The sequence below is a fragment of the Mixophyes fleayi genome, chromosome 8, assembly GCF_038048845.1.
Source record: "Mixophyes fleayi isolate aMixFle1 chromosome 8, aMixFle1.hap1, whole genome shotgun sequence".
Taxonomy (NCBI): Eukaryota; Metazoa; Chordata; class Amphibia; order Anura; family Limnodynastidae; genus Mixophyes; species Mixophyes fleayi.
This window is the reverse complement of record NC_134409.1, coordinates 65,904,592-65,976,680: the sequence shown is the minus strand read 5'-3', so window position 1 is coordinate 65,976,680 and position 72,089 is coordinate 65,904,592.

Below are 72,089 nucleotides of genomic sequence, written 5' to 3'. Positions count from 1 at the left end.
AGTGGGCAGATACGGAATGATTGAGATACTTTTTCTTGATGCTTCTTAAGTGCTCAGCTAAACGTGTTTTTAGCGGACAAGATATTCTCCCTACGTAAAACAATTCGAAGGTACATTTGAAAAGGCAAACCACATTTGTGCTATTACACCTAGTCAATCCTTTGATAGTATAAGTAGAGATGGGCGGGCTTGGTTCCCCGAGATCTGAATCCAACTGAATTTCGCCTATCCGAGTACCGAGCCGAGCAGGCTCGGTACTCTCCCACCCATTCGGAATCGAAATCGAAGCAAAACGTCATCGTGACGTATTCGTATTTCTGAGCTCGGTTCTCGCGAGATTTGAAAAGCATAAATACAAGCCTCCACAGCAATATTCTAATTCTACAGTCTATGCAGGCTGCTTTTTTTCTGTTCAACTACAAGTGGAGGGCGGGGGGGTCATAGACAGCCATCAAACTACCTTGGTTCATTTATTTTTTATATTGTTCAGTCTATGCAGGCTGCTTTTTTTCTATTTTACTACACCAGCTATAACGGCTGAATTTTTTTGTATTTTCTACAAGTGGAGGGGGGCCTAGAGGGGGGGCCTAGAGAGACAGAAACCAAACTGCCTTTGTCCATTTATTTATATATTTAACTATAAGTGTAGGGTGTAATATACACTCAAAGACGATGGCTGCATTGCCAATAGGCTAAGATGGAGAGGAAGACAATCAGGTTTGTGTGCAGAATTAAGGACGGCCTACCAGGGATAAAACTGTTTTCTTCCTAATTTATTAGCTTTAGAAATACCTTACTTATCCAAGAAACAGGTAGAGCACTAAAGTCGGTTATTTTATGCCCAAAAACATTGCTTTTTAATAGGGGTGTGCACACTTTTGGTGTTTTGGGTTTTGGGTTTTGGGTTCTGATTAGCTTGAGGTTTTGGGTTCTGATTGGTTTTGCCAAAACACCCCACTAAAGGTTTTGGTTCTGATTTTGGGTTTTGGGTTCTGATTTTTTTTTTTTAAAAAAGCATAAAAAGTGCTAAAATCCATATTTTTTTTTTTTTCACTCCTACACTATTCTTAACCTCAATAACATTCATTTCCACTAATTTCCAGTCTATTCTGAACACCCCACACCTCACAATATTGTTTTTAGTCCAAAAGGTTGCACCGAGGTAGCTGGATGTCTAAGCTAAGCAACACAAGTGGGCGGCACAAACACGTGGCCCATCTAGGAGTGGCACTGCAGTGGCAGACAGGATGGCAGTTTGCAAGAGTTTGCTAGAGGTGCAAGATGGAATTGTCCTTGGGCCCTCCCACCCACCCTGATGTTGTTGAAATAGGACATTCGCACTTTAACAAACCAATCAGGAACAGTGAACGTAGTTTAATCTCTGGTACTAATATTTCTGGACTGCAGGAACAGTGAACGTAGTTTAATCTCTGGTACTAATATTTCTGGACTGCAGGAACAGTGAACGTAGTTTAATCTCTGGTACTAATATTTCTGGACTGCAGGAACAGTGAACGTAGTTTAATCTCTGGCACTAACATTTCTGGACTGCAGGACTATCTCTGATCGAGATCGTGGAGGAAATTGATGAGGAGGGTGTTGCTGGTGTGGATACAACAGGACCAAGGGATTTAGGTGTCCCTGGACTGCTGACGGTCCTAGCTACAGGTCCTGAACTAAACACTGAATTATGAAGGTTATTCAGGTGACGTATAAGGGAGGATGTCCCTAGGTGGCCAAGATACTTACCCCGGCTTATTTGAGCTTTACATAAGGTACATATGGCCATACATTTGTTGTCCTGATTGGGATAGAAATAACTCGAGACCGAAGAGGTGGATTTTTTGGTCTTCTGCCCAGGCATGACGATAGGCTTTTTCATCCCATGGACAACAACTGTTTTCCCCCCTGGTGCCTCATTTAAGATAACCTCATCAGCATCCTCCTCGTCAAGTTTCTCCTCAGCGCTAGCTACATCAATATCCTCCTCCCGGTGTACAACATTCACACCTTCATTAGCCAAATCTGTAACTGGACTGTGGGTGATCCTTCCAGCATATGCAGAGGGTGTGCTGCAAATGGTGGAAGGAGCCACCTCTTCCCATACAGTGATGGAAAGGTCAGGCTTCGCAACCACCAACACCCTTGGATTCGCCTTGGGGATTTGTGATCCCATCTCTTTAGAAGGCAGAGTTGTTTGCTGTGTTGTTGATGACAGCTTAAGTTTCTTAAATTTTTTAGAGGGGGGGAGGAGGAGGGCTTAGATCCTTGGGTGAAGCTAAATCACTAGTCCTGAACACGGGCCAGGGCCTAAGCCGTTCCCTGCCACTCCGTGTCATAAATGGCATATTGTCAAGTTTACGTTTCTCCTCAGATGATTTTAATTTTCTTTTTTTGCTAGTTTTAGCGAACTGTGGCTTTTTGGATTTTACATGCCCTCTACTAGGAGATTGGGCATCGGCCTTGGCAGACGACGTTGATGGCATTTCATCGTCTATGTCATGACTAGTGACAGCAGCTTCAGCATTATGAGGAAGTGGTTCTTGATCTTTCCCTACTTTATCCTCCAAATTTTGGTACTCCATTATAGTTTAATCTCTGGTACTAATATTTCTGGACCTCAGGAACAGTGAACGTAGGTAAATATTGCAGTACTAATATTTCTGGCCTGCAAGAACAGTGAACGTAGGTAAATATTGCAGTACTAATATTTCTGGATGCAAGAACAGTGAACGTAGGTAAATATTGCAGTACTAATATTTCTGGACTACAAGAACAGTGAACGTAGGTAAATATTGCAGTACTAATATTTCTGGACTGCAAGAACAGTGAACGTATTTTAATTTTGCAGTACTAATATTTCTGGCCTGCAAGAACAGTGAACGTAGGTAAATATTGCAGTACTAATATTTTTGGACTGCAAGAACAGTGAACTTATTTTAATTTTGCAGTACTAATATTTCTGGACTGCAAGAACAGTAAACGTAGGTAAATATTGCAGTACTAATATTTCTGGACTGCAAGAACAGTGAACGTAGGTAAATATTGCAGTACTTATATTTCTGGACTGCAAGAACAGTGAACGTAGGTAAATATTGCAGTACTAATATTTCTGGACTGCAAGAACAGTGAACGTAGGTAAATATTGCAGTAGTAATATTTCTGGCCTGCAAGAACAGTGAATGTAGGTAAATATTGCAGAACTAATATTTCTGGACTGCAAGAACAGTGAACGTATTTTAATTTTGCAGTACTAATATTTCTGGACTGCAAGAACAGTGGATGTAGGTAAATATTGCAGTACTAATATTTCTGGACTGCAAGAATATATTGCACTAGAATTTTTTTTATACTTTTTAAAAAAAAAAATATATTTTTTTTTAATTATTTTTGTATAATTTTTTTTTTATTATTTTTGTATAATTTTTTTGTTATTTTTTATGATTTTTTTAAAAATTTTAAAATAACTATGGACTTAGCAGAACAAAGCACAGGACACAGCACCACTGGACTCAGCAAGACAGAGCACTGGCCAAAGCACCACTGGACTCAGCAGGACAGAGCACAGGACAAAAGCACCACTGGACTGATCAGCAGGACAGAGCACAGGACAAACTAACCACTGGATTAAGCAGGACAGAGTGACAGGACACAGGACACAGGAGCACCACTACAAACTACAACCTCCCTCTTCCCTGATCTGAGCCCGAATGAAGATGGCGGCCGCAAGCGGCGAATTTATGCAATCTGAGTCTCGCGAGATCCGACGCGAGACTTGGACGTCATAGCCTCGGTTTGATTTTTTTGGCCGCCGGATCCGCACTGTTCGGGTGGGCTCGGATTAGCGCAATCCGAGCCCGCTCATCTCTAATTTTTAAACAAAATTGCAAAACAAAACCAAAACCAAAACACACAAGGGCGGTTTGGCAAAACCAAAACCAAACCCAAAACACGACGGTAATCCAGATCCAAAACCAAAACCAAAACACGGGGGTCAGTGAGAATCTCTAAGTATAAGTTTGTTCTTTCACCACATAATCTGTTTACTCTTGTGCTTAGAACGGTGGTTTTACATGCTATACACATCCCACACCTGAAGAATCCTTTCAAAGTGATTCCCCTCTTTTTCTTTTCTTCCAAGGCATTCCTAACTAACTTATTCCTAAGATTAGGTGCTTTCTTATAAATAAAAAGTGGTCTTTCTAGTAGGACGTCGGGTAAAATCGTATCCCTTTTCAAGAGATACCAACGTTTAGTGAAGATTTTTTCAACTTTATTATGTGTAGAGTGATACTCAGTTATAAAAGCATACTCACTTTTGCTATTCTTCTTTAATTCCTTTTTTGAGTCTAACAGAGTTTTTCTATTAATATTAGACAACTTTTTTATTGCTCTATCTATCTTCACTTAAAAATTGATTCCTCATATTCGCCATTTGTTCCTCTAAGACTCCCTCCTTGGTGCAATTTCTCTTTAACTCTTTAATAGATTGGCCAGCTGGAATACTTTCCAGCCATCTTTAGTGATGTTTACTAGATGCCATAATGTAAGAATTTGAATCTGTAAGTTTTCTAAAGGTCTATAGTTTTTTCACTTATGTCAAATAGGGGGTTCGCTGCAGAGGCAGTATGGCTAAGAAGGAAGGGAGGAGGTCCCACTATATGAGAGCCCCCTTGTAAAGTGCTTCCATACCGAGGGTGAAGGTGGTATCTCTGTGTCCAGGCAGTGCAGCTACTCAAGAGGGAAAGTGTCCCAAAGGTGAGCAAGAGAGAGAGTCCTGTGATAAAATGAAAGTGTCATTTGTAAGGGCAAAAGTCAGTGCAACCATTATAGTTATCTGTTGGAAGAGAAAGCATATAATAAAAACTGTTCATTGCTTTTTATGAGACGGTCTTGTGGGTAGAGGGCACCACTCCTTACTGAAACCTGCTTGCACTGGTAATGAGGGAGGATTTAACTGCCTGTAGTTCTGCACAACAAACATGCTTCAGAATACAATGGTGACCATAATAGTCTGCCTCTGAAACGCAGCAGAGGGTTGTCGGTAAACAGCACCACATACAGCTAACAATTGTTGACACTGATATTGAGAATGATTTAGCTGCCTTTAGTCCTGCTATGTACAGCTTCTTGAGAATACGTTGGTGACCATGCCAAGTCTGGGTTTGAAACCCAGTAGTGGACACCAGTAAATCAACACCTGGATGGCACATATTTCAGAGTGCATTCTGCAAATAAATTTTTTTTTTAGTTTAGAGGTTCTATTGCAATTTCATTAAGTGCAACATGCAATCATGCTGTAGATAACTACATGGATTTCTATGATTAATCCATGTAAACGTTATACAGTTTTTATTTCAGAGTTATAGTAAAAGATACCTTACAGCTTACATCCACTTAAATATTTTCTGATAACATTTTGAAAAGTCCTCCTTTTCTGCATCATTAAGCATTCCTTCACTTTCAGAACAACTCAGGTACCGATACAAAAAAATAAGGATTCCCTGATCCCTTTCATAACACAATACAATGTTTCAGCTCAAAAGGTGACTAACAACATAAATATTGGCATGTACTGCGAAAGGACCATTCATTAGCAGAAATACTCCCCACTAAACCTACGGTCATTTTTAGGAAAGCATCCAACTTCAAAACCAAATTGGTCTTGTCGAATCTATATCAGATTGTTCACCTGTAAGTGTCAGATTATCAGTTATGAGCTCATCAGCTGGAGAGAATTAAATACACTGCATGGTTTGAGTGTACAAATAAACTCTGCTTCATTAGTTACAAGTTCCTATCTATATAGCAAAAATCACGTATTGCAGAAAACTACGCCCCAAAAGGTTTTAACCACTCATGTTCCCTTCACACAGATGTTAGTATATTCTCTCATTATCCACACTAGAACTCCCCAGGGGGGTGGGGGGGGGGGGCTGGCTTATCTCCTGTCTGGTATGCCCAAGGTTATAAGCATAGCCTTGCAAATAATGAATTACTCCTACAAAACAGGTGCATCTAATTGTATTTAAGCTATAACAGAACAAAATGACTATAAGGCAACAAGATGGCGTCAGCTTAGCAAAATCACATTTCTCAGTCTCTAGCCATTTACCAAAGACCAGTCCAAAGAAAAACTGTCTCTCTACCAACTCTAAAATTACCACCCACCCTGATGCTGTTGAAATAGGACATGCGCACTTTAACAAACCAATCATTTCAGCGACAGGGCCTATAAAACTGTGGCTGAAATGATTGGTTTGTTTGGACCCCCACAAAACGAGCTGGCAAAGAAAAAAAAGAGGTGCAAGATGGAATTGTCCTTGCGCCCTCCCACCCACCCTTATGTTGTTGAAATAGGACATGCACACTTTAACAAACCAATCATTTCAGCGACAGGGCCTACCAAACAACTGTGGCTGAAATGATTGGTTTGTTTGGGCCCCCAGACAAAACAAGCTATTCATCTCTCCCTGTACAAACTAAACTGGCTCCACTGAGGCAAGATGTCGTCCTCATCCTCATCCTCTGATTCCTCGCCCCCTTCAGTGTGTACTTCCTCATCCTCACACATTACCAATTTGTCCCCGCTGGACTCCACAATCACAGGTCCCTCTGTAGTCTCTAGAGGCCATTGCTGGTCTTGATTGAAGAATTGATAATTCATTTTTATGAACATCATCTTCTCAACATTTTGCGGAAGCAACCTCCTTTGCCGCTCACTGACCAGGTTCCCCGCTGCACTAAAAACTCTTTCGAAGTACACACTGGAGGCGGGACAACTCAGGTAAAATAGAGCCAGTTTGTAGAGGGGCTTCCAAACTGCCTTTTTTTCCTGACAGTAAAAATAAGGACTGTCTGACATATCTACTTGGATGGTGTCAGCAAAGTAATCCTCCACCATTTTTTCAATGGTGAGAGCATCCAATGCAGCGGCAGTAGACATGTCTGCAATGGTTGGCAGGTCCTTCAGTCCGGACCAAATGTTCTCAGCATCCCCGCCAGCGGGTCGTTTATGAAATCTCAGCTGTTTCCTCGCAGCCACAGGTGTGGGAGAAAATGAAGGAGGAGCTGTTGGCATGTCACGGTCCTCTTCAGAGGACAATTTCCTGACCAGCAGGTCTTTGCACCGCTGTAGACTTGTGTCCGCCGGAAACAGAGACACAACATACGCTTTACACCGAGGATCGAGCGCGGTGGCCAGAATGTATTCCTCTGACTTTAAAAGACTGACCACCCTCGGATCCTGGCAAAGCGTACGAAGGGCTTCATCCACAAGAGCTACATGCTTTGTGGAATCGCAATGGTTTACCAGCTCCTCCCTCACTTTCTCCAGCTGCTTCTGCAACATCCTGATCAGGGGAATCACCTGACTCAAGCTGCCAGTGTCGGAACTGACTTCTCGTGTGGCAAGTTCAAACGGCTGGAGAACCTTGCACAACATGGAAATCAGTCTCCACTGCGCTTGACTCAGGCACATCCCCACTCCTTTGCCTATGTCGTAGGTGGCTGTGTAGGCTTGAATGGCCTTTTGCTGCTCCTCCATCCTCTGCAGCATATAGAGGGTGGAGTTCCAGCGCGTCACAACCTCTTGTTTGAGGTGATGGTAGGGCAGGTTCAGGCTTTTCTGATGTTGCTCGAGTCTGCGGTAGGCAGTGGCAGAATTCGGAAAGTGTCCAGCAATTTTGCGGGCCACCGCAAGAATATCCTGCACACCCCTGTCACTCTTCAGGTAATGCTGCACCACCAAATTTATTGTGTGGGCAAAACATGGCACATGCTGGAAATTGCCCATATGTAATGTCCGCACAATGTTACTAGCGTTGTCCAACACCACAAATCCCCAGGAGAGTCTAAGTGGGGTAAGCCACTGCGAGATTGTTTCCCTCAGTTTCTCTAAGAGGTTGTCAGCGTTGTGCCTCTTATTAAAACCGGTGATACACAACGTTGCCTGCCTTGGAACGAGCAGGCGTTTTGGAGATGCTGCTACTGATGCTGCTGCTGCTGTTGCTGCGGAAGGCGATGCATCTACCCAGTGGGCTGTCACAGTCATATAGTCCTTAGCTTGCCCTGAACCACTTGTCCACATGTCAGTGGTTAAATGGACAATGGGTACAACCGCATTTTTCAAAGCACTGAGGACACTTTTTCGTACTTTTCTGTACATCCCGGTTATCGCCTGCCTAGTGAAGTGGAATCTCAATGGGATTTGGTACCGGGGACACAATACCTCCATCAACCGTCTAAATCCCACTCCACTGATGGCGGACACCGGACGCACGTCTAACACCAACATAGCTGTTACGGCCGCAGTTATCCGCTTTGCCATAGGATGACTACTGTCGTACTTCGTGCTCATGGCAAACGACTGTTATACGGTCAACTGTTAAGTGAAAGACGTAGCGGTCTTACGACTTCCCCTCTGGGAAGATGACCGACTACCAGCAGCAACAGCAGCAGCGGCAGTAGTAGGCGTAGCGCTGCAGGATCCTCCGGAAGAATCCCGGATTGAAGAGGACTCAGTCATGCCGGTGACATGACCTGCAGGACTATCTACAATCGAGATCGAGGAGTAAATTGACGAGGAGGGTGTTGCTGGTGTGGATACAACAGGACCAAGTGATTTAGGTGTCCCTGGACTGCTGACGGTCCTAGCCACAGTTCCTGAACTAAACACTGAATTATGAAGGGTATTCAGGTGACGTATAAGGGAGGATGTCCCTAGGTGGCCAAGATCCTTACCCCTGCTTATTTGAGCTTTACATAAGGTACATATGGCCATACATTTGTTGTCCGGATTGGGATAGAAATAATTCCAGACCGAAGAGGTGGATTTCTTGGTCTTCTGGCCAGGCATGACGATGGGCTTTTTCTTCCCATGGACAACAACTGTTTCCCCCTCTGGTGCCTCATTTAAGATAACCACATCAGCATTCTCCTCGTCAAGTTCCTCCTCAGTGCCAGCTACATCAATATCCTCCTCCCGTTGTACAACATTGACACCTTCATTAGCCAAATCTGTAACTGCACTGTGGGTGATCCTTCCAGCATATGCAGAGGGTGTGCTGCAACTGGTGGAAGGAGCCACCTCTTCCCGTACAGTGATGGGAAGGTCAGGCTTCGCAACCACCAACACCCTTGGACTCTCCTTGGGGATTTGTGATGCCATCTTTTTAGAAGGCAGAGTTGTTTGCTGTGTTGTTGACTCTCTTAAATTTTTTAGAGGGGGGGGGGAGGGCTTAGATCCTTGGGTGAAGCTGAACCACTAGTCATGAACACGGATCAGGGCCTAATCCGTTCCTTGCCACTCCGTGTCATAGATGGCATATTGGCAAGTTTAAGTTTCTCCTCAGATGATTTTAATTTTCTTTTTTTGCTAATTTTAGTGAATTTTGGCTTTTTGGATTTTACATGCCCTCTACTAGGAGATTGGGCATCGGCCTTGGCAGACGACGTTGATGGCATTTCATCGTCTATGTCATGACTAGTGGCAGCAGCTTCAGCATTAGGAGGAAGTGGTTCTTGATCTTTCCCTACTTTATCCTCCAAATTTTCGTACTCCATTATATGCAGCACACGTTGTTTTGCAGTATTAATTTTTTTATACTGCAGGAACAGTGAACGTAGTTAAATATTGCAGTACAAATTCCTTTATACTGCAGGAACAGTGAACGTAGTTAAATATTGCAGTACTAATTTTTTTATACTGCAGGAACAGTGAACGTAGTTATATATTGCAGTAGAAATTCCTTTTTACTGCAGGAACAGTGAACATAGTTAGATATTGCAGTAGAAATTCCTTTTTACGGCAGGAACAGTGAACGTAGTTAGATATTGCAGTTGAAATTCCTTTTTACTGCAGGAACAGTGAACGTAGTTAGATATTGCAGTAGAAATTCCTTTTTACTGCAGGAACAGTGAACGTAGTTATATATTGCAGTAGTATTTTTTTTATACTGCAGGAACAGTGAACGTAGTTATATATTGCAGTAGAAATTCCTTTTTACTGCAGGAACAGTGAACGTAGTTAGATATTGCAGTACTAATTTTTTTATACTTTTTTTATAATTTTTTTACAATTTTTTTTTATAATTTGTTTACTGTTCTAAGTATACAGGTCCAATAAGTATTATTTCTTAATTATTGAACAGTTTATATTTGAAGTTATAATAATTCTTATGCTGTTTGTTAGAGATGACAGATAATCAGGTGTAGTTGCTATATATACAACCGTGAATGATCTATTTGTTAAGTGTTTGCACCTTTAGATGCAGAAACAGAGCCCAGCCAATGCAAGACAGAACAGGTTGCCTAGGGCTCAAATGCATTCTTCATGTACAGGAGTGCATAGTGCTCCCTCAGCTTGCCCCCACAGTTTCTACAGATTAAGACCCAGTGGGAGCTCTAAGTCTGAGGTCTGCTACCAGGTTGCCTAGGGCTCCATGCTTCCAAGTTTCAGAGCTGCTATCTGCGTCTGTTATATTGGCTGACAGCAGCTGTTTTCTCCCGTACACTGAACAAAACCCAACCTCCCGCTTCCCTAATCAATGCCCGAGTGACGATGGCGGCGGCAAGCGGGGAATTTAAAGAATCCGAGTATTGCGAGATCCGACGGCGGGATTTGGACTCATATCCTCGTTTTCAGTTTTTCTCAGCGGCGGAAATACCCGAACAGTGCTCAGATCACTCGGATCCGCACTGTTCGGGTGGGCTCGGATTGCGATAATCCTAGCCCGCTCATCTCTAATAATATGTAGGCAGAACATTGAGGAAACTCAGAATACACTTAAATGAACACAGCAGGGGGTAAATGTATCAATGTCCGGATTCTTCAACTCTGGCGAGATCGGCGTCTTCAGCGCTTAAATTTAAAGCGGCGCTGCCTTGTAAAGGGAAACTTTGATTGGACCTAAGACTGACCTCCTTTGCTATAAGATACACTATAGCTAAGGTTTGACCCCATTGATATCCCTGAGGAAGCCCATCTTTGGGAGAAATGCGTTGGTTCCTTGCCTACTCCCACAATGCCACTCCATACATTTTATTCTACCTTTTGACTTTCTCCCGCTGTTCCTGCCGCACATCGGACTCCGGAAGGTGGGGCGCATGCGCGAACACCACTAGGACGTAGAGGACCTGGCACAGGTACCTGTCTGCATCTGTTACATCAAGCTGTTTTCAGAGGATGGAGTAGACATACTCCTTCTCCTCCCTCATTTGGACCCTACGGTTTTCTGCCTGGAACCGGGATTTTCACCAACAGTGAGTGATTTTTTCTCTCTGTCTCCCTTTTCCCTCCCCCCTTTTTTTGTACTTTTGGACTTATGTTTTCTGCGATTTCTGGACATTTGTATTAGACTTTGTACTGGACTCTTTTTTTTGTTTGTTTTTGTTTTGTATTTTTGTATTTTTTCTTGTTTTTTTGTTTCCCTTCTGCTGTTTTACGTGCTCTTCTTTCTGGACATACTATTTACATTTAGCATTAGTTCTTTTCCCTATTGGGACTGTGAACTAGCTTTTTTGACCTTTTTTCTGCTGGTTCCAACTAAAGTTGGATCTCATGTTACATTAATAAATGTTTTTTGCACTGAACCTACTCTCTGTCATTTTTGCGCCAGGTAATTCCAGCCTTTTTGTATACTTCTATTAGGGGCAGGATCCCTCCCCTTATCACTATTACCTAGAGGCTGCATCTAATATATGGGAAGCGCGGTCTGTCCCCTTTCTATTCTATTTCTGCATTGATACATTTACCCCCAGATTGGGCCTAGAAATGCAGTCTGTCGAACCATTTCAGACTACACCATAACAAAGATCTTACAGTCCTCAAGTGCATTGGTATACAAAGAGTTTAAAAGAAACACTGGAGAGGAGGCGACTGTAACAGAACTCTTAATCAGACTGAAGCAAACTGTATTTTCACACTAAAAATACTATCACCTTTTGGACTGAATTTTGATTTTGAGTTTAATTCCTTTCTGTAGGAACTAGAGAATAGATGCTTCTAATATACTCTATAGGCACAATAGTTTTTCCCTCTTCCTCCTGCCGATATTAGAGACCCAAAAGCCCAAATTTATCCTATATATATACACTTATATCCAATTACACCATATAATTTGCAAATATGCAGATGGTGCATTATCCCTCAGAAGTAGGAATAGCCATACTCAGTAAATCGCATGTCAAACCCTACTGCGATCGTTGAATGCCTGGTAGCAACTTGCTACATACAGGGTACATTTTCCCTTTTGTTCAAGAGAATGCACTTACCCTCAACACTTTCCAGAAATATACCCAGTGCCAACAGTACTTGTGACTATATATCAACTAGCAATAAGGATCACATTCACTATTCACAAAGACAGTAAGGATGACATAAACTAAATGTAGGTGTTACTACTCGCTGTCTCGGACACCAAACCATGCAGTGCAATATACGAGCATATTGCCAGTCAAATCTTGTCTATTCCTCATACACACAGCACCCTGCGGATATACATGCTAATTTTATTGATGGAACTACACTGAAAATTAACAAATGAATGACATGTAACCTCATCAACCCAAACGGCTTTATTAATAATGAGGCATAATGAACTGTGAGGATTAGATTTCTTATATGAAAGTACAGAGTTCGCTATACTGATACGGATAGAGACACATCAGAAATATCTTAACCAAAAGGAGGACTGAACCGCATAATTGAATGACATTCTATCGCATTTACATACTGTGGAACACACACAGGCTTTGATTGGACAGCTGTCAAGTATGAACTATCCCACCATCCAAATACAGAGTATTTAACTGCAAACAGGTCAGAGTACTCTCTATCCCCTGAGGAAGTCTTGACCCAAGACGAAACGCATTGGTAAACTACACATCAGTCTTGGAAAGCCATTTATCAGACTGACTGAATCGAATGTACAAGAACAGAGAGAGAGAGCCCTCCCGGTGGTCACACATACGTCTGCAGCCTTAACGATAGGAGACAAACGTTAGGATGCCTTACTTTTAATATCATGTACCTTCACCTTTACAGATGTAAATGTTAATTTGGCATTTCTATTGAGTATTTGTACTAACAATACTTCACTATTGGTTCACTTATCTTTTACCATTGAGATTAATTGCGGCTGTGACCAAGAACTGCAAAGACTGCATCCACCAGCATCAGCTGTGCACCGGAGCTTGGGAGACCACAAGGAGCAACTGCGACGGCACACTCTACTATCACCTGTGCATCTCAATATTATAAGATTAAGGCAAAGCACCGAATGACTGTGACACTAGGGGGCATATTTAATAAAGCACGGTAGTGCTTTTAACGGGTAATTAAGGTCCCACAGTGCCCTCCGCAAATTTATTAAGGGGGCATCGCAGCAGATATCATGGATATCTGCTGCTTTGCACTCCCCTTCGTTTTTGGGAGCAGTCACCATTCAACAGAATGGTGACTGCTCCTGGCTGCAATCTAACAAGTCCCGAAAAAACATTTTTTCCGGGAACTTGTCATGTTAATGTACGCCAGCTGCAGCTGGCGTACATCATCCGAATTGAGGAAATCTAATGCTGTCAGCTCTGCTCCGGAGAGCAGAGCTGTACAGCGCATGTGTGGAGGGATCACATGATCCCTCCCTGTCACTCACAGCTCTCTCTCTGCAACTATCGTTGCAGAGACAGAGAGGGGATCTGTGTGCGCATGTCCAGTTCTTGGAACTGGACATGCGCAATTGAAGAGTAAGGAGAAGACCCGAAGACAGCGCTTCCGAAGAGGCAGGTAAGTATGATTTTTTTTTTCACAGAAACAGCAGATTATCGGGACTGCTGTTTCTGTACTCTGGTTTTGATAAATTTGAGAAATGAATCAATACTTATCCGTCCGATAAGGATTGATAACCATTTCTCTATTTCAACGATAAATGATAAATGTGCCCCTAGGCAACTGAGAGCTGCGATGATGGTACACCGAATTAACACCTGTGCATTTGAATATTGCAAAATGTGAGTATTCACTTGGCATTTTGCATCTATCCATTGCATCCGTAATACTTCACTACCATTGTATCTTTCTGTATTCTCCTTCACCTGCACATTGAGATGAAGCCTCAGATGATTGTGACATTCAACAAGTGGAGGGCTGTATCCATAGGAAACAATGAACATCGTCCCCTCTACACTGATAGCAGAAGAACAAGAAGCAGCTATGTAAGTGCTTCGATTAAACTAGCTGTCTTCGCTGTGAACTACAGATTTACACTATTTGATTTTGGGGCACATTTATCAATCATCTGCAAAAGTGAGAAATAGTTATCAATCCTTTTCGCATGGATAAGGATTGAACTATTTCTCGAATTTATGAACAACAAATCAGAGAAACAGCAGTGCCGAAAAACTGCTGTTTCTGCGATAAAAAAAAATCATGCTAACCCACCTCTTCGAAAGCGCTCTCTCCGGATCTCCTCCTCGTTCTCTTCATCCTTCAATTGTGCATGTGCAATTCGAAGAACTGCATATGTGCACAAAGATCCCTGCTCTATCTCTGCAACTATCGTTGCAGAGAGAGAGCTGAGTGACAGGGAGGGATCATGTGATCCCTCCACTCATGCGCTGTCCAGCTCTGCTCTTCGGAGCAGAGCTGATAGCATTGGATTTTTTCAATTATGATAATGTACGCCAGCTTCAGAACTTGTTAGATTTGGGCTGGGAGCAGTCAGCATACTGTTGAATGGTGACTGCTCCCAAAAATGAAGAGGAGTGCAAAGCAGCAGATATCCACGATATCTGCTGCGATGCACCTTTCATAAATTTGCGGAGGACACCCAGGGTGCTTAATTTGCCGGTAAGAGCACTATCGTGCTTTCTTAAATATGCCCCTATGTTCCTATTTTATGGGACATGTACAACAAGGATAAAACAAGAAACAATCAGAAACTTTTAAACGCACTAGCAAGGACTTTATATGAACTTTAGACACCTCATAGGACTCTTTTTCGAAATCCATCATAGACATTAAAAGAATATTCTTGTTTTTGCCGTGGCACAACCTGGGGAGAGAAAAGAAAAAGAGAAAACAAGAGAGAGAGAGAGAGAGAGAGAGAGGGGGGGGGGAAGGTTGTGGTGGTGTGTTGAGAACACAGTAGAGGTGGTACCACCAATATACTTATGGGGCTTTTAATGTTATAGCTCTTTTGCTGGTGTTTTTTTTATAGCTTTTTGCCCTGTTTATAGCCCTAAATGCAATGTATATTGGGGTGGATTGGTACCAGTATCTGTATGGGGTGTGGCTAGTGTGTCTGTAGGGGTGTTAAAAGCTCTTATTTGGCTAGAGCTATAAATAGAGGCAGTTAATGTAGTGATTGCCTCTAATTGTTAGTTATTATGTGCTGAGGTGTGCTTTTAAAGTGTTGGGAAGGTGTTGTGTGCGAGGTGATTATACGGAGTAATGGAATATGGGTGTCACGGGCACTAGGAGTCTTTACCCAGGGATCACCAGGTGATGGACTTACCAGAGCAATATAGGTGGTAATATGGTACTCTGGTAGCGGGGTGATCACGGAACAGGAGACAGCAGATGGTAGAGAATGCTCGTGGAAAGTCTATGACTAGCAGCACTGGTAATATATAGGTAATAGTACACGAGGAACTGAATGGACAAAGGAAACTTGAGGGTAGTCAGTGGTCTGCGGATAGCAAGTTGTACCACTGGTATAGTGAGGAGGAATGTCCAGAAATAACGAGGAGGTGATGAGAGTCAGCGGTCTGCGTTTAGCAAGTTGTACCGCTGTCTAGGTGAAGGAATGGAATCCAAGTGGAGGTATCCGGAAAGTCAGTGGTCTGCGTTAGCAAGTTGTACCACTGCTATGTGGAAGGATACTGGAAACAGGTGACAAAGGGAACAGGAATCAGTGGTCTGCCTCTAGCAAGTTGTACCACTGAAATATATATGTGAGGAGGAGCACGGGGAGATAAATTTAATGCAGAGTATACACGGGCACACTGAACTTGATCCCACGATGATATGCACAAAGTATTAATAACTGAGCAGCACTGCACAGATATACAAAGTCACAGGAACTATCCAGACTACAAGGTAACACAGTCAAATGATGGCAATAGTCTCAGTGGATAGGTAACTCCAGAGAAGAACAACTCAGTCCAGCAAGGTATGCAATACACGAGCACAGTCAATGATAAGTATGCATACCATGGTTCAGAAGAGCAGGCTGTCAGAAAGGAGTGCAGGGATACCTGAGCGGCAGGAAGCGAAGTCCCAGGGAAATGGAAGCGGAATCCAAGTAGGTGCAGCGCACAGGTAGGTAGACCAGCAACGATGGAAACAATACTCAGGAAGCAGTAGTATATAGGACTGGTCGCCTGGAGATCACTGAAGAGTAGAAATGGAATGGCAGAGAAGACAGCAGCGGAGCGTTAATCCAATGCAGACAGGCGAGTTGACACAGGCAGGAACACTGTAGAAGCACGGAGAGCGGATCAGCTGGCTGCAGACACGAGGAGTACTGGAGGGTAGCGATAAGCAGGACACTGCAGATACACGGAGGTAGCGGATAGGAATCAGCTGGTGCAGTCACGATGAAACACGGGAGAGTTGAAGTGAGCTGGTAACTGTAGTGCACGGAGGCAGCGGATAGGAATCAGCTAGAGCAGTCACGATGAAACACAGGAGAGTTGAAGTGAGCTGATAACTGTAGTGCACGGAGGCAGCGGATAGGAATCAGCTGGAGTAGTCTCGATGAAACACAGGAGAGTTGAAGTGGTCTGGAAACCACAGGAGAGTTGAAGTGGTCTGGAAACCACAGGAGAGTTGAAGTGGTCTGGAAACCACAGGGGAGTTGAAGTGGTCTGGAAACCACAGGAATCAGCTGGGCTGAATACACGAGGAAACACAGGAACACCTTCAGAGGCTCATGGGGAATGAGACTCCAAGATCAGGCCACGAGGTATAGACAACAGGTGCTTTAAATAGGGAGTGTTGCCTGATCAGCCAATTAACTAAAAGGAACAGATACTGAAGGTTTGAAAGGGCTGCACATGCGCAGACCCTCAAGATGGTGGACGGCCACGGTTCCTAAACATACGGGAAGAAGCACTCACAGTCTGGTGAGTGACAATGGGTGTGTAGCGAGAATATGCAAGTATTAAACTTTTTGCTTAGGTAGCTCTTATAAGAGCAGTTAGGTGGTCGTCAGCCGGTCTCTCTGATTCTCCGTTTGGCGCTGCAGTAAGACCTGATTTGTAGCGTGTACCGAACGGTGGCTTGACTGGTGCCGAGCGGGTGCTGTTAGTTCACCTGAGGCGCTTCCGCCAGACTTCCGGTGTTGCTGGAGCGCACTCTGCGTTCCACTGCGGGTTGTGTAGGTTCTGCTTCTTTTGTTTCAGCTTCCGATCCTGGAGAGTTTGCGAGTGATGCTTTCCAGGGGCAGAGGTGAGTGTGCAGAGAGTCTTATGCGGGGTGTAGTTGTGTCCAACGCGTTTCGTCCTTAGACTTCGTCAGGGATGTGTCTGTGCTTCTGTTTTTTTGTGTTTTTATCCTGTTCTGAATTTCACTAGGATCTTCCGGAAGGGGGGGGGGGGGGGGGGGGGAAGGCGGGAGGCGGGATTCGGAGGGGGGGGAGGATTTAGGACTGGCGGAGTCCGGGTTAACATTAATTGTAGGTAGACCTTCGTAAGATCAGCCTCCCTACTCGTCAAAACAAGTTCCTACACAAATTAATAAACAATAAGACAGGATAAATACACATACCTACAATCACTCACAAACTCTCCAGGATCGGAAGCTGAAACAAAAGAAGCAGAACCTACAGAGCTACCTAAGCAAAAAGTTTAATACTTGCATATTCTCACTAAACACCCATATTCCATTACTCCGTATAATCACCTCGCACACAACACCTTCCCAACACTTTAAAAGCACACCTCAGCACATAATAACTAACAATTAGAGGCAATCACTACATTAACTGCCTCTATATATAGCTCTAGCCAAATAAGAGCTTTTAACACCCCTACAGACACACTAGCCACACCCCATACAGATACTGGTACCAATCCACCCCAATATACATTGCATTTAGGGCTATAAACAGCAAAAAGCTGTAAAAAAACACCAGCAAAAGAGCTATAACATTAAAAGCCCCATAAGTATATTGGTGGTACCACCTCTACTGTGTCCTCAACACACCACCCCAACCTCCCCCCCCCCTCTCTCTCTCTTTCTCTTGTTTTCTCTTTTTCTTTTCTCTCCCCAGGTTGCGCCACGGCAAAAACAAGAAGGCAAACAACAAATTCGGAAACCGGAACATCCGAAGAATCCGTAACGGCAGCACCGTTCCCAAAGACACTCCCGTCAAGCGCAGACGCCCAAGGTAAGCTTACCGAAAAGAGACCCTACCACCTGATCCCGAATTAAAAGAATATTGTATGTGTTTTGCAATAAACTCTTTTGACTTTAAACAGAATTACATATATTCTATCCGCAGGTCCTCCATAAATAACCTACACACATCCACTCCTCCCTCTTTCCTTAACCCCTTCCTCATTTGCGCCTCCAGACCCTGCATCCTTTGTTTGATACTAACCTTTGCTATAGAAGGTCACAGACTTCCTTCTTTAGCCCATTAGGGCTGCACTCCTTCAACCTATCCTGGTATCGTATCTAGGTATGGGTAGGATGGCATGTTGGCAATTTTATGTTTTTTCTACAGTAAACTTTCACCTTTATTAGAGAGGTGTTTTTTTCTTTAAAAGGTACAAGCTTTTTATTTACATTTTTGTTTCCCTGAATTAAAACCACTATGCACTTGACCATAGGCTTTAGCACCTGAGTAGAGGGATTAATATAACCCTGACTGAAACTGGAGAGTGACAAGAGCAATGTGACTGAAGACTGGAGAGTGACAAGGACACTGCCACCCCTCCTGTTTCTGTATGAGATATGGCACATTAGAATGTCACTGAAGACTTTTAAGAACGCTGAGAGCCCTACTATTACATCTTCTGTCTCAGCACTAAACACTGCCACTTCTCCTATTTCTGGGTGAGCTATGTCACAATACATTGTGACTGCACATTTTTAACAAGACTGCCAGTCCTATTATTTCTATTTCAGCAATGACAATTAGCAGTGGCGCTCTCCTATTTCTGTGTGAGCTATAGCTCAGTAGAATGTCACTGGAGACTTTGAAGAACACAGCTACCCCTCCTCTTTCTTTTTTAGCTGTGACGTTGCCCAACTGCACTAGAGACTGCCAAGAACCGTACTACCCCTTCTGTGCCTCTCCGTGAAATGGTGCTGGATAGCCGTGGAGGGCGGTGTTTATAGAATCCAAAACTCGAGAGATCCGATGACGTTTTGTCTCGTTTTCAATCCTGAGGTAGCACGAAAGTCTCGAGCAGGCTTGGCTCGGTACTCGGATCTGCTAAGTTCGGGTGGGCTCGGTTCTCGGATAACCAAGCCTGGGCATCTCTAATGTGCACATGGTACACAGCTCATAATAAAGCCCAAATTATTTCATTCTTCAAATTAAGGGTAATGTATTGCCCTTTTGATGGTTTGATTTATGATTTACATACTGCGTGATCTGTGTAATGTACTGATTTGCTTATTGCTCAGCTTTCCATACGTCATTTACCCATACATTTTCCAAAGAGGCCCCAACATTACAGCATCCAGACAACAAACTGGCAGAAGGCTTTGAAAGCTGCAATAAAAGGTAGGAGAGAGCAACATAGTCCACCCACAACCTCTTCCTTTAGCCCTCCTAATTTTGCTTTCTAACCTCTCTTGCTTTCTCTGTTTTCACTTTTTTCTCTCCCTCATCCTCTATCTCTCACCTTCTTCAATGTCCTGTCCATCTACCTGCTGTGTTTCTACCTTCCATCTTATTCACCTCCTTGCTCCGCTTTGCCACCTTCACTCCTCTTTATCTTCTCCAATTTTACCCTTTCTCCCCAGACTTTCAGGACAGTGATAATCAGCTGGAGACACAAAGAGCAGAGATCAACCACTAATCTTCATATAAGTGAAAACTTTATTTTCTTCCAGCCAGTGTTTGTCAGAGACCAAATATTTTTTCCACTTTAACTTGCCCCCATAAATTATTTACACTCCACTTCAGTACTGTAGCATGCTCTTCCTCCAGGCGACATGGCTCTACACTACATCTCTGGGTGTAATTTGGGATGATATTTGTCTTTGCTGAAATCTTTATCTACCTTTCCCAATGTTGCTGAAAAAGTGTTTTGTCTGTATTATTTTATTGTTAAAAATTTCAGTAGCAGTTTCAACAAAAAACATTAAGCCACTTAACAAGTTATTAAGCAAGTGGCTACATGAATTTATGTGGCCTGTATATATATGAAGAAATGCGTTTTATTGTGATTGTAGACTTGCAAATATGAAAGTAGTCATGACAATAAGTGGTGCTGGGGACCTTCAGCATTGCCATTGATCACACAGGAACAGGGGTAGAAGTGCTCTTGTCACTCTCCATTCTCCAGTCACGTTGTCCTTGTCACTCTCCAGTCACATTGTTCTTGTCACTCTCCAGTCTCAGTGCCATTGCTCACACAGAAACAGAAGGGGTAGCAGTGTTCCTGTCAGTCTCCAGTGTCATAGCTCAGTGGCATCAATATGGCAACCAGCATCTAGCACCAGTCATGATGATATTAGTCCTTCTACATCATATACAAAAGCCTAAGCTGAAGGGCATATTGGATTTAAGTCAGGGAAACTGAAATCCATAAAACAATCTTTTACATTGGTAAAGAAAAAAACACCTCTCTAATAAAGGGAAAGTTTACAGTAGAAAAGCATAAAGTTGCCAGCCTGCCATTCTACCAAAAATAAGCATTCTAGCATCAGCTAGCTCCCTTCTTTCAGCTAGAGCACACCACCTGCAATCGACACTGTCATCATCTTCACCCTCATCAGTGTGTACATCATCCTCATGCAACATTAATTCAATGCAGCTGGAATCCACCATTACAGAAGTCTCTGTACTTTAATGTATTTGCCCATAAAGGCATTCCTTGTGGAATTTGTAGTTCATTTTACGGCAGAGCTGTCACGATTTTTGGGCAATTCTTTTACACCAGACCAGAGGTCAAAATGTTGTGCTGACTCATCTGCTTCACCACTGGGTCTCTTGGGAAAGCTACCTGTTTCCCAGCAGCAGTTGCCTGAGAAACTGAAGGATGAGACGTCGTTGTAGTGTCATGTACCACTTGATCTGTCAACATGCTCACCAAGAGCTCATTGCATCTCTTGAGATCTGGGTCAGTTGGAAAGAAAGACAAGACGTAGCTCTTAAACCTAGGCTCAAGCACAGTTGCCAAAATGTAGTGATCCGATTTCAAGTTGTTGACAACTCTTGGATCCTGGCGAAGCAAATAAAGTACTTCATCTACAAGTCTGACATACTTAGCGCAATTTCTTTGTTTAATCTCCTCTGTCTGTTTCTCAAGATGCTTTTCCAAAAGTCTGATCAAGGAAATCACTTGGCTCAGGATAGCAGTGTCTGAACCCACTTCACAGGTGACTGCTTCAAGTGGTTTCAGCACCTTGCACTATATGGACAGTTTTCTCCACTGCACTGGACTAAAGTATATTTTCCCTCAAATTCTATTCTTTTTGCAGCTACTACAATCTCCTACATGCTGTTGCAGAATGCTGAAAATGACCCGAAATATTTCGGGACACAAACTCTCCTGAATGTCACTGTCATTTTTTAAAAAGCTCTGTACCACCATGTAGATTGTGTAAGAAAAACAGGGAATGTGATAGAATTCTCCCCGATGTAATGCTCTAACAATATTGGTGGCGTTATCAAAAATCACATATCCTCAGGAGAGTCCAAGTGGTATAAGCCATGTTGCAATGACATCCTTTAGCTTTCAAACAGGTTGTCAGTGATATGCCTCTTAGTGTAGCCTGTGATACACAAATGGAGGATACCACTTTGGATTTGCAACAGCATGAGGGGGATATTTGTGTAGCTGATGATGGCGCTAATGAGGATATTTATGAGGATGATGTTGTTTGTCCATATTACGGCATTTGAAGCAAGTTCATGGCAAGCTATTGGGAAATTCTGAAACTTATGCTAAAAAAATAACAACAAGCAGTCCAGCATCAGCTAGCTCCCTTCTCTCAGCTAGATCCCAGCACCTGGAATCTACACCCACAACACCTTCATCATCAGTATCCTCAGGCGCGGGCTGGCAAGATGCAGCCCGGGGGGCGCACAGCCGGCCGCGTCACATGACATGTGACGCGCCCGCCTGTGCGCTGAGGCGGGCGCGTCACATGACATTATTACTGCCGGCCGTCATGTGATGCGGCCGCCTGTGTTAATTAGGTTATAGTGCAGCCGGGGGAGGGGGAGCTGGGCGGCCGGCCGGCCCTAACAATGGATAAACTGAGCGGCCCAGGGGACCGATGCCCCCCTGCTCCCTGGGCCAGCCCGCCCCTGAGTATCCTAGTGAGAGTAGTTAGTCCTGCACCCAAGTTTCTAAGTCTAGGTGACACCTCCCCTATCCTGGATTCCTCTAAGGAATTTTTGGCCATTAGGCACGCTGCGGCTGCAGCTTCTGGGGCTGGATCTTCATCCCAGAAGCAGACCAAGAAAAAGACTACTAGTAGTTTACAACAATTGACTGTTAAACAATCCTTTGCCAGAAGTAGCAAGTATGAAAGTTGTCACCCAGTTGCAAAGTAAATCACAGACGCCATGGCGACTGTGCTTGTATTAGACCTGCATCCAATATCCACAATTAATGCAGCTGATTTTAGACAGTTTATTGAGGTCCTGTGTTCTCATTACCATATTCCATCACGACACCATTTTACTAGAAAAGCAAATCCTCACCTCTACCAGAAGGTTCGAAAAAATATAATTATTGGGCTACAAAATGTCATACTACCCACTGTATACTTAACCATAGATATGTGAATAAGCAGAACTGGGCAAACTAAAGATTATGGGCCTCATTAAGGCTCGCATACTGAGCGCATCATGCAGTTATTCTCAACGGCACATAAATCGGCTCTGCATACTCCCGGAGTCAGCAAGGAACAGATCTTAAGATACAAGTGGTGTTGACTATGGGTGCAGGTTCACTCTGCTCTACTAGACCAGACACTGCAGGATGCGTACAATACGCATGTGCTATATGACATCTCAAAAGAACGCACAGAAAAAAAAATATTAATCAATTAATGTTATCTGTCAATAATATAGTTGTGACAGGATGGACCGCCTATGCCACCCTGTTTGTTCTGCTGGGAACCAGCTAGGCTTACTTTGCCACCGTTCCCTTTCGTTATCCCAATTGCGCCCTCCTCCCACAGTAGGAGGGGCTTAAAATGCTGCCACCACTGGACTCCTTACCGGCATCCAGTACTGGGTTTCTTCTGGGTAACTGTCACTGCTAGGGTATCCCCTTGCAGGTGTACCTGGGCTGGTACTCCTGACCTCTTACTATGGATCAGGGTTGCTGTGGATGGATCCCCCCTGGCCTATCACACTGACCAGAGCTGCAGGGTACCAGGCAGAGCGGTGGTACTGGAAAAGCTGGGTCCAAACCTCAGAAACAGCCGGAAAAGGATAAGATTTTGGATCTAGTCTGTAGGTCACAGGATTTTCAGCATGGAAGATATTTTCAAGCAGGTCTTTGAAGCAAGTGATGTTTATTGGTAGTCACATTGATTGGAGGTACCAGTGCTTAGGTCAGATGAAATCAGAAGAACAACTTTTAATACAAAACAGTGCTGTTTTTATCCACATTTGAGCGCAGCCTCCCTGTATAAGTCAGCCCCCTTGAGGTCTGAGTTTTTTTAGAATCAAGATGCAATTTGTTTATTCAACATGGATTTACATGCAATTCAAGCTAACACTATCCTATAACTTGCTGTGATTTCCTGCATCATATGCTGTTTACAATGTTCAGAAAGGTTTGAACACTCTGGACAAAAGGCCACACAGTAACGACCTCCTGCTGGGCCTTTGGCCAGAGCAGGCATTTGACACTTCATCAAAAAACTTAGTTAGCATTTCCTGCTATCAGACTCCCTCCCCACATATGCCTAATTGGAGATTTCCTCTGGCAAACTTACAAACCCAAACCCAAACAATGATAGATACTTTTATACAAAACACATCCCAATGTAACACGATGAGTGCATTTCAAATTATACATTGGTGCCTACACCTCTGATTGAAATACATTTCTACAATAAATTATTTCCACATGATCCAGCCACAAATAGGTTATTTATCAGTGCTCCAGTCACAGTAGTCATTTATGAGTAGAAATGGATATTGTATAAAAAAAAAAAAAATGATATAATTTTTTTTTTTATTGAAAAAAATTAGGGTTAGGTTGTCTTTAATGTCTACTGTTAATAAAATACATTTTTACAGTTGCTCTTGATTACAGACACATGTTATAGCATGTATATGATTCTGACTCTGGACTTAGACTGGCCGCTTAGCTGCTAAGGGATACGCAGAAAAACAAGAAACTTTCACACAAGCAGAGCTTCTTTCCAATGTGGCTGCATTCACTGGAGTTTTGTACGCCCACATTGTGCATCGAGTACGGGCACACGCCCCTACCCAGTCCGTTCACTCCCCAAAATCGTAGACTGTGGTAACTATCATATGCGTTGGCATACGCAGAAGACTTGCTTTCGTTGATGGTCGAGGGTCCTCGTTCTGGGCATGCGCAGAAGGGAATTGCGTACGATACGCACAAAAAATGAGATTGTTCCTTAATGACTCAGACCCTATATGACTGTGACAGCCCACTGATTTGGTGAATCGACTTCAGCAGCAGGAACAGAAGCAGCATGTACCCAACAATGCCAGATTTTTCATAGGCAGGCTACTCTGTGTATAACCTCCTTCATTAAGAGACATACTGCTGACAACCTGTTATAAAAATTAAGGGATATCATTGCAACATGACCATATTATCTATTTGTATTGCTGAATCAACGGCGCTACCCAGATCCACAGGATTTCACCAGCAACAGCTGCTGCAGACCATATATTCTATTTGTGTTCCTGATTCAAAGGTGATACCCACCTCCACAGGATTTCACCAGCAACAGCTGCTGCAGATAATATATTCTATTTGTGTTCCTGAACCAACGGCGCTACCGAGTTCCACAGGATTTCACCAGCAACTGCTGCTGCAGATCATATTATCTATTTGTGTTCCTGATTCAACAACGCTACCCAGCTTCACAGGACTTCACCAGCAACAGCTGCTGCAGACTCTATTATCTACTTGTATTTCTGATTCAACGGTGCTAACCCAGCTCCACAGGATTTCATTAGCAGCAGCCGCTGCAGACCATCTTAGCTATCTGTTTTCCCGATTCTAGGTGCTACCTAGCCTCAGGATTTCATTAGTAGTCTTTGCTTCTGGACTTCTCCTCCTGCTCCCCAGTTTCTCTGTTCTCCAGGCTCTCTCTGGTTTCACCCACTACCCTCTGAGAGGACCGCGACCTGCAGTTAGGGAGCCGCCAAGTCCATGCTCCCTTGCTGGAACCCCTGGTGAAAACCTCCCTCTCCATTAGACTCCACACCTTAATGGGGGAAGTGTCAAACCGGGCAAACACTTTCCTCTTTCTGCATTCACTTGCTTGGCTGAACTGAGCATGCACACACCTGGTCTGCTCAATACTTCATGCATTCTCTTGATTGGCTAATTGCCTGTTAGCTCTGTCTATTTAAAGCACCTGCTTCTCTACCAAGTTGCCAGATCTTCAGGTCTCTCCTCCTGGCTAGACGTGTCCCAGTACTGCCTCCTGTATCCCTGCTTATCTACTTGTGTTTCTGAATCCACGGCGCTACCCAGATCCACAGGATTTCACGAGCAACAGCTGCTGCAGACCATATTATCTATTTGTGTTCTTGATTCAATGGCGCTACCCAGCTCCACAGGACTTCACCAGCAACAGCTGCTGCAGACCATATTATCTATTTGTGTTCTTGATTCAATGGCGCTACCCAGCTCCACAGGATTTCACCAGCAACAGCTGCTGCAGAACATATTATCTATTTGTGTTCCTGATTCAACGGTGCTACCCAGCTCCATAGAGCTTCACCAGCAACAGCTGCTGCAGACCCTATTATCTACTTGTGTCTCTGATTCAACAGTGCTAACCCAGCTCCACAGGATTTCATCAGTAGTCTTTGCTTCTGGACTTCTCCTCCTGCTCCCCAGTTTCTCTGTTCTCCAGGCTGTCCCCCTAGTTTCGTCGTTACCCTCTGAGTGTACCATGACCTGCGGTTAGGGAGCCACCAAGTCCATGCTCCCTTGCGGGAACCTCTGGTGAAAACCCCCCTCTCTGTTAGAATCCGCACCTTAACGGGGGTAGTGTCAAACGAGGCAAACACTTTGGGCTTCCTAAGACCTTCGGATTGTGACAGCATCCACGCTTACTCTACAAAACATGCTATTGGGAAAGGAGGGGTAATGTATTTTAGTCCAGCGCAATAGAGAATACTTACCGTGTTGTGCAAGGTGCTGAAACCATTCAACGTAGTCACCTGTGAAGTGAGTTCAGACTCTGCTATGTTGAGCCAAGTGATTCCTTTAATTAGACTTTTTGAAAGCAGCTTGAGAAATTGAAGGAGAAGATGAAACAAGGCAATTATGCTAAGTATGTCGGACTTGTAGATGAAGAACATTATTCACTTCGCCAGGATCCAAGAGCTATCAACATCTTGGAATTGCCATATTTCTAATACACACTAACTGGAATTAGCTTAAGGCTCTATATAGAGCAATCCAGCATATAATTTACTCCCAATTTTTTCAGCATTTAAATAAATCCTAGAACTAACATTTAATACTACTCAGATCAAATGTGTGCTCAGTACACCAGCCCAATGAAGAAGGGACGATGCAGCAAAGACATGTACTAGATTCACTCTAGTTGATCTAACAATTAGATGTAGACAATGGGTTATATTTTGCAAACTAGGGGCCTGATTCATTAAGGATCTTAAATGAAGAGGATCTTTATTTCAGTCTCCTGGACAAAACCATGTTACAATGGAAGGGGTGCAGATGAGTGTTCTGTTTTGCACATTGGATAAATACTGACTGTTTTTTCATGTAACACACACATATCAACTTTAAATTTCAGTGTACAAATGAGCTATCAAGTATTTGTGTGTTACATGAAAAAACTCTCAATATTTAACTTATGTGCAAACAGAACACACATTTGCACCCCTTCCATTGTAACATGGTTTTGTCCAGGAGACTGAAATAAGGATACTCTTCATTTAAGATCCTTAATGAATCAGGCCCTAGATCCTTTTCTGCATTATAAATGGTCCACACTATCTCGTTTCTGTTTATCTGTTAAGCTACTTTTTGTCATAATAAATAACAGAAAAAATATTGAACCAAAAGTCAATACCAATAATTGTGCTATGATGAAGCATAAAATAAGCATAACATTTATAGACTAAGAAAACTTGGCTGGCAAGGTTTTCTTAATAATAGCTCTAAACATAACTTAAAGAAAAACATAATGAAACAATGCAGTTCTTTTATAGTTGATTTGGCATGGTGACATAATAACACGCAAGACTGGATTAAGGAGGATACAATAAGGATATAATGGCTGCTCTATAAAAATTAATTGTAGATATGAAAACATTTTGTGCACAGTAGTTAACAGCATACTAAGAGTTTTGAAAGTAAAAAAAAAACACTATGCCCTATTAACTGAATAAATTATTGGAGCAGCTTTCATTGTAGACAAAATATACATAATTTTAAATTATTATGCATATTAGATAAATAACTCCCTAAAATTATTTAAAACAAACATGTTACCTGCGGCATACATTGTAGGATGAATGTGACTATCTATATGATCTTACTGACCCATTTAGCAAAACAGCCTGTTATCATCAATGTATGATTGATTGATTATACCATTATCACAAAAAAATAAGTTCATCCTGAAGGTATGAAATATACTTGTTTTCAGATACTTGATTAATGAGTATAATAAAATGTGTTTATATTTTGCTCACATAAGAACTTCTCAAATATTTTATTTGACTAATATAGCATGGTCACTAATGAACCTTTGGTGTTAATTTGTACTATATAGACTGTCAGCACAGCGTAGCCCATGCTTATTTTGCATATGAGTGTTCAACTGATATTCGTAACAGAATCTCCTAGAAAGGAATATTATGAGGGCCAATTTTGGGTGATTTACCATTAGATGTGTCTGTAGTAACCTGGCTCAGCTAGACCTCTCATTAGGGGCTAAGGTTGGGGTATCAATAGGTATCAATGCGTACAATAAAGTGGCTATATTCCAGGCACAAATACTGAGTATTGGGACAAATTGGAATAAGAGGAATAAAGCACTGGGGTCATTCAATTCCCGACCATGGCCTTATCTGTGTGGAGTTTGTATGTTCTCCCCGTGTTTGCGTGGGTTTCCTCCGGGTGCTCCGGTTTCCGCCCACACTCCAAAAACATACTAGTAGGTTAATTGGCTGCTATCAAAATTGACCCTAGTCTCTCTCTGTCCGTCTGTCTGTCTGTGTGTATGTTAGGGAATTTAGACTGTAAGCTCCATTAGGGCAGGGACTGATGTGAATGAGTTCTCTGTACAGCGCTGCGGAATCAGTGGCGCTATTTAAATAAATGGTGATGATGATGACGATGAAGGTATATTTAAAAGGATATTTATTATTGACAAAATAAGTTTGTCCGAAATTTATAGGCAATATATGACTTGTCCACAGTAAATAAACAAATACACCAAATAGCTTTGTTGATGGGTGGTTTCACAGAAAGCAGTCTAATGGTGAATGCTGCACCCAGTAAAAAAAAAAATGAGAGCCTTAAAAAGTCAAGAAACACTTCAAATGCGTAATATCCACAGCAGAAGAATATTCATTACTGGAAAATGGCAGTGTGATATTCATTACTCCGTGGTTCAGTATGGAGTGAATTCCAATATGTCCATGTTATAAAGTCCTCATTATTAGAATTGTAGTTCAATAAATACTGTATGAATAGTCCAAAGAAGGGGCTATGTGAGACTAACGTTTCTTGGATGCTTGCCCGGAGAATCCCGGTCCCGAGGTTGTCGTCACACCGTTGTTCCGAACAGCTGCCCCAGAGATCAATCTGTTTGTAGATTAAGGTCCTGTACGGCCGTACTAAGATCCTTGCAGATGTGTACAGAATGTCTGTACAAAAGACGTTGGATGGTTCGCGCATGCGCATTAGCGCTTGCAGCGATCCAGATGTAAAGTTTATTGTAATTATAAGCTCATGAGCTGACAATGTTAAAAATGAAAGTGTTTATTAGTGCCTCCGCGCTTCGCCCGCATGGACTTCATCAGAGAATATCTGATAAGAATGAGGTGTATTCCTAAGTGTCCAGTTTTATAGGATTGGCCCAAAACATCTGCCTTACTTGATTGGTTCTTTCAATAGTTTGGCATCTAGTGAGATCACGATGGGCGGTCCTTTGTAGTTCCATAATATTGCTTGTGATTGTAAACAGATGTTTCATTAAAATCATATTATAATTTGTAAATTTCTCAGAGCCGAATTGTTGATAAATGAGTAATAATAGCAACAGTAATAACACATTAGTATGTCAATATTGACAGTCACATGAATATAGACCACAATTGTTGTGATTTTGCAATGTTCAGACTCAAATTGTAATGAATTTGTAACGATACTGGTTGTATTATCTGAAGCCCAATAGCCAAGTAGATATCCAGGGAGTAGTCAGACGTTTGCTGGGTCGGTACACTAGAGGGTAGTCAGACGTTTGCCGGGTCGGTACACAAGCAGGTAATCACAGATGCAAGGTAGTGTAGCAGGTAGCAGGAGCTGAGCAACCAGAATACTCAAGCACATGTCTGAACCAGGAAGTACCATTTATAGGCCCAAACAGAACACAGGATCCAAGATGGTTCCTATTCGATGCCAAACTGGCCATCTTGGATAAGGGCAAATCTAAGGGCAAGTTTGCAAATACAGAGACCTCTAGTGGTCAGAGGTGCAAATGTCAAAGTAATTCCTTACAGAATTGCTTCCAATCTACATGAAATCCAAACTGCAACAACAACAACATACAATAAGGACCACACGAAGATAGAGCACTTCATCAGAAAGCACTGGCACTTTTTGTTGGGTGATAGTGACCTCCACACGATACGTGATTGGAGTCTTAGCTCACACCATAATTGATGAAAATTAAAACATGTTTATTTTAACCTCCAGGAGGTTCTCAGCAACTGACACAACAATACCACTATATAGCAAAAGTAACATATAAAGAAAATACAGAAAAAACAACTGAGTAATCTCCCCTCCCAGAGTTCTCACACTGCTGTTAATAGCAAACAGTACTTAGCCTTAGGAAAATCAAGCTTTTGACCCACTGCAGCTACCTGGATTCAATTGAAATGACTTGGAAGTGTTAAGAGCTTACCTGATCCCCGTTCCGCTGCGCTGTCAGCGTGGTCTGGCAGCGGTATCTGATCCGTGCAGTGCTTCTCCTGATGGCGCCGCCGCACTTCCGGGTTCTTCCTGCAGCCGATCATGTGACTCCTGGGCGGGGAATTCAAACTCCTATTTCTTCTCTGCTCTGACACGCTGCCTGTGTCAGAGCAATGTGTTTCCTGTTCCTGGCTACAGTTCCTGTGTTCCTGACTCCTGTGAACCTGCTCCCTGTGTATCCCTCTATTCCTCCTACTCCTGTGTACCGACCCGGCTGTGTTACCAACTATTCTCTGGATCTCCCTCTGGCACCGTATACCTGATACCTCCTGTGTACCGACTCGGCTGTGTTACCAACTATTCTCTGGATCTCCCTCTGGCACCGTATACCTGATACCTCCTGTGTACCGACTCGGCTGTGTTACCAACTATTCTCTGGATCTCCCTCTGGCACCGTATATCTGATATCACCTGTGTACCGACCCGGTCGTGTCTCTGGACCCATATCCTGCCACGCACCCATTGGCTCCGTGCATCTACCGGTTACTGTTCCAGACCTACAACGCCTGGAATTAACGGTTAGTGCCTGTACTTGCACCGCTTTGTCTTATTGCTTGTCTGCCTGCCATCACTCAGAACTTTCTCCCTTATGTCAGTAAGCTAATCTGGGGGCCGCGACCTGCGGTTCTTCGGCAGCAAAGTCCACACTACCTTGCGGTGGTTCTTGGTGAAGACCGGAAGGCCGTTAGACTCCGCGCCCTAGGTAAGCCTGTGCTAATACTGACTAAGGCATCAAAATCGTAACAGTTTGCTCTGACCCACTTATCTAACTGATGGAAGCGACAGGGAATCCCACTGCGAGAGTATTACTGGATCACTTAGCGGCTCAGGTTGAAGACCAGGGGAAAAATCAAGAACAGTTATTACAGATTCTGCAGACTCTGTCTAACAGGTTGGATACGCTTCAAGCAGCTCAGGTGGCAGCTCCTATTCCTCCACCTGTTCCGGCTCCACAACCTGCCCCCGCTCCAAGCAGTTCGGCTGTATCTGCTCCAACAACCTCTCAACTCCGCATACCTAACCCACCCAAGTTCAATGGGGATCCTAAGGAATGCCGAGGGTTCTTGAACCAGTGTGCTATTCAATTTGAACTTCAGCCTGGAAACTTTCCTACACAGAAAACTAAAGTCGCTTATATCATTTCTTTATTGTCTGGTCAAGCGCTTGCCTGGGCTTCTCCTCTCTGGGAACATGATGACCCCATCCTCCATAATTGTGCCACTTTCCTGGAAACCTTCAGACGCATCTTTGATGAACCCGGACGAGTCTCCAGTGCAGCTTCTGGACTCCTCCGTCTGCGCCAGGGTACCCTTACTCTGGGCCAGTACGCCCTTCAATTTCGCACTATGGCGGCCGAACTTCGTTGGAACAATGAAGCTTTAGTGGCCACCTTTTGGCAAGGCTTGTCCGATCGTATTAAGGACGAGCTAGTGGCCCGAGAGTTACCCACTACCCTGGATGAATTGATCTCTCTCTGTAACCAGATTGATATACGTTTCCGTGAACGCACTCAGGAGAGAGAGAGTTCCCGTCGATCTACTTTCCGTTTGGCTCCTCGCTTCCAAAGTCCTATTACACCTGAGGAAGAGCACGTTTATCCCAGGAGGAAAGAGAGAGGCGGTTCAAGAATCGTTTATGCCTCTATTGCGGGGAACCCGGTCATGTCCTGAGTCAATGTGGGAAGCGGCCGGGAAACGACCGGGCCTAACTGATGACGGAGAGGCTAAGTTAGGTATGAACATTCTCTCTCCTGTGGATTCTAGTTTTTCTATCCAAGTTCTTCTGCAATATACTGATAAACAATTGTCTCTTCCAGCGCTTATTGACTCCGGTGCAGCGGGGAACTTTCTACGAGCTGACATTGTAGAGAGGTTGTCATTGCCTAGGCAACCCTTAGATCCACCTATTGCTATTACAGCTATAGACGGCAGCCGTATCATTGGAGGATCCATTAAGAACAGAACTGTCAACATTTCTCTACGCATTGGAGCCTTACACACTGAGGAAATCTCCTTCCTAGTCATTCCAGAGGCTATCAACCCTTTGATCTTAGGCTTACCTTGGCTCAGACTTCACTCCCCCACTTTAGATTGGCAGAAACCGGAAGTCCTTGCATGGGGTTCAGAGTGTCATTCCCGATGTCTTCCCAGGATTCATAGACCCGCTATGGGCTGTCTTTCCACATCTTCCGGTATTCCTCCTCCATATCATTCATTTTCTGACGTCTTTTGTGAAAAGGAGGCTTCCAAGTTACCCCCACATAGACCTTGGGATTGCACCATTGAATTGTTGCCGGATAAGATACCACCCAGAGGACGTGTATTTCCATTGTCTCTACCCGAATCAGATGCTATGTCCATATATATTAAGGAGAATTTAAACAGGGGTTTTATCCGGAAATCCTCGTCACCAGCAGGAGCAGGTTTCTTTTTCGTAAAAAAGAAGGACGGCGGATTGCGTCCTTGTATAGACTACCGTGGCCTCAACGCCATGACGAAAAAAAATAGGTACCCCTTAACATTGATCTCTGAACTCTTTGATAGGATCAAGGGAGCTTCAATTTTTTCTAAACTTGATTTGAAAGGGGCTAACAACCTTATCTGTATTAAACAAGGGGATGAATGGAAGACGGCGTTCAATACGCACGATGGGCATTTTGAGTATCTTGTCATGCCATTTGGACTTTGTAACGCTCCTGCGGTTTTTCAAAATTTCATTAACGAAGTTTTTCAGGATTTCCTGTATTAATTTGTTGTCATTTATCTAGACGATATTCTAATTTTTTCACCTGATATTATTACTCATCGCCATCATGTCTCCTTGGTTCTTCAACGCCTTCGGTCACATCATCTGTACTGTAATTTGGACAAGTGTGTCTTTGAAAAAACGCATCTTCCTTTTCTTGTTCACGTGGTTTCTGGCTCCGGATTACGTATGGACCCTGAGAAATTAAAGGCAATTTCTGACTGGCCCCAACCGGTTGGACTTAAGGCCATCCAGCGTTTTATTGGGTTTTCTAATTATTACCGCCACTTTATCAAGGGGTTTTCGTCTGTTATTGCACCCATCACTTCCTTGACCAAGAAATCTGCCAACGCTAAAACCTGGCCACCAGAGGCGGTAGAGGCCTTCAAGTATCTTAAAGAAGCCTTCATATCGGCACCTATTCTTCAACAGCCAGATTCTTCCTTCCCTTTTTTTCTCGAAGTTGACGCATCCTCCGCTGGAGTGGGAGCTATCTTGTCTCAGAAAATTTTCCAGTAGAATTCTTCTCCCTGTGGCTTCTTTTCTCGTAAATTTTCTTCCACCGAAAAAAACTACGGCATTGGAGACAGAGAACTACTTGCTATCAAATTGGCCTTGGAAGCTTGGAGACATCATTTGGAGGGAGCCAGATTTCCTGTTACTATTTTTATGGATCACAAGAACCTGCTATATATACAAACTGCATCTTGCCTCAATCCCCGTCAGGCCAGATGGTCTTTATTTTTTTCCCCGATTCGATATGATCATTACCTTCAGACCAGGGTCCAAGAACAAGAAGGCTGATGCTCTCTCTCGTTCTTTTGATTCTATGGATACCGAAGAAGAGGGTGTTAGGTCTATTCTAGATCCAGAATGTAATTTGGCTACTACTCCTACTCGTTTGATTATTCCTCACGGGAAGACTTTGGTTCCTCCACATCTCCAAACTAAACTCCTTAAATGGGCTCATGCCTCCCGTTTTTCTGGTCATGCCGGTATAAAGAAGACCTTGGAATTTATCTCCCGTAGTTATTGGTGGCCGTCTATCCGTTCGGACGTTCGACAGTTTGTGACGGCGTGTTCCACTTGTGCTCAGAATAAAGTCCCTCGTCAAGCTCCATACGGTCTGCTGCAGCCTCTGCCAATTCCGGATCGACCTTGGAGTCATCTTTCCATGGATTTTATCACAGATTTACCCTCCTCCAGAGGGTTCTCAGTAGTGTGGGTGGTCACTGATCGCCTTTCCCGAGCCGCTCATTTTGTGGTATTAAAAGGTCTCCCTTCTGCTCCAGTTCTGGCTCAACTCTTCATTAAAGAGATTTTCCGCCTACATGGCTGTCCAGATATTATCGTTTCTGATCGAGGAACTCAGTTCGTGGCAAGATTTTGGAGGGCCTTTTCTCGTCTTTGTGGAATTAAGTTAAATTTCTCTTCTGCATATCATCCTCAAAGTAATGGTCTCACTGAAAGGACGAATCAAGAATTGGAGAAATTCCTCAGATGTTTCATTTCAGCTAAACATGATGATTGGGTTGATTTATTACCTTGGGCAGAATTCGCTCACAATAATAATTCACACGATTCTACCTCCACTTCTCCCTTTTTTGCACTTCAGGGATTTCATCCTAAAGTTCCACCCTTCAAAGAGTTAACCGCCCCTGGAGTTCCTGCAGTTGATTCCCTTCTATCGGACTTCTCGTCTAGGTGGGATCTTATCAAACGCAAATTACTTTACACCTCTGCCATCAGTAAAAGAGCATTTGACAAGAGAAGAAGACCATCTCCACTACTTACTCCTGGTGACAAAGTATGGTTGTCTACGAAGAATCTTCGCTTGTTGGTCCCTTCTAGGAAATTCGCTCCCCGATTTATTGGTCCCTTCAAGATCATAGAGGTCATTAATCCGGTGGCCTTTAGATTAAAATTACCTCCTACCTTGAGGATTCCCAATGTCTTCCACATTTCCCTTCTCAAACCACTTGTTATTAACAAATTCTTCTCTTCAAGAAAACCTCCTGCTGCTATTTCTGCGCTAGATCAGGAATTTGAGGTGAAGGAGATTCTAGATTCTCGGATTTCCAGAGGTTCCTTGCAGTTCCTGGTTGACTGGAAAGGTTACGGTCCTGAAGAGCGTTCTTGGATTCCTGCACGAGACCTTCATGCTCCGAGTTTGTAGAAGAAATTCCATACCAAGTTCCCTCAGAAGCCTTATAGGTTGTCCGGAGGCCACCCCTGAATGGGGGGTACTGTTAAGAGCTTACCTGATCCCCGTTCCGCTGCGCTGTCAGCGTGGTCTGGCAGCGGTATCTGATCCGTGCAGCGCTTCTCCTGATGGCGCCGCCGCACTTCCGGGTTCTTCCTGCAGCCGATCATGTGACTCCTGGGCGGGGAATTCAAACTCCTATATCTTCTCTGCTCTGACACGCTGCCTGTGTCAGAGCAATGTGTTTCCTGTTCCTGGCTACAGTTCCTGTGTTCCTGACTCCTGTGAACCTGCTCCCTGTGTATCCCTCTATTCCTCCTACTCCTGTGTACCGACCCGGCTGTGTTACCAACTATTCTCTGGATCTCCCTCTGGCACCGTATACCTGATACCTCCTGTGTACCGACTCGGCTGTGTTACCAACTATTCTCTGGATCTCCCTCTGGCACCGTATACCTGATACCTCCTGTGTACCGACTCGGCTGTGTTACCAACTATTCTCTGGATCTCCCTCTGGCACCGTATATCTGATATCACCTGTGTACCGACCCGGTCGTGTCTCTGGACCCATATCCTGCCACGCACCCATTGACTCCGTGCATCTACCGGTTACTGTTCCAGACCTACAACGCCTGGAATTAACGGTTAGTGCCTGTACTTGCACCGCTTTGTCTTATTGCTTGTCTGCCTGCCATCACTTAGAACTTTCTCCCTTACGTCAGTAGGCTAATCTGGGGGCCGCGACCTGCGGTTCTTCGGCAGCAAAGTCCACACTACCTTGCGGTGGTTCTTGGTGAAGTCCGGAAGGCCGTTAGACTCTGCGCCCTAGGTAAGCCTGTGCTAATACTGACTAAGGCATCAAAATCGTAACAGGAAGAAACCAAATGTTGCTTGATGTGCAACTGTGCACAATTGTTATTACCCAAATCAACCACACAGGAACCTCGATCCCCAGCCTAAGCTTACCAAAAATCTCTTGAGCCCTTCCCAAACATGTTTTTTTAAACCTCCAGAAAGTCCCACGATTCCAGGAAGCTGGGAGGGACGAACTCAGTCAGGGGCAGCCTGGTGAACAGATCCCTCCACTGGAATGGCTCCAATGTGCCTGTGATGTGGATGGGTAAACATGTTTGCAAACACAGTAAAATTGTGGGAGGAACACACTTTGGATGAAATTGACTAAAAACAACATTTGGAACCAATGTTTGGAACCAATGTTTTGCTTTGCGTCCTGAACGAAGAGGATTGCAGGTGGGCTTGCTCTTTATTGACACAGACAGAGGGACCAACATACAGGTAGATATATATTTACAGGCAGAAAGTAGTACATAAAGTAGTGTGTTTATTGGGCAGCCTGAATGGGTTTGTTGGACTTTCTAAAATGTCAAATATCTATGGAGTCACTTACCAACCAACTGTGAAGTAATAAATCATAATAAAAAACTTGCATCTATTATACCCGCGTTTAAATCAACACACGACCATATGCATGACAAGATGTTATCGCAGACCTGGCTGGAAATAGGTGTGCTTTATGGGTAGAAAGATATTCAAAGTTATGTGGTAGATTCAGCAGTGGAATTACTAAAACAAGATTTTGTTTCGCAGACAGGATACTAAAAGAAGATCTAGAGAGGAGATTGAGATTGAGAGTTTGAGATTGAGAGATTGAGTAAGTAAGGAACTTGAAAATAGGACACAATGTCTTCTTACATGAGCTTGGAGAAAAAAGCTCAAATTTATGAAGGAGATCTAAATGAGTTTTTCACTTATACATATCATGCGCATTTGAGTCGCAGTAAAAAAACTGCAATGATCACTCAAAACATACATATGGGCCAATGAGATTACTCTTTGGGGTATTAGCCTATTTATGCATTGTAGGTTAAGGTAGGACTAATTGTGCATACAAAGGGCCTTTTTAAAGTTTAGCTCAATTTAGCCCAAACATAAATGGAAAATGCTAAATTGTGCTTTTAACTGGTTATTTTGTTCTACATGTATCATGTGGCTGCAACAAGATATGCTTAAAGCTTGTCAAATTACCCTTTAGGCATATCATGGCGTCTTATATAAGTGTAAGATTTCATAATTTCTTTTTTAAAAAAAGCCCGGACTAGCCCTCTGCTCAGGGACAGGCTGGACTGGGGAATATATGTCCCCCGGGCTTGTCCCATAGTGTAGTTACATGTATTAAGATTTAAATAGCTTAATTCTGAGTCATACCGGAGTTAAACAGGAGGAAACAGGAGAAGAACATTTTACTCATTACCATAGCACACAAGGACAACAGTCAGTTTTCATCTGAAACTCCATATTCTACTCCTGATGTTCCCATCTCTCCTTGGCTGTAAGCTTCGCAGCACAAGAAGTCTGTTTTGGACTCTGATCTTATTTCCTTCTCAGCTCATGAAAGTTTGTTTTATCTGTCAGTTTATTTTACCTACAACATCCCTTCTGTTTAATCAGCCTGCTGTACTGTTTGGTCAGCCACTCCCTACCCATGCTACAGCTGTTTTGGTCCTGTATCTTATCATTGTACTTTCAATTCTAATCAAGGCTTTGTCTGTTATCACAATTATGCTGAAATGAAACTGAGTTTGAATCACTCTCCTATTTCATGACTCTGCAAGAACTCAGCTACTACATCACCTGTGCCTTATTACTCTCCATTCAACACTTCCACCACTCCCCGATATGGCTCCCCTCATCATTACTACATACTATCCAGACATCCAGGAATAAACTACATCTACTGCAGCCTTACTCTGCACTACTTCTCTGATTGCACAGGACATTGCAACTGGGTAATTCTTTCCATTTCCTCAATTTTTGCTATTTTACTTATAAATCTCAATGTTTGCTAAATTATTTTTCTTACTCTCCTTTCATGGCATTATCTTTAAGACTATATCAACCTTCACTTGTCCTGCAACACACACCTATGTCCACATTGCCCCTTCATTACTCCACTCACCTCTAGTGAACATGCAATAGTTTTAACAGCCTCACCCTGTTGCCAGAAACAACATAAATCTTACAAGTCATCAATCCTATCTTTCTTTCTCCCTACTTCTATTAGCTGGAGCTATATTACCTAATCCAGGTCCCTCTCACTTCTCTCACATACATATATCTGAACACCACCAAAATCCGGCAAACCTTAAACACATCACCTGTATCCCTTCTCTTCCAAAGTCCTTTAAATCTGCCCTGTGAAATGCACGCTCTGTTTGTAACAAACCACACATGACCTCTTTCTCTCAAACAACCTCAACCTTCTGGCAATAACAGAAATATGGCTCACACAATCAGATACTGCTTCACCTGTAGCCCTTTCACATGGTGGTCTCCATTTCACTCACACCCCCAGACCTGGAGGCAGACAAGGAGATTGGGCTGGACTACTTCTCTCCCCACAGTGCACATTCACAGTTCTACCAAATGTCCCATCACTCATGTTCACATCTTTTGAAGTACATACTGTTAGGATTTTTAACCCATTCTCTATGCATGTTGCTGTCATCCATCGCCCCCCCTGGACCGCACCAACAATTTCTTTAACACTTCCCTGCATGGCTCCCTCATTTCTTATTGTCACAACTTGCACTCTGCAGCTGCTGTCTGCAGTGACTTTATTGGATTCATTATGTATTCTACTTGTAGTACCACTGCCCACCAAAGGGGCCACTGTGCTACTTTGATCATTTTCCTTGATTACTGAGAGTTGTGTCACCTGCATGAGGCCTATATACACTTGCCTGCTTCATACGGTCTGGGCCAGATCATCAGGTCATTCCTAGGAGCATTCCCTGTGCTCAGCTTCTGTCTGCTATCTGGACTCCTGCATGTTTCTCCATTGAATTCACTACTGCTGTTGTCTGCTATCTGGACTCCTGCAAATTACTTCATTGAATACTCTACTGCTGTTATCTGGACTCCTGCATGTCTCTACATTGAATTCACTACTGCTGTTGTCTGCTATCTGGACTCCTGCAAATTACTTCAATGAATACTCTACTGCTGGTATCTGCTATCTGGACTCCTGCATATTACTTCAATGAATACTCTACTGCTGGTATCTGCTATCTGGACTCCTGCATATTTCTTCATTGAATTCACTACTGCTGTTATATGCTATCTGGACTCCTGCAAATTACTTCATTGTATTTTCTACTGCTGTTACCTGCTACTGGACTACTGCATCTTCAACCATTTTACCTGGTACTTGTAGTTCTACGCTGCCTGTTGAAATCTACTATTGCTGTTACCTGTGTCCTGGACTCCTGCATCTTTAACCATTATACCTGGTACTTGTAGTTCTACACTGCCTGTTGAAATCTACTATTGCAGTTACCTGTTGTTTCTCATCTGCACATTGAACTGTCTCGTGGATTACCTTGTCATCTGTGTTTGTTAATAAAGTCATTATAACCACTTATCCCCTCTCCGTGGTCATACCTGGGAAATCCTAACACTTATCTTCTGACATCCCCACCATCACTTTCCAGTGATGCTTCCAAACTACTCTCTTTAACCTCACTTGACCTCTCCCAGTGAATTGAATCCGCTACTCATCAGGATGGCCGCTGTCTTGATCTTGTTTTCTCTAGACTATGGTCACTTTCTGATTTCCTTTACAGTCTTTTCCCCTTCTTGGATCATTACCTCATTAGCTATTTTTTCACCCCCAGTTCTTTACCCTACCCGCTGTCAAACTCTTCCAAGCCTCCTCAGGAATATTAACTCTATTTATTTTCAACAGTTTTTCACCTCTCCAACACCTTTTCTCCATAATTTCTACATTCTCCTCCCCTGATAGGGCAGTATCTAATTTTCACCAAAAACAATCAACTGTCCTTGATCAAGTGGCTCCAGCGACTCTTCATACTCCATGTAGACTTCGTTGTCAACCGTGGCACACTAAAGTAACACGAAATCTACAAAAACTTTCTTGTAAAGCAGAACGTCACTGGCGTTAATCTTGTACCTCTAATGGTTTCATCACATATACTTCTATCTACCACTTCTGTTGAAATGCTCTGGACACTGCAAAACAAACATATTTCCAATCTCTCATCTGTGCTCAGGCTTTTAACCCCAAACGTCTTTTTAACATGTTTAAATCTCTTCTAAACCCTCCCATTCCAAACCCTCCGACTACCATCAATGCACAGGATCTTGCATCATATTTAAACAAAACAACAACCCTTTCACCAACATTGCCTTGTGACTGATCATACAGTCCACTTAATAATTTTTACATTTGCATTCTAGCTGGACCAATAAGCAATAAGGTGTAGAACTTACCATTGTGTATCAAACCATTGTCCTATAGATTGTAAGTTTGCAAGCAGGGCCCTCTTACCTCTCTGTCTGTATTTACTACCCAGTCATGTTTGTTCCCAATTGTAAAGCGCTATGGAATTTGCTGGCACTATATATATATATATATATATATATATATATATATATATATATATATATATATATGATAAATGATGCTGATGATGATGATGAGACGCCAACATTGGCTCACAAGCCTTTCCATAACAATAATGAAGACAATTTCAAAAAGTGCTTAAAAAATTATATTTATAGTCATAATTATTAGTTAGTTATTTAGTATATTCCCTGTTTTAATATAGAAAAGTAGTTAGAACAATATTAATTGTGTATTTGGTAAGTGCAGAGTATCCATGTTTTTTGCTTATACAATGTTGGCCAGCCTCCTCTTGCACTCTAGTTTGTACATGGAGGTTACAGGAGATCAATGCTTTTTTGTTTATGCAATGTAAGTTTCAATTCTCTTGCTTCCCACTTTTTATTTCTTTACCTTAATTCCAACTTGTGTCAGGTGAGTCCCTTACACAAAAGTGGAAGCTGCTCAAATCAATTTATAGGCCATAACAGGTGCTGAAAGGGTGGGGTTATCCTGCAAGGAACATACACACAACATTTTTTCCCCCAGCACACTGCTATAGCCAGCAACAGATCTGCCATTTCTACTGTAGATAAAAATGCAAAAGTCTTTGTTGCACACATTTGCAAATGTATGTTTAAGCCATCCGCCACGCCAAGGCGCTTTTGCTAATAGGATGGTCCTACTCTAAACAATGAGAGTCCCTATATTTGGGCCATACATATGTGTTTTTAAATTGAGAGCTAACTTACCAAAGAGGTACCCCAGAAGCCTCCAAATAGCAATCCAATGTCAGCACTCCCCCTCAGCTACTGACACCAACATGCCTCTCAGACAAATACAAAAGTGGAAGCTGCTCAAATCAATTTATAGGCCATAACAGGTGCTGAAAGGGTGGGCTTATCCTGCAAGGAACATACACACAACATTTTTTCCCCCAGCACACTGCTATAGCCAGCAACAGATCTGCCATTTCTACTGTAGATAAAAATGCAAAAGTCTTTGTTGCACACATTTGCAAATGTATGTTTAAGCCATCCGCCACGCCAAGGCGCTTTTGCTAATAGGATGGTCCTACTCTAAACAATGAGAGTCCCTATATTTGGGCCATACATATGTGTTTTTAAATTGAGAGCTAACTTACCAAAGAGGTACCCCAGAAGCCTCCAAATAGCAATCCAATGTCAGCACTCCCCCTCAGCTACTGACACCAACATGCCTCTCAGACAAATACAAAAGTGGAAGCTGCTCAAATCAATTTATAGGCCATAACAGGTGCTGAAAGGGTGGGCTTATCCTGCAAGGAACATACACACAACATTTTTTCCCCCAGCACACTGCTATAGCCAGCAACAGATCTGCCATTTTTACTGTAGATAAAAATGCAAAAGTCTTTGTTGCACACATTTGCAAATGTATGTTTAAGCCATCCGCCACGCCAAGGCGCTTTTGCTAATAGGATGGTCCTACTCTAAACAATGAGAGTCCCTATATTTGGGCCATACATATGTGTTTTTAAATTGAGAGCTAACTTACCAAAGAGGTACCCCAGAAGCCTCCAAATAGCAATCCAATGTCAGCTCTCCCCCTCAGCTACTGACACCAACATGCCTCTCAGACAAATACAAAAGTGGAAGCTGCTCAAATCAATTTATAGGCCATAACAGGTGCTGAAAGGGTGGGGTTATCCTGCAAGGAACATACACACAACATTTTTTCCCCCAGCACACTGCTATAGCCAGCAACAGATCTGCCATTTCTACTGTAGGTAAAAATGCAAAAGTCTTTGTTGCACACATTTGCAAATGTATGTTTAAGCCATCCGCCACGCCAAGGCGCTTTTGCTAATAGGATGGTCCTACTCTAAACAATGAGAGTCCCTATATTTGGGCCATACATATGTGTTTTTAAATTGAGAGCTAACTTACCAAAGAGGTACCCCAGAAGCCTCCAAATAGCAATCCAATGTCAGCACTCCCCCTCAGCTACTGACACCAACATGCCTCTCAGACAAATACAAAAGTGGAAGCTGCTCAAATCAATTTATAGGCCATAACAGGTGCTGAAAGGGTGGGGTTATCCTGCAAGGAACATACACACAACATTTTTTCCCCCAGCACACTGCTATAGCCAGCAACAGATCTGCCATTTCTACTGTAGGTAAAAATGCAAAAGTCTTTGTTGCACACATTTGCAAATGTATGTTTAAGCCATCCACCACGCCAAGGCGCTTTTGCTAATAGGATGGTCCTACTCTAAACAATGAGAGTCCCTATATTTGGGCCATACATATGTGTTTTTAAATTGAGAGCTAACTTACCAAAGAGGTACCCCAGAAGCCTCCAAATAGCAATCCAATGTCAGAACTCCCCCTCAGCTACTGACACCAACATGCCTCTCAGACAAATACAAAAGTGGAAGCTGCTCAAATCAATTTATAGGCCATAACAGGTGCTGAAAGGGTGGGGTTATCCTGCAAGGAACATACACACAACATTTTTTCCCCCAGCACACTGCTATAGCCAGCAACAGATCTGCCATTTCTACTGTAGGTAAAAATGCAAAAGTCTTTGTTGCACACATTTGCAAATGTATGTTTAAGCCATCCGCCACGCCAAGGCGCTTTTGCTAATAGGATGGTCCTACTCTAAACAATGAGAGTCCCTATATTTGGGCCATACATATGTGTTTTTAAATTGAGAGCTAACTTACCAAAGAGGTACCCCAGAAGCCTCCAAATAGCAATCCAATGTCAGAACTCCCCCTCAGCTACTGACACCAACATGCCTCTCAGACAAATACAAAAGTGGAAGCTGCTCAAATCAATTTATAGGCCATAACAGGTGCTGAAAGGGTGGGCTTATCCTGCAAGGAACATACACACAACATTTTTTCCCCCAGCACACTGCTATAGCCAGCAACAGATCTGCCATTTCTACTGTAGATAAAAATGCAAAAGTCTTTGTTGCACACATTTGCAAATGTATGTTTAAGCCATCCGCCACGCCAAGGCGCTTTTGCTAATAGGATGGTCCTACTCTAAACAATGAGAGTCCCTATATTTGGGCCATACATATGTGTTTTTAAATTGAGAGCTAACTTACCAAAGAGGTACCCCAGAAGCCTCCAAATAGCAATCCAATGTCAGCACTCCCCCTCAGCTACTGACACCAACATGCCTCTCAGACAAATACAAAAGTGGAAGCTGCTCAAATCAATTTATAGGCCATAACAGGTGCTGAAAGGGTGGGGTTATCCTGCAAGGAACATACACACAACATTTTTTCCCCCAGCACACTGCTATAGCCAGCAACAGATCTGCCATTTCTACTGTAGATAAAAATGCAAAAGTCTTTGTTGCACACATTTGCAAATGTATGTTTAAGCCATCCACCACGCCAAGGCGCTTTTGCTAATAGGATGGTCCTACTCTAAACAATGAGAGTCCCTATATTTGGGCCATACATATGTGTTTTTAAATTGAGAGCTAACTTACCAAAGAGGTACCCCAGAAGCCTCCAAATAGCAATCCAATGTCAGCTCTCCCCCTCAGCTACTGACACCAACATGCCTCTCAGACAAATACAAAAGTGGAAGCTGCTCAAATCAATTTATAGGCCATAACAGTCATGTTTGTTCCCAATTGTAAAGCGCTATGGAATTTGCTGGGACTATATATATATATATATATATATATATATATATATATATGTATATATATATATATATGATAAATGATGCTGATGATGATGATGAGACGCCAAAATTGTCTCACAAGCCTTTCCATAACAATAATGAAGACAGTTTCAAAAAGTGCTTAAAAAATTATATTTATAGTCATAATTATTAGTTAGTTATTTAGTATATTCCCTGTTTTAATATAGAAAAGTAGTTAGAACAATATTAATTGTGTATTTGGTAAGTGCAGAGTATCCATGTTTTTTGCTTATACAATGTTGGACAGCCTCCTCTTGCACTCTAGTTTGTACATGGAGGTTACAGGAGATCAATGCTTTTTTGTTTATGCAATGTAGGTTTCAATTCTCTTGCTTCCCACTTTTTATTTCTTTACCTGAATTCCAACTTGTGTCAGGTGAGTCCCTGTTGTCCCATGGCAACTCGAGTTTGGGAAAGACTTGCCTTTAAAACTGTGTGTAGGTAAACCTTTAGCCCAGATAAAAAAGCAAAGCATTTGAACATGTTAGTTCTGGCCAGAAGGGGAAGACTTTGGTTTGAGTTGGTCAGCTTAACATATACTGCAATATGTGGGACTAATATACCCTGTTTTTAATAAGGAAAAGTAATTAGAACAGTATTAATTGTGTATTTGGTGAGTGCAGAGTAATGTTAAGGTACTTCTTTTTCAATTATCAATGTCCTTCAGCTTGCCTCTGATTTATTATAAACCAGTTAACTGGGAGTCCAGTAATCAAGACACACACGAGTATATCCTCTAAGATTCTGAGCTGAGGTCATTTATTTTGCATAATCTTTTTATAGAGCTTATTGCGTCACTACATTAATTATTCTTCCCAAATCTTTTAAGAATATAACATATGTTGCTGCTAGGTACAACATAACATATTCAACAACACCCCAGTCCTTAATTGGATATCAGTAGTTTTCTTTCCCACATGAACAGTCACAAGTTGAATTTCTTTATCTCTATTCTTCAGCTCCCAGCCTGCGATGTTGTGGGGGGGGACAACCAACTTTCATGTTTCACTGATACTAACAAGGCCACAGAGCTGCAATTGTTTCCCAACTGATTTGTCTGTTAAGGTTGCACAACTCAAAGTGTTTTTTTATATTATTACCACCATTCTGCATTGTAAGCCTCCTAAACCTCCACATTATCCCCACTTTTTTATAATATAAAAAATGCACTTTCCCATCATTACCCAAATAGAGCAAGTCCCTGTGTCAGCAACTACTTTTGAACAACCTAAGGGCTTCAAGGGTCATGCCATTCACCACTGACAGCAGGGTCATCTATCCCTGAGCAATGAATTCTCCTCCTGGGTGCATCATAATCTGAGCAATGATTTTCTAAATTTACATGACATATAGCAATTAGCAAACATTATAATGGTTAATGGAAGCAAAATCAATAACAATGGGTGAATTAAAATATTCATTGCTTTTTTTCATAGAATAGGAGCCATTAACAAATATTGTAATCTATACAGGTTTACTTGTTTAGTTGTCTCTGGTAAAAAATATGCATGTGTGGTTTTGCCACGCTAAGAGTGGCACTTTATATAAGCATCCCAAGAATGGACTTGTTTTTCCTAATAAAGCTAAATCATGTTGATTAGTACTGATTATACACACAGTTTATGTAGCTATTTCTATAAACATATTTTTACCTGAATTATGGAGCATCCATATATAAGCACTAGTAGGGTGCTGTAACTGACATGGCTCATAAACTGCTGAATGCTGATTACAAACTATCCCTACATCGGTTTCAACACACAAGGATATATCATGAGTCTGATTATTTTCTATTTCAATATAATAACCTTCCATAGTTGGGGTCCATAATTGTACTCTTTTGCTCTGGGTATACAAAGGAACTGGCAATATTAAGTACTGCATTTTGTTGTGTTTCAGGTTATATTACATACTTCTAATGTTCCAAAACATATTTGATTAGAACAACTTATTTTCATATTATCTGTATCTGGCCACAAATTATTTGTCAAGTTAAACAAGTGTGTATATATATATATATATATATATATATATATATATATATATATACATATACATCTTCTGACTTACTAAGCAATCTGGTTTGTGTAATTTGTTTAAAATCTGTCCAGGAGTCCACCCATCTGATAGGACCCCCAACAATAACATGAAAAGGATATATTGGTTCATGGTGCTGCTTCAATGGTTACAGATGTTTTCTTGCAATGTGAAGCATGTACCCAGGCATCTTGTATTTGCAGTTTCACTGAGGTGGGCGTGGTTAATAAAACTTGATAAGGTTAGTCAAATCTAGGCTCCAGAGCTTTCCTCACATTCCTTTTAAGATACACCCAGTCTCCAGGCTTTAACTTGTGCGGCTGCAAATCTGAATCAAGATCTGGAAGTGAAGAAAACACTAAAACATGCAAATGATTTAGATGGTCAGTCAATGCTTTCATATAACTTGTCAAATCTCCATTTTTGTGTTGGAGTTCTTGAGGATAGTAACACCCTATTCTGGGGATTACACCAGACAGTATTTCATATGGAGATAATTTACTAACCCTGTTTGGGACTGTTCTAACACTGAACAAGGCTATAAGGAGACAATCAGGCCAGGGCTTTTTTGTTTCTTCCATAATATTATTTGGGATTTTTCAGTTTTAAAGTACCATTTAGTCTTTACACCCTACCACTAGCTCGTGGCCTATACAGTGTGTGAAAAGTCTGCTGTATACCAAGGTCAGTCCTTATATTGCATTATTTCGCCAGTAAATTGTGTTACCCTATCAGATTCAATTACCTCAGGGACATCATACCTGCACACAATTTCACTTATCAATTTCTTAGCAGTATCTTTGGCAATTGAATATAGTCTATTTGCAGTCTTTGGAAGGGATAAATAGGCCTTGGCGTGGTTCCAAGTGATGTCCGGACCCTCTGGCCTGGATTCGAAGTCCCACATATCCAGCAAGATTGGGTATAGTTAGCTGCTGCTTTACCAAATCCAGGAGCTAACCACTGCTGTTGTACCACCGCATTAATTTGTTTTTTTCCCAAGTGAGCTTGTCCATGGGCTACCTGCAACATGGGTGAGAACAGAACTTGTGGGAGACAAAGCTTGTTTTTTGCTCGCCCGAGTCCTGAACAATCTTTACTTGCTCCTAGTCTTGTCTACTTATCCTGTTTTTTAACAGAGGCTGGCTCCCGGAATTTCTTTAAATCTGTGAATTCTGGCAACTCTTGGGCCAACATCTCTGCTGCTAGGTATATTTGGACCTTTATCTCATTCTTTCTTGCTGCTCTTTTTGCTTCTGCATCTGCAACACGATTGCCTCTTGTTTCGAACGTATCATTTCAAGTATGTACCTGTACTTTGATAACAGACACCTTGTGTGGTAGCTGTAATGATCTGAATAAATCCTTAATTAATTTAGCATGCTGAAAGTCTTTACCACTGGATGTTTTGAAATGTCTACTCTTCCATATAGGCCCAAAATCGTGGGCCACTCCCCAAGAATATCTGGACTCAGTATAGATGTTTGCCTTGGATCTTTCAGCATACTCAAGTGCTTTTGTATGTGCTATCAGTTCTGCCGCTTTAGCGGACAGCCCAGGAGACAATACACTTCATGAAGTGTAGTTACTGCATATCCTGTATATAGGCTTCCATTATCATAATATCTGGAACCATCTATAAACAATTCAAACGAAGCATTTATTATGGGTACATCCTGTACATTGGGTAACGCCTGAGTCTCAAAGTCCATCAGAGCCAAACAGTCATGGAAAAAATTTTGATTATGAATATTTCCATCTTCAGAATCTCTGGTACTGGTACAGTGACCATCACACTCTTGATGAACATTTCCTTCTGGATTATCTTTATTCCCCCCTGTTGAATCTTCTGATTCAAATATCATTGGAAGTAGTGTTGCTGGATTTAATGTATGATCACATTTGATGCACTAAGAAGTGCCACTTCATATTTGGTGAGTCTAGTTGCTGATAGATGTTTTGTCTTTGCTTGGTGCAATATTTCAACAACAGCATTAGGAACTTGAATGACCATTGTATGATCTAGCACAATGTCTGTACACTTGTCTTTTATAACTGCTACTGCTGCCACTGCACTGACACAGGTAGGTGCACCTCTAATGATGGAGTCGAGACTTACTGAATAGTAAGCTACAGGCCGTTGCTTGCATCCATGTTCCTGTGGAAGTACTCCTAGAGCGTGTGCATCGTCCTCATGATAGAACAGATTGAAAGGTTTTTCACAGTTTGGAAGTCCTAGTGCTGGGGCTGTTAAAATAGCTTCTTTTAGTTTTCTCATAGCTTCAGAAATCTGTTCTTTTGTGGGAAATGATCCTTCTTTTTTCGTTGCATTGTACAAAATTTACATATACACTGATGCAGACGGGATCCACTCTCTGCAGAAGCCAATTAGGCCCAAAAAAGCTGTAGTTTGTTTTATTGTAGTAGGTATAGGAACCTGTTGTATGAGTTGGATTATTTCCTGTGTAAGTTGTCTAGTTCACTTGGAGATGCAATGTCCCAGAAATATCACCTTTTGCTGTACCAACTGCAATTTTGTTTTAGAGACTCTGCAGTCTTGCTGAGCCAAAAATGTCAACAATGACATGGTTTTGTCTTGACACATCTGTTGTGTAGTTGTAGCTATCAACAAGTCATCAACATATTGCGGTAGCTGTGTATGCTGTGGATGCTGAGGTCTCCATCCCTGCAGTATGGTTGACATAGTTTCTGTAAATTCAGATGGACTTGTCGCTCCCTCTTGTGGAAATCAAATCCATCAGTACTGATTTCCATCATGCGTAAAAGCCAGCAGGCTTTCTTTCTTCTTGCACAACATGCACCGTTACCTGTGGTATCTTACTTGCTTTTCTTTCTTTCTTTTCTCTCTCTTGGTCCTCCAATCCTTCTAGCACCTGTAAGATAGCTGATATGTCCATTGACATTGCTTTAGGTCTGATTGCAAACAATTGCACTCTCATGTCATTCCTCAACATTCTTTGTCCATCAGGTTCTGCTGCTGGGTAGCCATCATCGTTCTGCCTTGTAGTAAGTTTATCAAAGTTTACCCTTACGGTATCATCTCTTTGGGTAATGTCAGGAGCAGCCGGTGCTCATAATTGTTCTTCATGGCTCCACCACTGAATCCGTGGTAACAGCGCCAATCCGCTCTGATAGGTATGTCTTTCTCCCATCGGCGGTGCATTTCCAATTGCTCCTCTGTCTCCATCTGCAGCCCTGTTTTCCATCGCAAGGACTTGTGTCATTAATCCAACTCCAAACAAAGGCTTGCAGATTTGCTCCAAAGCCGTCCAATAGGGATTCCACACAGACTACACCCGAGTCATATAGGCTGTGGTATTTTTGCTTGATCTTTTCTAGTTTCCTTTGAGCACTCCACTGTAATTCTTTCAGGACTTTTGTTATAATCTTGAGGACGTCTTAACATAGCTGCTGACTGTACCATCCTACTGTTGTTTCCATTGTCACAAAGAGATTCTCCAGGTGGTATATCATTTTCACAGTTTGGACAAAACATATATCTCAAAAATCACATACTGGACATTTCCTCCCTGTATATGATGGATACTGCACAGTTTCTGGCATTAGTGTGCGTGTGTCACCTGAGGCAATTGACCCCCCTGCTTCCAACCCAAAAGGCGTTTCCTGCTGATATTTTTTTAGACTTGTTAAGTCAGGGTATCTGACAGGTATATTTGAAATAACCCGCAAAGAGGGGTCTATCACTGCTATTCCTTCCTGCTGTTCTCGGAGTTGCAACTCTGGTGGGGCATTAGCATACGGTGGCGGGGAATTAGGAACATTATTCAGATCTTCCTCTTTTCTCTTTCTAACCTCATCTTCTATTAGTAATGATACTGTGAGCCACATATTCACCACATATATGAGTCCCTTTCTAGTTATCCATGCATTATTATTTGCAATGAATTGCTACCACTGACTGGAATGAAGTGTACCTTCTGCAGGGAATTCTGCCTGTTTAAATATCTCATTGAGTCCAATCTGTGATTTCTTTCCTTCCCTGCAACGTAAAATATGCCTTGCAGTGCTTTCACTCTGACCCCTGCTTGCTTGTGTACCCATTATATGGAGATGGACAATTCCCCAAATATACTGTGAATTGGGCTACTAAATACCACACACACTTTATAGCTCACAGTGTTGTACTTTGAGAATGGAAAGAACTCTTATCACATTACTGTACTATAGGGGACCTCAATTAATATTAAACTTTATCAACAGTGGTTATTTTTATTACAACTCCTCCAAACAAAAACCTCTTAACTCCTTTTATTACTGCCGTGAAGTATTTGCAAACTATGCAAAGAAACACACAGACTACCAGAACAATCATGAAAATCTCTGTTGTAGCCAAAACCATTTTTGTTTTCCAGCTAAATAATCCTCAGTGCAACCTTTGACAATAAATGTCCTGTATATCCACCAATAACTTTTTTTACACTGAAGAAACACAGTGGTTGCCGGCCATTCGACAAAAGTTAATTAGCAGGCCAATGTAAAAGCATCTGTGACCAAGTATAACGCAGATTCTTATGTAACAGAATCTTATTCAAATGACACCCTTAAGTTGCATCTATTTCATCATTGCTGCTTGCATATCCAAACTAGAGATGAGCGCACTCGGATTTCTGAAATCCGAGCCCACCCGAACGTTGCGGATCCGAGCCGGATCCGAGACAGATCCGGGTATTCCCGCCAATTGCAAAACTGAAAGCGAGGCTCAGAGTCATAATCCCGCTGTTGGATCTCGCGATACTCGGATCCTATAAATTCCCCGCTAGTCGCCGCCATCTTAACTCGGGCATTGATCAGGGTAGAGGGAGGGTGTGTTAGGTGGTCCTCTGTCCTGGTAGATCTCGTGCTGTGCTGTTTAGTTCTGTGCTGTGCTGTGCTCTGTGTCCTGTTCAGTCCAGTGGTGCTGTGTCCTGTGCTCTGTCCTTCTGAGTTCAGTGGTGCTGCTGGGTCCTGTGCTGTGTCCTGTTCAGTCCAGTGGTGCTGTGTCCTGTGCTCTGTCCTTCTGAGTTCAGTGGTGCTGCTGGGTCCTGTGCTGTGTCCTGTTCAGTCCAGTGGTGCTGTGTCCTGTGCTCTGTCCTTCTGAGTTCAGTGGTGCTGCTGGGTCCTGTGCTGTGTCCTGTTCAGTCCAGTGGTGCTGTGTCCTGTGCTCTGTCCTTCTGAGTTCAGTGGTGCTGCTGGGTCCTGTGCTGTGTCCTGTTCAGTCCAGTGGTGCTGTGTCCTGTGCTCTGTCCTTCTAAGGGCATTGTTATTTCCCCATTATTCCTAAATTATAAAAAATTTCAAAAATAGTTATAAAAACAATTACAAAAAAAGTAATTATAAAAAAAAAAAAAAATCCCAAAACAATCCTGCAGTATAAGTCCATTGGTACTGCTATATTACAAAGTTCACTGATTCAGCAGTATAAGTCTAGTGGTACTGCTATATTACAAACTTCACTGATTTTGCAGTATAATTCCATTGGTCCTGCTATATTACAAAGTTCACTCATTCTGCAGTATAAGTCCATTGGTACTGCAATATTACAAAGTTCACTCATTCTGCAGTATAAGTCCAGTGGTACTGCAATATTACAAAGTTCACACATTATGCAGTATAAGTCCATTGGTACTGCAATATTACAAAGTTCACTGGTTTTGCAGTATAAGTCCATTGTTACTGCCATATTACAAATTTCACTGATTCTGCAGTATAAGTCCAGTGGTACTGCAATATTACAAAGTTCACTGATTCAGCAGTATAAGTCCATTGTTGTTACTGCCATATTACAAATTTCACTGATTCTGCAGTATAAGTCCAGTGGTACTGCTGTATAACTCCAGTCCAGTGGTACTCTCCTGTGACGCATATAATTTTTAAAGGCTTTGCCGAGTGTGTGTGGCTTAGGGGTACACTCTCTTGTGCTACATATAATGCAGAACAAAAATTTGGAGGATAAAGTAGGGAAAGATCAAGACCCACTTCCTCCTAATGCTGAAGCTGCTGCCACTAGTCATGACATAGACGATGAAATGCCATCAACGTAGTCTGGCAAGCCCGATGGCCAATCTCCTAGTACAGGGCATGTAAAATCCAAAAAGCCCAAGTTCAGTAAAAGTAGCAAAAAGAGAAACTTAAAATTATCTGAGGAGAAATGTAAAGTTGCTAATATGCCATTTACGACACGGAGTGGCAAGGAACGGCTAAGGCCCTGGCCCGTGTTCATGACTAGTGGTTCAGCTTCACCCAAGGATCTTAGCCCTCCCCCTGCTCCCCCCCTACAAAAAATTGAAGAGAGTTATGCTGTCAGCAACAAAACAGCAAACAACTCTGCCTTCTAAAGAGAAATTATCACAAATCCCCAAGGCGAGTCCAAGGGTGTTGGTGGTTGTCAAGCCTGAGCTTCCCATCACTGTACGGGAAGAGGTGGCTCGGGAGGAGGCTATTGATGTAGCTGGCGATGTGGAGGAACTTGATGATGAGGATGCTGATGTGGTTATTGTAAATGAGGCACCAGGGGGGGGGAAACAGCTGATGTCCATGGGATTAAAAAGCCCATTGTCATGCCTGGTCAGAAGACCAAAAAATGCACCTCTTCGGTCTGGAGTTATTTTTATCCAAATCTGGCCAACCAATGTATGGCCATATGTAGCTTATGTAAAGCTCAAATAAGCAGGGGTAAGGATCTTGCCCACCTAGGGACATCCTCCCTTATACGTCACCTGAATAACCTTTATAGTTCAGTGGTTAGTTCAGGAACTGGGGCTAGGACCGTCATCAGTACAGGGACACCTAAATCCCTTGGTCCTGTTGGATACACACCAGCAACACCCTCCTCGTCAACTTCCTCCACGATCTCCATCAGATTCAGTCCTGCAGCCAAAGTCACCAGCCAGACTGAGTCCTCTTCAATAAGGGATTCATCCGAGGAATCCTGCAGCGGTACGCCTACTACTGCCACTGCTGCTGTTGCTGCTGTTAGTCGGTCATCTTCCAAGAGGGGAAGTCGTAAGACCGCTACGTCTTTCACAAAGCAATTGACCGTCCAACAGTCGTTTGCCATGAGCACAAAGTAAAACAAAATTAAAACCAATTAAACAAATTAAACCAAAAGTTAAATGCCCAGTCATAATAAAAAAAAAAGAGGTATTGACGTCCTCGAACTACTGTACTGTTTATAACTTAGAAACACTACACTGGAAAGCTTGAGCCTTTAAATGAAAAAGTCACTCTTCATTGCACGAATATTTGCAACAGTGACAGTTTTTTGTTTAACAAAGTCAACAAATAACACTTCGACCCTGTCTGTCTTTCACATACTTGATGGGATCTCAATGATGAATGCTCAGTACCATGGTCGTCTAAAACAAGAGGTATTGACGTGCTCGAACTACTGTAGTGTTTATAACTTAGAAACACTACACTTGAAAGCTTGAGCCTTTAAATGAAAAAGTCACTCTTCATTGCATGAATATTTGCAACAGGGACAGTTTTTTGGTTAACAAAGTCAACAAATAACACTTCGACCCTGTCTGTCTTTCACATACTTGATGGGATCTCAATGATGAATGCTCAGTACCGTGGTCGTCTAAAACAAGAGGTATTGATGTGCTCGAACTACTGTAGGGTTTATAACTTAGAAACACTACACTTGAAAGTCAGAGGAGGTATTGGGTACCGGGACCACTCCACTATGCAGTCCAGAAAGCTACCTCGGTGAAACGTTTTGGACTAAAAACAATATTGTGAGGTGTTCAGAATAGACTGGAAATTAGTGGAAATGATTGTTATTGAATATTATTGAGGTTAATAATAGCGTAGGAGTGAAAATAAACGAAAAAAACTTGATTTTAACACTTTTTATGTTTTTTTCAAAATAAATCCGAATCCAAAACCTTAAATCCGAACCAAAACCTTTTGTCAGGTGTTTTGTGAAACAAATCCGAACCCAAAACCTCAAGCAAATCCGAACCCAAAACACAAAACACGAGACACCAAAAGTGGCCGCTGCACATCCCTAATCCAAACGGAGATTTCTCTATCACAGCCTCTAATGTAGGATAGCTGTTACCTGCATATTTTCTTAATATCACACTACAAGTACAGTTTTTGCAATAGCCCTGTGAGTTATCTATCTTTTCCCCCGTTGCAACCCATCGTAATCAACATTCATTTGACAAAAGATACAAAATATACAATATACTAATGAAGTACCTTTTTTTTGTTTGTATCCTGCGGGTGCTTCGGTTTCCTTCCACACCCCAAAGACTTACTGTTAGGTAGCTTGCCTACTGACAAAATAAACTCTTATATGTGTGTCCATGTGTTAGGGAATATAGATTGTAAGCTTCACTTCACATGATGTGACTGATTAAACATTTTCTGTAAAAACAAAATTAACAACACAATCAGATGGTAGAATGTGTACTGCTAAAAGCACTTATAAATGGTATGAAAAAGCTGTTCAAATACACAAGGGAACTGGCTTCCTTAAAATTAAATAATGTTTAATTATACACCTTAAAATATATATTAAACAATAGGTAAAACAATGCTTCTGAAAAAGACAATTAAAATAATAGCTCAAAATCACATAATAAACATGCAAACTTTTATGAGCTCTTATACTGATTACCTTTTTCGGGATCAATGTTTCACCTAGTGATTAATATATATTTTAAGGTGAATAGCAACATGATTTTTTTTTTTTTAGTGGTATTGTTTTAATGCTTTTCACTTTCTGTTTATTCTCTGTAAAGCGCTGTGTAATATGTAGGTATTCTGTAGATAAATGTTAATAACCTCAATAATTCAAAGCAATAATCGACAATATAAATAATATTCTTATTATTGATACATCTCAAAAGCAGCAGATAAACAAAATTCTACAGGTTGTAAATGTTAGAATTGCTTAAAATTATTTCTCTGTATATACTATGCTATTGTTTTGACTACAAAACAAAACCCAAAAACATAATTCAGTAGTTTTTAGAATATGATCTAAACCAAGAAGTGGTGCACAAAAAAGACCTTACTTTGCATATTTTTTTTTATTTTGGTTTTATCAAGTTTCATGGATTTTATTACATATTTTCTTTCCTCTCCCAAATAGGATTTGATCGCAATTCCTTATGGCTGGTCATTTGAGTCTATCACACAAGCATTCATAGATCAGCATGTTAGCTAACTTCCAAAGAAGTTTGCTTGGATTGTGTGTTCAATATAACCATATCAACCCTATCTATAATCAGAGACAGGCAAGTATCCAGGGTCGGACTGGCCTGCCGGGGGGACCGGGCTATCCCCCGGCAGGCCCTGACCCTGAATTGCTCCCCTTTTTGTTGGTTGGGGGAGCGAGATACTTTAAAAAAAACAAAAAAAAAAAAACCTGACATGACCAGACCGCGGCGCCGACGACTCCGTTCGCACTGAATGTCGGGCGTGACGTCATCACGCCCGATGTTCAGTGAGGAGCGCCGCAGAAGACAGAGGAGAAGAAAAGGTAAGTGAAGGGGGAGCATGGCAGAGAAGAAGGAGCATGGCAGAGTGAAGGGGGAGCACAGACAGCATGGCAGAGTGTGAAGGGGGGCCAAGGCAGCATGGCAGAGTGTGAAGGGGGGCCAAGGCAGCATGGCAGAGTGTGAAGGGGGGCCAAGGCAGCATGGCAGAGTGTGAAGGAGGCCAGGAGAAGGGGGGAGCAAAAGCAGCATGGAGGGCGCAGTGTGATCATAAGGAGGCACAGCATGGTGATGAAGGGGCACAGTAATGTGTGTGTGATGGCACAGCGGGGTTGTGGCAATGTAATGTGTTTGTGGTAGGTGGTGGCTAAATAATGGGTGCTATTTTCTTTGTAGGATAAAGGTGGGGCAATTTAATTTTATAGTGAGGACTATTCATTTAATATGGGGTGGTTTGGGGGCTATTAATTAAATGTGGGGCTGAGTTTGAGGAGCATGAGGTCTCTTTATTAAATCTGAATATAAATTATTGAATGGCAGTGACGGCTGCGGGAAATAGCTATATTTATTATACGTAAATGCGATTAATTTATTGCAGGGGCTGTCTGGAGGGAGGGAAATAGGTTTATTAAATGGGAATACTATTACTTTAATGATGGGGCTGGAGGAAGGCCTAAGTATTAATTGTGGGTCGTATTGATTTAACGCCGGGGCTGGTTGAAATTTTCTAAATGTACCCTTTATTTTCTCTAAATAGGGCCCTCAACATTCCAGGATCCAGACAAGCCGCAACTAAAGAAACCAGCAGCCACAGGTGGTAAAAGTGACAAGAACAGGTAGGACAGTCAGTCAAATGTTCTGAGTCTAGTGCAGGCTTGGCTAACCTGTGGTACTCCAGGTGTTGTGAAACTACAAGTCCCAGCATACCCTTCCAGCAATAAGCTGCTATATATTGGCAAAGCATGCTGGGGCTTGCAGTTTCACAATACCTGGAGTGCCACAGGTTAGCCAAGCCTGGTTTAGTGGGACAATCCCGATTTTTGGAGACTGTTCTGCCCAATCTAAGGGGCAGGTCAAGACTGTGTACACTTTATAAACACACTGCATTCTTTATATACTACACTATGGTGCTAGCTGTCCTTCGTGTGCTGACCACTCCCCCTCTAGTGTCTGGTCGCCTCTATGATGGCTGGCCATACCCCCTCTGGTGGGCCCCCATCGTTGCAGTCCCCCGGTGGGCCCTTCATGCCCCAGTCCGACACTGCAAGTATCTATTTATAATACATAGTCAAATTGCAAGCAAGCTGTGAATGTAAGATGAATTTTTCTTTCTAACCCTGTTATTTATGTTTGCGCATATACCCTCAATTGAAGATTTACACTGTTGGATGGGAGCATGGACACTCTTTTGGGAAGTTCCTAGCATGTGAGAAGGAAAAGGTTGCCCCTAAACCCCTTTATAAGTAAAGCCCTGCATATCTGCATGCACCAGTAGTAGGTGCACACGGCGCCTGCTCACCGCGGCTCTGTAAAAGTCCTGACTGCTGGAACAGCTGGGCAGTCCTCTAAATGTGGCACTCTCCTGACTAAACTGTAACAGTTGGGACGTATTTAGATGTTATAATGAAACAAACAAATATAAAAAAACAACAATTTTATTTAATACATTTCTTATGTAAAAATAAGCAAATAAATAAAAAGAAGTAACTAGAGAGATAGAGGAACTTAACTTTTGACATAATATACATTTTCATATTAAAACTTCAAACATAAATACTAAAACAATTTAGATGAGAAAAATCAGTGTACTGTAAATGTTCTCCCTGCCACATCAGGCCCACAGTCCTCTCAGATCTCTGTGGCCCACGCTCTCCAATGAGAGACACTTTGGCAGCAGATCTTATTTGCAGCCAGGCTGCCTGCAACGGAATACAGAGTCCAGGCAGAAACTCGCAAGCAGACTCCCTTTCCTCACCCCCACTTGATAAAAAATAAATAAAAATCGCCTATTAAAAGAACAGAAAGAAAGGAAAAAAAGAAGCATCAGACGGGCTCCAGCGCAGGGCCGGGCCCCGGAAATTTGTACTTCCATCACGGTGTCCCTGTTACCAAGGAAGTCCTCTCTCTGCCAAACCCCTCTCATTGGCTGGTACAAATTTCTGTTCCTCAATAAATGCTGCTATATTGTTCTGCAAGCATTCGTGGAAATCTTGAGGTACCCATTTATCTGAGGCGTGCAATACCAACATTTCATAAATGTAACCATTGTTTACACAGTGTCACTTGCATATCAGTACACTATTTAAAAATGAGCTACCAATAATGAACTTTATCTTGATGTTCTTCAAAACAGTACAAACACTTAAAAAATAGCAATGAGGGGGCGTGGCTTGAACGCCGAACATGGTGGAAGTGTCTTCCTGTTGCTCCAACGGCTTTCACCTTTAATCTGCTACCAGTGCAGCACTACGCCGGCCTACTGGAGAACCCCCTGACTGCTGTCACATGACGATGAAGATATCGAAGTCGAGACCTCCAGTTTGTACTAGAAAAGGAGTGCCCCAGTCCTGCCCTCTATCATCTTTGCGGAGGAGCAGTGAGCGCATGCTGAGTCTGCTAACTACCATGGGCCTCCCCTATTCTGTCGGCAAACCCTGATGACTTCGGCCTATGCTCCATTACCTGTTGGCCAGCAGCTAACAGGGCTCTCCCTGTCGGCCGTGACCCCTGTGGCCAGGGCCGGACTGGGACTAAAAATCAGCCCTGGCATTTAATATACACTATAAGCCACACAGACACACTATTAGCCACACAGACACACTACACTATTAGCCACACAGACACTCTATTAGCCACACAGACACACTATAAGCCACACAGACACACTATAGGACATAGCATTAGCCACACAGACACACTATCAGACATACTATTAGCCACACAGACACACTATACTATTAGCCACACAGACACACTATTAGCCACACAGACACACTGTCAGACATACTATTTTCCACACATGCAATTAATCACATGGGACGGCACCTGTCACATGGTGCCTTCCCATGTGATTACTTGCATAGGCGGCAGTCACTGACTCTCCCTCCGCCGAGTAGCGTGCAGATTGATGCTGCTTGGCGGGCATGCGGACCACCCCATCTGGCCATCAGCCCTTCTGACATTTGCCAGAAATGCCAGATGGCCAGACCGGCCCTACCTGTGGCATAGGCACTGCACTTTCTGTTGAGTCTATTCAAGGGACTACCCCCCCTAGGGGTGGTCTCTCATGTCTGGATGCTCACCCGGCCACAGAGAGTTGGGAGCCTTTGTATACTCGGTGTGACTTTGCTTGTTCTGTCTGCACACTGCTGTGCCTCTCCACCCATACTGTCTACAAGTCCTAGGTCTATGCCTGGCGGACCAAAAGGTGATGGTCTATACAATTATGACTTGGATACTTCCCCATAGTGTCCTCCCAGGCCTAGCGGCTACCGTAATCTGACAGTCCCATAGTTAAAGCCTCCTATCTACAGTACCCTACCGTCCCAAGCTTCTAGCACAATATTGCTACATAGAGGCATCCTGCCTTACCACAGCGTCTTCTTTTCAAAATGTGTATGGGCTATTCTGCAACCTGGCAGACAACAGTGAACAGGTGCCGCTTAAGGTTACTGCTGCATATGTGATTAACTCCTAAAAGTCTCTTTCAGGCTCACCATAAAAGCCCCCTGTGTCTCCTTAAACGGTGACATTGCTCAATACATCATTGCTGCACCTTTCCCTATCTTGTATTTTGTTGCCACCTGGTAGCTGTGTACTGCTACTTGGGTTCGGTGCCATACTGAGATTACTACACAAAGAAAAAACACAGTGCTGAGGATGGCCAAAACTATGCGGCTGGAGCTTAATGGAATGGGTTTCCATGGCTGAGCAGCTGCATGCAAGCCTCCCATCACCATGACCAATGCCAAGCATCAGATGGAGTAGTGTAAAGCACACATGACACTGGACTGTGGGGCAGTGGAAATGTGTTCTGTGGAGTGACGAATTACGCTTCTCTGTTTGGCAGACAGATGGGCGAGTCAGTGGCGTAGTGGTTAGCACGTCTGCCTCACAGCATTGGGGGTCATGAGTTCAATTCCCGACCATGGCCTTATCTGTGTGGAGTTTGTATGTTCTCCCTGTGTCTGCGTGGGTTTCCTCCGGGTGCTCCGGTTTCCTCCCACACTCCAAAAACATACTGGTAGGTTAATTGGCTGCAATAAAAAAAATAAAAAAATTGACCCTAGTCTCTCCCTCTCTGTCTGTCTGTGTGTGTGAGTGTGTGTCTATAGTAGGGAATTTAGACTGTGAGCTCCAATGGGGCAGGGACTGATGTGAATGAGTTCTCTGTACAGCGCTGCGGAATTAGTGGCGCTATATAAAATAAATGATGATGATGATGATGATGATGAGTCTAGGTTTGGCAGATGCCGAAAGAATTTTACCTGCTTGACTGCATTATGCCAACTGTGATGTTTGGTGGAGGAGGGATATTGGTATGGGGCTGTTTTTCAGGGTTTGGGCTTGGCCCCTTATCTCCAGTGAAGGGCCATCTTAATGATTCAGCATACCAAGTCATTTTAGACATTGCTATGCTTCCAACTTTGTGGCAACAGTTTAGGGATGGCCCTTTTCTATTCCAACATGACTGACTGTCCCCCAGTGCACAAAGCAAGTACTCAAGTACTACAAAGACATGGTTTGATGGGTTTGGTGTGGAAGAACTTGACTGGCCCAAACAGAACCCTGACCTTGGGCTTTGACACAACAACTTCCAAATTACGTGAATTCGGGAAGGCGTCGAGATCACTTCATTGGATTAACACCTGAAACTAAGGATGAGCGGGCTCGGATTCCGCTAATCCGAGCCCACCCGAACAGTGTGGATCCGAAGGGATCCAAGCACTGACTCGGATTGCATAAATTCCCCGCTAACGGCCGCCATTTTCATTTGGGCTGTGATCAGGGTAGAGGGAGGTTATAGGGTAGTGGTGCTCCTGCGTGATCAGTCCAGTTGTGCTTTATGCTTGTGTCCAGTGCTCTGTCCTTGCTGAGTCCAGTGGTGCTTTATGCTTGTGTCCAGTGCTCTGTCCTTGCTGAGTCCAGTGGTGCTTTATGCTTGTGTCCAGTGCTCTGTCCTTGCTGAGTCCAGTGGTCCTTTTGTCCTGTGCTCTGTCCTGCTGAGTCCAGTGGTGCTTTGGCCAGTGTCTGTCCTGCTGAGTCCAGTGGTGCTTTAGTCCTGTGCATTTTTGTGCTAAGTCCATAGTAATTGTCTAATTATTAAAAACTCCCAAAAAAAAAAAAATTATACAAAAAAATGTTAAAAAAAATATTAAAAAATTATTTAAAAACTATAAAAAAATCCTAGAGCAATATATTATTGCAGTCCTGAAATATTAGTACTGCAATACCTACGTTCACTGTTTCTGCAGTCCAAAAAATAGAACTGCAATCTATATTACTACGTTCACTGTTTCAGCAGTCCAAAAAATAGGAACTGCAATCTATATTTCTACGTTCACTGTTTAAGCAGTCCAAAAAATAGGAACTGCAATCTATACTACTACGTTCACTGTTTCAGCAGTCCAAAAAATAGGAACTGCAATCTATATTACTACATTCACTGTTTCAGCAGTCCAAAAAATAGGAACTGCAATCTATATTTCTACGTTCACTGTTTAAGCAGTCCAAAAAATAGGAACTGCAATCTATATTTCTACGTTCACTGTTTAAGCAGTCCAAAAAATAGGAACTGCAATCTATATTACATTTACTACGTTCAATTTTTAAGCAGTGCAAGAGAATAGGTACTGCAATCTATATTACATTTACTACGTTCAATTTTTAAGCAGTTCCAGAGAATAGGTACTGCAATGGTTCAGTGGTGCTTTTGTCCTGTATTTGTTTCTGATAAGTCCATATCAATTTGTTAATTAGCCAAAAATCTTTTAAAAAATTTAAAAAAAATCACCCAAAAATATAAAACAAAATTTTTTAAAAAAATATAAAAAAATAATTGAAAAAGTATAAAAAATATTATAGAGCAATATATTCTTGCAGTCTCAAAATAGAGGACCTGCCATTTCTATTACTACGTTCATTATTTCTGTAGTTCCAAAAAATAGGAACTGCCAGTTTTATTACTACGTTCATTATTGCTGTAGTTCCAAAAAATAGGAACTGCCAGTTCTATTACTACATTCATTATTGCTGTAGTTCCAAAAAATAGGAACTGCCAGTTCTATTACTATGTTCATTATTGCTGTAGTTCCAAAAAATAGGAACTGCCAGTTCTATTACTACGTTCATTATTTCTGAACTCTCAAAAAATAGGAACTGCTAGTTCTATTACTACGTTCATTCTTTCTGTAGTCCCAAAGTGTGTGTGGTTTAGGGGTACGCTCTCTTGTGCTGCATATAATGGTCTGGACTGAAGGACCTGCCAACCATTGCAGACATGTCTACTGTCGCTGCATTGGATGCTGTCACAATAGAAAAAATGGTGGAGGATTATTTTGCTGACACCATCCAAATAGACATGTCAGACAGTCCATATTGTTACTGGCAGGAAAAAAAGGCAGTTTGGAAGCCCCTGTACAAACTGGCTCTATTTTACCTGAGTTATATCCCCTCCAGTGTGTACTCGGAAAGAGTTTTTAGTGCAGCGAGGAACCTGGTCAGTGAGCGGCGAAGGAGGTTGCTTCCGCAGAACGTTGAAAAAATGATGTTCATAAAAATGAATTATCAATTCCTCAATCAAGTACAGCACTGGCCTCCAGATCCTACAGAGGGACCTGTGGTTGTGGAGTCCAGTGGGGACGAATTAATAATGTGTGAGGATGAGGAAGTACACACTGAAGGGGGAGAGGAATCAGAGGATGAGGATGAGGATGACATCTTGCCTCAGTAGAGCCTGTTTAGTTTGTACAGGGAGAGATGAATAGCTTTTTTGGTGTGGGGGCCCAAACAAACCAATCATTTCAGCCACAGTAGTTTGGTAGGCCCTGTCGCTGAAATGATTGGTTTGTTAAAGTGTGCATGTCCTATTTCAACAACATAAGGGTGGGTGGAAGGGCCCAAGGACAATTCCATCTTGCACCTTTTTTTTTTCTTTGCCAGCTCATTTTGGGGGGGTCCAAACAAACCAATCATTTCAGCCACAGTTTGGTAGGCCCTTTCGCTGAAATGATTGGTTTGTTAAAGTGCGCATGTCCTATTTCAACAACATAAGGGTGGGTGGGAGGGCCCAAGGACAATTCCATCTTGCAAATCTTTTTTTGGCATTATGTGACCGTCCAACAGTTGTTTGCCATGAGCACAAAGTACGACAGTAGTCATCCTATGGCAAAGCGGATAACTGCGGCCTTAACAGCTATGTTGGTGTTAGACGTGCATCCGGTGTCCGCCATCAGTGGAGTGGGATTTAGACGGTTGATGGCTTACCCCACTTAGACTCTCCTGGGGATTTGTGGTGTCAGACAACGCCAGTAACATTGTGCAGGCATTACATATGGGCAATTTCCTTTGTGGCTCCATTATCCCAATTAAAAGGATTTTTACCTGTTGGTGCAATGATGTTATAAACACTACACTTGAAAGCTTGAGCCTTTAAATGAAAAAGTCACTCTTCATTGCACGAAGATTTGCAACAGGGACAGTTTTTTTGTTCCCAAAGTCAACAAATAACACTTTGACGCTGTCTGTCTTTGACATACTTGATGGGATCTCAATGATGAATGCTCTGTACCATGGTCGTCGAAAACAAGAGGTAGTGACGCGCTCGAACTACACCCTCTATATGCTGCAGAGGATGTAGGAGCAGCCATATGTGCAGTGGAATTTAGACCAGTTGGAGGATGTATTGTGGCCCCGGTACCAAATTGGGTACCGGGCCCACTCCACTACGCAGTCCAGAAAGCTACCTCGGTGCAACGTTTTGGACTAAAAACAATATTGTGAGGTGTGAGGTGTTCAGAATAGACTGGAAATTAGTGGAAATGATTGTTATTGAATGTTATTGAGGTTAATAATAACGTAGGAGTGGAAAAAAACCAAAAGACTGGATTTTAGTGCTTTTTATGCTTTTTTAAATATAAATCAGAACCCAAAACCCGAAATCAGAACCAAAACCTTTCGTCAGGTGTTTTGGCAAAACAAATCAGAACCCAAAACCTCAAGCTAATCAGAACCCAAAACTCAAAGCACAAAACACTAAAAGTGCCCGGTGCACACCCTTACCTGAAACGTCTGTTTTGCTACCTATCTCCTGCTACCCCTGAGGAACATTTCATATTAGATATAGCACACAGGTCCCTCAAACTGAGGTCCCAGGACTCCTCTGAATCTCAGGATTTTATTCTCTGGTGCAGTTATTACACAGCTAAAAAAGCAATCTTGCGTGAAACCCGCAAACATGACTCTGTTTCATTTGGTGGAGCCTCTCTGCAAAATTTACCAGGACATTGCTCTGGTCACACTCCTCAATAGACAGGAATTTAAATCCTATACTTCCCTGCTCAGAGACAACAACATAAGGTACAGTTGGGGCTTCCCCTTTTGTATCTCTCTATGGCACCAAAATAAATTCATCTCTGCCTCAACTATGGAAGAAGCCCATCATTTGCTGGCCACACTAGAAGTCCCCATCTCATCTCCCCCCAGGATTTATGACTACGGGCCCTTCCATCCACCTTTCTGTTCTCTCCCCAAAACCACAGTGACTATTGATGACCGAATAGTCGACGGCGACGAGAGCTACCACATCCTCTCCTTCCTGGCCTACGACTGGAATATCTGTTTGATATTGGATTCATATGGGCAATATATATGGGCCATACACGGCCCATTTCTTTTTATATTCTGCTCCACGCGGGTGACTGCCAGTCCATCTTCTCTCTATGTAGAGCTAATGTCACCATACCCATGCTGTGTTGGTGTTTATTGTGTATCTTATGTTGTTGTTGCAGATATGTCTCTTACATGAAACCTGCATAATACTTCTTATTGTATTAGCTTAATGGAGCTTAATGGAAAGTAATCTCATGTTTGTCTATTTTATTACAGCATTCAGTAGGAGGCTATCACCCTCCATTGTTTTCCTAGCTGTTCAAACTTTTCTATATGTTTGGACTTTAGTCCAAGGTAGGAGAGGACTTTCCCTACTATTTAGTAAGTACTCATTTTACCACTTTTGCCCCCCACCCAGTGGGTGTTGTACCCTTCTCCGGCCCCTCCCTACTAATGTCATTTCTTCCTCTATTCCATGGCTGGCTTCACAGACCAGATTGCATCCTGTACCCTGGTATTGTCCACTACCTAGGTTCCCCCCCTTCCTCTGTCCCTGCCTCCTCTCCCATTCGGGTACTACATGATGTGTTTAGTTTACTTCCTGATGCTAAATTTTTTTTTCTTTTATTTCTCTGTAGACTATATGACCCTCATTGCAGGAATTTTAGTGGCTCTATCTACCGTCAAGTATGGTTTTTAGGATTCTTTTATACAATCTCAAGGTTTGAACAGCCTGCAAATACGTACTACACTTTTTCTAAACAACACAAGGGAGAACTGATTTTTGTACAGAAAACATATTTTATACAGCATATGTATCCATACTTTATCCTACTACCTTCCATGTTTGTGATCCCAGACAGAAAAAGAGGGGGGGAGGTCACAATTCTTATAGCTTTGCATATTATTTTCGAATTGTTAGACTCATACTGACAGAGAGGGTAGATATTTGATACTAGTGGGTAAACTTAATAACACCTTATGTAATTTAGGGAACGTTTATGCCTCTACTAAAAAAAACCAGCGGCAGTTCCTTGCTAATCTCGACAATTTTTTCCATGTGCTTAGAAGCAATTTGATTATTCCTGGCGACTTCAATGTGGTTAGTGATGGCATACTGACAGGTCATCCTCACTCATTTCATGGCGCATTAAGGAACCCACTACTAAAGACTATACATTTTTCTCTTCTGTTCATAATACATTTTCTAGGATTGACATGATCCTCCTTAGCCATGATCTGACCCTCAAACTTCAATTCCCCAAAATACATACAATGGTTTGGTTGTGTCACAATCAGAAGGTCTTGGGAAGCCCAAAGTGTTTGCACGGTTTGACACTACCCCCATTAAGGTGCGGAGTCTAATAGAGAGGGAGGTGTTCACCAGAGGCTCCCGCAGAATGGACTTGGCGGCTCCCTAACCACAGGTCACGGTCCTCTTAGAGGGTAACGGGCGAAACCTGAAAGAGAGCCTGGAGAACAGAGAAACTGAGGAGCAGGAGGAGAAGTCCAGAAGCAAAGACTACTGATGAAATCCTAAGGGCTTGGCAGCGCCCAGAATAAGGAATACAGATAGATAAGAGTCTCTGAAGCAGTGGCTGCTGGTGGAATCCTCTGGAGCTGGGTTAGTGACATAGAATAAGGAACACAAATAGATAAGGTCTGTCGCAACTGTCACTGGTGGAATCCTGTGGAGCTGAATTAGCGCTTTGAATAAGGAACACAAATGGATAAGATGGTCTGCAGCAGCTGTCACTGGTGGAATCCTGTGGAGCTGGGTTAGCGCCGTTGAATCAGGAACACAAATAAATAAGATGGTCTGCAGCAGCTGTCACTGGTGGAATCCTGTGGAGCTGGTCTAGCGCCGTTGAATCAGGAACACAAATAAATAAGATAGTCTGCAGCAGCTGTTGCTGGTGGAATCCTCTGGAGCTGGGTAGCGCCATAGAATCAGAAACACAAATAAATAAAGAGGTCTGCAGCAGCTGTGGCTACTGGAATCCTGTGGAGCTGAGTTTGCACCGTTGATTCAGGAACACAAATAGATAAAATGATCTGCAGCAGCTGTTGCTGGTGGAATCCTGTGAAGCTGGGTAGCGCTGTTGATTCAGGAACACAAGTAGATAAGCAAGGATGCAGGAGCCAGTACTGGGACACATCTAACCAGGGGGAGAGACCTGAAGATCCGGCAACTTGGTAGAGAAGCAGGTGCTTTAAATAGACAGAGCTGACAGACAATTAACCAATCAAGAAAATGCAGGAAGAATTGAGCAGACCAGGTATGTGCATGCTCAGTTCAGCCCATCAAGTGAATGCAGAGGGAAATAGGTGAGAACATACCATAATGCAGGTTTAGCTGGTGCAATTTGTGACACGTTTGATCATACTCCGATGACTGCAGATCTCTCAGATATTGCCTGTCGATCCTGATCCTCCACATGGAGCATTAATGAAACTAGTCTTCACAATCCCACTAATTTCCATCAACTTAAGACTCTTTGGACTGAATACTTTCAACATAATAAACTCCCTGATACCTCCACTACATCCCTGTGGGAACCTTCTCATCAGCACTGCATCCCGCCACAAAAGGCATAGTGCTTTGCAGCACTTGTCCTTAGCTATTCAACTCCAAGATTTGGAATGTCAACATAAACTCTCTACAAATTTGATCATTCATGACAAGCTCACTAAGGTACGATCTCATCTGAATCTCCTTCTTTTTTAATGGACTACTAAAACACTGACACAGTTGAGACAGATATTTTATGAAAGAGAAAATAAAGCTAATAGCGATGCTCCTACATAGCCAAGAAATAATGTAACATCTCCAGATGGCAAGATCCTGTTTGGTTTTGTAGAGAAGTGGGGGGGAACTTTTCCCTTTACATACAAAGAGGTAATATATACCTTCAGATATATCCCACCCCTTTTTGATTATAAGGCTAGATTTACCATTGCTAATTTTGTCTGTTCTATTGATTCTGTATTTCCCAAGTTGCTGGTTTATGTCACTGATTCATACTCCTATTGCTGTACTGTTTATCTCAATGCATCATTTTTAGTTTGCCCATGCTTCATACCTGCCACCACCCCCTTCCTTTTCCAATCCCTTCACTGTATTCTTAAAAAAATGAAAAAAGGAGATGATTTGATTGTTTATTATCATTTATTGTTGATGTTTACCTCTGTTACCTTTACAAATGAAGAGTTTTTAAAAAATGACAGAGAACACTCACTAGCGGACATATCATTCAAAAGCTCACTAAAGTAAAAGATAGAATTATGTTATGCTAACATTAAATCCACTACATCTAAAATATAACAGAAGTGATATCCACCATGGTGAATATTTCTAATCTTATTATTTACTCTGCGAGTGCACAATAAAGATATTTATTTCCTTTTTAAATGATGCGCTTTACAATTCGGAACAAACATTAATAAAACAATACTGGGTAATGCATACAGACAGAGAGGTAAGAGAACCCTGCTCGCAAGCTTACAATCTATGGGACAATGGGAGTTTGAAACACAAGGGCATGTGCTACATCATATTGCACACTGGACCAGCTAGAATGCAAAAAGGTAAAAGTATTGAGTGGGCTGTGTGTGTTGCAATGTTGGTCAGAGGGTTGTTGTCTTGTGTTAGCTGTGTAGAGGGTGGTAATAGGGTAACCTAGGGAGATGGTGGTTGAGGAATATCATAAGCTTGTCTGAAGAGGTGGGCTTTTAGAGAATGCTTGAAGGTTTGAAGACTAGAAGAAAGTCTTACTGTGCGAGGGAGGGAATTCCACAAAGTGGGTGCAGCCTGAAAAAAGTCCTGTAACCGAGAATGGGAGAATGTGATGAGAGTGGAAGAGAGATGCAGATCTTGTGCAGAATGGAGGTGTCGAGTTGGGACATATTTTGAGACAAGTGAGGAAATATATGTCGGTGCAATTTTGTTGACAGCCTTGTATGTTAGTAGAAGAATTTTATATTGAATTCATTGAAATACAGGCAACCAATGTAGAAACTGACAGAGTGGCTCAGGAGAGGAAGAACGGTTTGCAAGGAAAATCAATCTAGGCGCTGCGTGCAAAATAAATTGTAAGGGTTCAAGTCTGAGTTTGGGAAGACAAGTAAGGAGGGAACTGCAATAGTCGCTGCGGGAGATGATGAGTGCATGAATTAAGGATTTTGCGGTGTCTTGTGTGAAATATGTGCGTATTCTGGAAATGAGTCAAGGATTACACCTAGGTAGCGAGCTTGCGTGGTGGTATTTATGGTCATGTTATCAACAGAAATAGAAATGTCAGGCAGGAAGCTTCTGTTTTTGGGTGGGAATATTATTAATTCAGTTTTTGAAAGATTGAGTTTGAGTTGGCGAGAAGAAATCCAAGATGAAATGGCAGAAAGACAGTCAGTAACGCGAGACAACACAGATGGGGAAAGATAACGAGAGGATAGATAGATTTGTGTATCATCCGCATAGAGATGATACTGAAATCCAAAGGAGCTTATTAGTTTTCCGAGAGAAGTGTTGTAGATAGAGAATAATAGAGGACCTAGGACTGAGCCTTGTGGTACTCCAACTGATAAATGAAGCAGAGCAGAGGTGGATCCAGAGAAATTAACACTGAAAGAGCGATTAGATAGGTAGGATGAGAACCAGGATAGGACAGTGCCTTCCAGACCTATTCATTGATAGTCTCATGGGTGATGACAGTGTATAATTGAAATATTGTTATTTTATAGACTAATTCCAAGCTCATTTTTTGTCGAACACCGTTTCTCTTTTTTGAATAACTGTGGCTGTGCAATTGCAATTCTCGAAAACTGTATTCTTCTAATGACAATTTTTTTTGCATAAATGATATATGAGGAACACCATGCAAACAATACACATTGAAAATTATCTGGTTGAAATGTTCCATTGCTTACGCAAATTACTAGTGGACAACAGAGTGGCTTTGATCTGTGGGGACAGGCTATGCATGCAAACAAGTACAGTAGCCATTTATCACACAATGGTCCATTTACTACAGTGCTTTACTTATCTAGTTTTCATGCATCTTAAAATAACATAAAATACACCAATGGCCAAACAGGGAATTTAGAGCTGATGGTATCATCATCATCATCATCATCATTTATTTATATAGCGCCAACATATTCCGTAGCGCTTTACAATTGGGGACAAACGTAATAAACTAATAAACAAACTGGGTAAAACAGACAAAGAGGTGAGAAGGCCCTGCTCGCAAGCTTACAATCTATGGGACCATGGGAGATTGACACATGAGGTTAAGTATACATTTTGCATCTTGGCCCAGCCAGACTGCAAAGGTAGGGTGACTCATAAGCTAAATGATCCTGTCACACAACAATGTTGGTCCGGGGGTAGTTGTCTTGTGTGAAATTGTGTAACAGGCTAAAGGTAGTGAGGTTAAGATGGTGGTTGAGGAATATTATAAGCTTGTCTGAATAGGTAGGTTTTCAGAGAACGCTTGAAAGTTTGTAGAACAGAGGAGAGTCTTATTGTGCGAGGGAGAGAGTTCCATAGAGTGGGTGCAGCCCGAAAAAAGTCCTGTAACCGGGAATGGGAGGATGTAATGAGGGTGGATGAGAGACGCAGATATTTTGCAGAACGGAGTTGCCGAGTTGGGAGATATTTTGAGACAAGAGAGGAGATGTATGTTGGTGCAGCTTTGTTGATGGCCTTGTAGGTTAGTAAAAGTATTTTATATTGGATTCGGTAGAAGACAGGCAGCCAGTGTAGAGACATACAGAGTGATTCAACAGAGGAATAGCTATTTGCAAGGAAAATCAGTCTTGCCGAAGCATGCAAAATAGATTTTAGGGGTTTGAGTCTGTTTTTGGGAAGACCAGTAAGGAGGGAATTGCAATAGTCAATGCGGGAGATGATTAGTGCATGAATTAAGGTTTTAGCAGTGTCTTGTGTGAGATATGTGCGGATTCTAGAAATGTTCTTTAGATGTATGTAACATGATTTAGATATAGAGTCAATGTGGGGAACAAAGGATAGGCGTGAATCAAGGATTACACCTAGGCAGCGAGCTTGTGGGGTGGGATTTATGGTCATGTTATCAACAGAGATAGAAATGTCAGGTATGCTCTTGTTGGCGGGTGGGAATATTATTAACTCTGTTTTAGAAAGATTAAGTTTGAGTTGACGAGAGGACATCCAAGATGAAATGGCAGAAAGACAGTCAGTTACACGGGACAATACAGATGTCGAGATATCAGGAGAGGATAGATAGATTTGGGTATCATCCGCATAGAGATGATACTGAAAGCCAAAGGAACTTATTAGATTTCCAAGAGAAGCGGTATAGATAGAGAACAGCAGAGGACCTAGCACCGAGCCTTGTGGTACTCCAACTGATAGGGGAAGCGGAGCAGAGGTGGCTCCAGAGAAATTAACAGTGAAAGAGCGATTAGAGAGGTAAGATGAGAACCAGGATAGAACTGTGTCTTGAAGACCTAGGGATTGCAGCGTTTGTATGAGAAGAGAGTGGTCAACGGTGTCAAATGCAGCCGAGAGATCAAGGAGAATTAGGAGAGAGTAATGGCGTTCAGTCTTAGCAGTGATCAGATCATTAACAACCTTGGTCAGCGCAGTCTCTGTGGAGTGTTGAGAACGAAAGCCAGACTGAAGAGGATCCAACAGGTTGTTTGTGGAAAGAAAGCGTGTGAGGCGAGTGTAGGCAAGTCTCTCTAGAAGCTTGGAGGGGCAAGGGAGCTGAGAGATGGGACGGTAATTTGAGAGAGAGTTTGGGTCGGTGTTTTGTTTTTTTAGAATAGGAGTAATCACTGCATGCTTGTATAGTGATGGAAAGATGCCAGTAGAGAGTGAGAGATTACAGATTTGAGTTAGAGGTGAAATGAGCACAGATGACAGGGATCTACCAATGGAACTTTAATATGAATAGCCTGGTGGGGGGTGTTAAAAATGTCATAGTATATAAATATATTTCAATGGTAAAATAATCAGAAAAAAAGTAGACTGCAATATAAGGGAGTGTTCAGTCTGTAGACAAAATGCTCCAGATCTTAT